This window comes from Varanus komodoensis, unplaced genomic scaffold (assembly GCF_004798865.1).
Source record: "Varanus komodoensis strain SLA01 unplaced genomic scaffold, ASM479886v1 scaffold1, whole genome shotgun sequence".
Classification (NCBI taxonomy): domain Eukaryota; kingdom Metazoa; phylum Chordata; class Lepidosauria; order Squamata; family Varanidae; genus Varanus; species Varanus komodoensis.
Window position 1 is genome coordinate 120,758,792 of NW_025335268.1, and position 60,948 is coordinate 120,819,739.

Here is a 60,948-nt window from a genome sequence, read left to right on the forward strand (position 1 = left end):
AAAAGTAGATAGAACCATCTCATTGGATGGATAATTTACTGGTTCACACTAACTTCATAACAAATATGGCCAATAGGCTGGGCCAGTGGTGGCGAACCTATGGCATGTGTGCCACAGTGGGCATGCAGAGCCCTCTTTGTTGGTGTGTGGGCCAAGGCACCCCAGCATTGCCCCAGCAGCCAAGCGTTGGATAGCAGTACACATAGGGGCCATGTGCATGCTTGGAAAGGAGCAGCGACACAAGGCCATGATGTCACAAGCCATGACTCAGCCATGACTCGTCCAAGCTTTTGCATGGCCAATCAGTGCACTGCCAAGGATGGATGGATGGATGGATGGATAAATAGATAGATAGATTTGTTTGGTCTGGCTGTGAGTTGTTTTTTCTAAACTAAAACCTCAGTTTTCAGGTTTTATTGCAGTGTTATAAATAAGTGGGTTTTGGGTTGCAGTTTGGGCATTCAGTCTCTAAAAGGTTCACCATCACTGGGCTAGGCTAACCAGCCATAACGTGCCCTAGGTTACATATAGCTCAGCAGAGATTTATAACTGGTTGTCCCTCATCTAAGTCCAACTCTCTAACTTCAGCAACATTTAATAGCAGAATATGTCAGATAGCCTAGTTCAAGAATTAACTTGTAACTATACTGTTGCCCTCTATATTTAAAGTGATGTCTGTAACTGTGATTGATAGGCCAGTGAAGTCTGAGCACTGGAAATGAAATATAGCAACATCTTGGTTCAACACTTGCTATGCTGGACAAAAACACCTTTCCAGTAACTGGGAAGATTTGCCCAAACAGAATTTGGATATAAAAGGATAGGGACAAAATCTTTCATTATTTTTGGATAGTGGATTGGGCTACAAACTCTATATTGAAATCTTACCCTGACTGAATAATTCAGTATATTAGACTTAAATTAGTGCCAAACAATTTCACATTTCAATATAGCTCTCTTTCATGCAGATAAAGTTCTAACAGGCTGTGTGGGAGACAAGCAGAAAAGCATAGTTAGACTGGGTGTCATAGAAACGAATTAATGGTTAGCATGAATCTATTTTCAAATCACACTGACAGAACCTCCATTAATTTCTTTTTTGAGTTACTTTACTGGGTTTGAAAGGATGACATAGCAGAAGAACATACACAACTTGCTTTGATCTTAATTGAATTTAGACACAATTCATCTGCTGCAAACTACGTTTTTATCGCTTTTGAATGGTGTGCCATAGTCTTATTGAATGATGTGCAAGATCTAAGAACATAAGAAAAGCTATATTAGATCATGCTCAGGGTCTACCAGTCTAGCATTCTTTTCACACGGAGGCAAACCAGCTGCCCACAGGATCTCTTAAGCAATATTTGAGTAAAACAGTCCCCTCCTGACCAAGATTCCCAGAAACTGGTGCACATAAGGATACTACCTCTGATACTGAAAGTGGCACTCAGTCATCAAGACTGGTCGCCATTGAAAGCCTTCTCCTCCATAAATTTGTCCAATCCTTTTTGATGCTGACCAAATCAGAGGCCAAGAAGTCTTTCATCTGTCATGAATCCCTCACCAATCCCAATTCCCAGGATGAGCCTGGGCTCCAGTACTATGGGAGAGAGAAAAATCACTCCACACCATGCATAATTTTGAACACTTCTATCATGTCTCCTCTTACTCACCTTTTCTCTAAGCTGAACAGTCCCATGCCTCATAGGGGAGCCGCTCTAGGCCTCTGAACGTTTTTGTTGCCCTTCTCTGCAATTTGTCCAACTTTACAATGTCTCTTTCCAGGTAAGGCAACCAGAACCGAACACAGTATTCCAATTGCAGTCACACCAAAGATTTGTACAAGGGAAGTAAAATGTTGGCAGTTCTGTTTTTTGTTACGTTCCTAATTATGCCTAGCATGGAGTTTGCCTTCTTCACAGCAGCTGTGCATGAGGCATCGAGTTGTCCACTAATACCCCAAGAATAATGCATATGTGGGAAATGGGACATTTTCCTCACTCTTTCATAACACTTGAGCTCATTGCATGAAGTTGATTGTTGGGAGGTTAAGGACAGAAAAAGGAAGTATTTCTTTATTTATTTATTATATTTATATCCCATCTTTCTCCCACTGTGGAACTCAGGGTGGCTACATGCAGTTTTCAGGTGGTCTCCCCTCAGCCCCAGACCAGCTTAGCTTCAATACGGTGGATGCATTATGTGCCTTCAGACCATACAACATATAAACTATGGCATTCACACAACATATAGTTAAACTATGGAATATGCTGATACAGGATGGGGTAATGGCCACAGGAAGGGGATTGGACAGATTCAGGAGGCAGGCAGCTCTCGATGGCTACTAGCCTTGCTGGCTGTGTGGTACCTCCTTGACTGGAAGTGGCATGCCTGCATACACCAATTGCAGAGGAGGCTGGGCAGGAGAAGGTCTTGCACGCATCCTGCTTGAAGGATCCTCTGGGCAGCTGGTTTGCCACCATGTGAATGGAATGCTGGACTGGGTGGACTTTCAGTCTCATCCAGCATGGCTTTTCTTAGGTTATTATATAACGGCCTTTCCACCAATGCAGTATCTCACTGCACCCACCCCATATTGAACTGCTCAGTGAAACAATATGAGGCAAACAGCCATATCTTCTTTATCACTGACCAGCAGAGGGCAGAAATGGTGTAGAATTTTTCAAGCATGCTTTTGTGCGCCGCTCCAATGTGCTGTCACAACCACAGTAGCAGTTAACTTCTACAGTGTAACATGTAAATTTTTTGTAATGTCTCATTGCACTAGAATAATTCACTCTAACTGTGCCAGTTCCAGCTGCCTTTTTCAGTGAAATGGCAGTACTGAGATTTAATTAAAAATGTGGAACTTTGAGCCCTATTAGTCACTTTCTTCTAACATTATGGTATTCATTAGGCACTTCCAGACAGAGGACTCCTTGCATTGCTAGTCACTACTGTTCAGCTGTAAATTACACATGGAATTGCAATTGACCATCTACACTCTGGTGGGTTCACACATAATGAGAAGCCATGCTAAAAACCATGCGGCATTGCTTAGCATTATGTGTGAACACTGCCTTCTTTTTGTTTGTACATCTTGGCATGTTCCATCCATACACTGAGCATGAAATAATTTAACAGTGCTGTCTTTCTCCACCCCTCACTGATTGCCACATGACACTATCTTATCTCCATGTACTTACAGATTTTGAGGCAAAACCACAATCAAACCCCAAGTATTTAAAAAGAATGCCTGCAACAGAAGACCAAGGGTCGCAGCTAACTTTGTTTCCAATTAAATGTGGTTACAAATCGGGCTACAAGTCTCACTGATTTCAACTGAGTATATCTGCCTAGTCAATTTCACAACTGGATACAATCAGAAATATTGATCTGTTCTACATTGCAGCCGGAATACCTGGATTTTCTCTGCCTAGCTGGCACTGAAACTAGAAATATATCACAAGCACTCCAGAAAAGATAGGAATTCCCTACATGTCATTCATATTCTTCCCAGTGTGTGTCAACTGCACATTATTCTGTCCCCATCTGCAAATAAATGGTGCTGCTATTGTGTACATTCCTTCTCTGATGCATTTTCTACAGTAAGAAAAAGTTGAAGAAAGCACTAGGAAAACATAAGAAAAGGAGGACAAGGATGATAGTGGGCATCTCCAAAATATTGTATAAAAGAGGCATGGCACTCACATATTGAGCGCTTAGGCTAGAATCACCCATATAGAAAAGTCGAGAAAAGCAGCAAACCAGGAGGATCATGTGATCAGGTATCAAGCTGGAGAAAATGTGTAAGTTTATTTGCTGGAAGATGCTTGGGAGTCCAATGGTGGCTCTGGCATTCATCCTGAATGACATGCTGAAATTGCCTTTCCAATATATTTTAACCTGAACAAATAAAAACCAAAGATGAGTCTTCTTTAGCTGAAAAAAAAAATAGAATAAATGGGTTCTAGAGATGCGGGGAGATTTACACTTCCACTGCCAGGGTGTACATTTTACACTTCGTCCTGAGTTTCTAGGAAAGTACAAATACAGATGTCCTGCAACCTTCTTTTAAGGAAAAAGGAGTCCCTTTAAAAAGCATTTTGAGTGAGAACAGGAGGATTCATGTACAGAAGTGGGCTTGACAGCTGGCTTTCTTAATCAAAAAAGCCTGAAATGGCTTGCAGAGATGGAGTGGGAGGCAATGACTTGATTCTCCTATAGGGTGCCCTGGGATACTGATGGAAGGACCCAGTGATGAGAAGGAGGGGGCCAAAAACCAACGGGGAGCTCACCATGCTTTGTTCACACGACAATCAATCCATTGGGGTTTATTGCCAGGATAGGTTGGCATGAGGTGTCCTCTATCTACAGAACTGCCTATCAATCCTCATTGATTATCTTTTCACTATGATGGTAAAGCTTCAGAACTTCTTAGAGACATTAGAAATGTAGATAATGCAAACTAGATTTGTTTTAACTATGTCCATTAGACCTTGACCACAGCCATTTGTTTTTCACAATAGGATAGTTATTTTTAAATTTCCAAAAGATTTCAGAGAAAATACACTGTTGTTTTTTTGGCAAGACATTGGTGCAACTGATGTCTCCCATCTAGTCTTCTTCTTGCCTTAAATGGGCATTTTTCTGGAGCAGATGATCAGTTTATTACATGTTTTTCCCACAGGGCTGTCACTATCAGCTTTACATTGGTCACTGCCAAATATTTTCTACGACAAAGAAGATTTCTATGAAATCTGTGACTGAATATTTCTATTAAAACTCATTCAAAATATAATACTGTGTTATTCATTACTTCTTAATTTTATTTTTATTATATTCAAACTATTTTACCCAGGTTTTCTCATTTAAATAGATAAATTGATTTATTTATGTGTTATATTTATATCCTGCCTTTTCCCTGCAAGAAACCCAGTGGCTTCCATAATACTCCTCTCCATTTTATCTTCACAACAATCCTGTGAGGTGGGTTAGGTTGAGAATCAATGACCAGGCCAAAGTCACCCAGTGTGTTTCATGGGCAAATTGGGATTACAGTCTGGGTCTTCTGAATCCCAGTCCAACACCCTAATCTCTATGCCACACTGAATCACAAAATAATTTGATGTATCATGGGCAATACATAGTTCTGCTCACATCCTAAAGGGCTTTCTCTTTTTTCTTGGCAAGTCATAAGTACTTATTCCAAACACGTACACTGTAGCATTTAATCAAGACTAAAATGAATTACATGTGGTGCAGCATAATTTATATAACATCTAAAATCTTCAGTGAAATAACTTAAAACCATTATTTACAGGAGTTGGGCCCACCATATATGCGTCTTTTCTCTTGATGATCAGTGGCCTCACATTGTTCCCCATTTCATCATTATGCTTTGTGTCATTGTGTTTTGTGTCATATGCCATCACACCAATGGAACTTCTTAAAACTCCAGCACCAGCAGTACACAGCTTTCTTCCCCGAATTAAAAATCATAGTTCTGAAAGACCATGGAAGTCATGTAGACTTATACCTTATGATGAGTTAGCAGACCTATATGGAAAGAAGGATTCTGTGGGATGTATGGATTTTGTGAAATCCATTCTGTCTGTGTTTAGCGGACTTCAGCAGTCTTTCATGCTATCCTGCACTCACTGATGGAATCAGATTTTTTAAAAGCAGAATTCCTTCTACTTGCACATCAGCACTAGTGCACTGCCAGTAATACTCATCTGTGCTGCAGTGCAAATACCCCCCTCCCTGCCACATGAAAAGACAACCTGCAAGTCCCAGTGACTTAGAAAAAAGCCAGAATCTGTAGGTCAGATTACTAGAAATCTGAACTCATTTGATCCACTGCAAATCTCTCCAACATTTCTAATCAAGGTACAATCACCAGATGCACTCCCTTCTGCCTTCCTCCTACGGTCCACATACAGGGATTAGCAGAAAAAGGAATCTGACTAGGATGGCATGGTGTTCAAGTTGGCTTGTGCTCCACCCAAGTTATTTCACAAATACCTCCATATTTAAGATTGCGGCTAGGCAAGCTCAGCCAAAGGAAGGCTCCTGTATCTATTACAAGGAAAGCAAATCCAGATCCTGCTATAGCAGATCCAGTCAGGTGCGCATTCCTCTGCCTTTAATCACATCCTCCTTTTCAAAAAGCACTAGTTAACTTTCACATTAAACTTTCCCTGTAAAGTACTCAACTGCTATAGATTTTTCATCACCATTTCACCAAGGAATAAACTACAGCTGTTTCTTTTGCTTTGGCCCCAGAGCCCAGACTGAAAAGTGGCTGCTATTCCATGTTCTTGTGCACTTCAGTACAAAAGTGTGGATGATAACAGTGCCACTTTTGATAAGGTAAGGATGCTTGCAAGAGACATGCACCATTTATCCACCCGGATTAATCTATACCTCCTTTCATAGTCTTTTAGCTGCTGGCCATCTCTGGTTCCTTAGCACATTTGCTGGTGCTAAATACTACTTGCTTGAAGCCAAAGATTCATCAGGAATAAGAATATTATTGGGCATATTTTTCAAGTCAAACCATCATAAGGGTACAGACACGGTCTTTCATAATATAAAGGAATGGATAAATCCTTTTTACTCGGCATCTTCATAAATGATACTTGGATCATTCCACCCTAGAGCAGCTACAGTCTTGTGAGTCACGTACATGCTTAAGGGCATCCTCTGGATGCTTCTCTTCCAGTGCTACTGGAGGAAGAGCCAACCAAGCCTCAGAAAGAGGGCCCTTGAGGAAACACCAGAGAGCATGTGAGTACCAGGAGGAGCAATGCCTTTGTTTTTCCCCTTCAGATATCATAAAGTGGACAGGCAGTCCTTCTGGACTAGTTCTTCTTCCTCACGGTGCAGTTAGTTCTTGCCTGTGCAAACCACTAAACTTCTGAAGTGCTGTTGTAGTTTTTGTGTTCTTGCTGCTACAGTTTAGCATGACTGCCTTGGAGCAGGGCACGAATTTGTGCTACGTGCACAGATGGTCTTTGTGGGGGAAAAGACACCATCTCCAACTTCGATATTTTGGCCTCTTAACAAGAAACGCAGGCAGGATCTCGTAAGGCAGACTTACAAAAACAAGTGGAGCTGGAACACTGCTACCACCATTCTCAGTTTGGATGTTAAAATGTAAAGGAGAAAAAATCCCAAGTATCCAGGATTTGACAGCAAATGACAGCATTCGAGCTGAAATACATGGGGAAGGTTTGCATGACACAACTAGCAATTTTGCACAAGTTGGTATGTTGTGTCATTTGAGCTCTGTCAAGGTATTCCACTGTGGTGCACTTGGCTTTTAGAAACCATGATAAGAAATAATGTTATGTTCTATGGTTTCTTGGTATCAGGATGGCTTATTGCATCATCCAGACCTGGAAAACACAAGTCATTGTTGGTGCCAAGGACAGCGCCATAGGGCTGCTTGCGAAGAGTGGCTTGCCAGAGAGCATCAAGCCGGGTGCCATTTTGTACAACTGTCAGAGGTGTCCTTGCTCTACCCACTCCTGACCTAAAGATCTTCTTTGGGGCAGGAGTGGGTGATCAGCTGGCTGGTGCTGGAAAAGGAGCAGTGCCACTCAGTTGATTCTTCACCCCACCTCTCACACCCAAGTGGGATGGGCAAGAATCAGTTGGCGGCTGGGGGTTGCACACCTCAGCAAGCAGATTCTCCTCCGCTGTCCCTCTTGCGCCTGAGCAGGAGAGGTGAGAAAGTCATCTGGGTGCTAGATCCCGGTTGTGGGGCTACTTGCCTCAGAGGATTCCCCCTTTTCTGCTCCCCATTCTTGCTCCCATTTGCCAGAGAGGTCTCCAGGAAAGGCTTTGCAGGTGCTGGGCTAGAGACATCTCTGGCAAGCAATAGCAAGAAAGCAGGGCAGGTGGGGAACTGGCTAAGCTGTGCTGCCACCAACTGAACACAGCCACCCAGCTGATTCCCACCTCCCACTCATGTTCAAGAGGGACTTTCTATTAACATGTGAGAGGGGTGGCAGAGGGAGAATCAACTGAGGCGAAGCCCCCAGTGGGGCACTACCATGTACACAGGGGAGGAAGGCGCAGCACCTTTCTGCAGTGCTGCCCAGCTGATTTCCTCCCCCTTTTGCCTGGCTCTGGGTCATGCACCCCCTTCTGTTCTCCTTCTGGAGCAGGAGGGGTGTGCATCTGATCAGCCCGCTTGTCCTGTCTGCTGTCCTGCAGGGAAGGAGCTGCCCGATGGCCTCAGAGAGCCAAACTCAGTTTGCAATTACAGCTGTCAAAGAAAGGAGCTTCATTTCTCCCTGCAGTGCTTCTTGAGATACTCCCTGGAGGATGGAGGGGAAAGGAGATGGTGGGAGGGAGCAGAGTTACCACCACAAAGCATAGAAACCAAGCAGGGTTGCTTGCCATGATGTGTGAACCTAGCTGTGGTGTCTACAAAAGCAATGGCCTCCTTGGAACACTGGAAAAACATACAGAAACGTACACTCCAGGCTCAGATTTAAGAAAGCAAAGCTCAGTAAATGACCTCTTTTGAGCCTTCACTATGCAAGGGGTACGGATGAGAAGGAGGGTAATACTCTAAGTAGGAGGCAGTAAAGGCATTAGATGAGGAGTAGGAGAGCAGCAGGAAAGTAAAGGAAGCTAATTACAGGAACAGAACAAGGAAGCAAATGGGAAACTCTGGTGTTGTTATTGATTATATTTCTGTAGTGCCTTATCCAAGCTGTTTTACAAAATTTAGAAGATGAAACAAATAATAACATAGTAAGGGCACAGTCCGGTCAGGACTCCCGCATGTGAGGTGAGGGCCGTGAGCAGCAGCAAGGAGGGGCAGAACACAGAGTCCAGGGTACAAGCTCAAGCTGAGTCCGGATCTCACTATGGGCCAGAGGCTTGGGGCAGGTCAACGGGTCTGGGTCAAAGGCACAGATGAAAGAAGTCCGAGTTTGGCGTACACAGAGAGAGGAAGAGAATGCCAGAGCGCAGTTCCAAAGTCAGTTTACTGGAGAGGCATTGATGCAAGGGCTTCAGCAGGTGGAGCGCAGCAGGGTCTACTCAGATGAAAGACCGGAAGGGTGCTGGAGCGAGGCAGGGATGAACTGGAACAAGGCACAGCAAAGCAGGGACCAGAGCACAAGAAGTCACCTGGACGCCTGCGTTGCTGTGGCAAGGAGCAGCACTGCAGCAAAGCCTTTTCTGTGGGTCTTCGGGCCTCCAACTGCACTGCATAATTGTTCCACAGGTGCTCCTTGCGAGGGCCTGCAAAGGCGCTCCTGGTTCTGTGGGCACTTGCAGAGTTATTCAGGCCCTGATCCTGACATGGCAGAACGCTTTCTCTGAGGTCACAGTGGTGACCCTGCAGAAACAGCCAGGGTGGTAGTGTCCAGGCCAGCTGTGCAGGTGTGTGTGTGGGGTGGTGGTGAATAGGCCTCCATGTCTCCAGTCTTGTTTAGCCAGGTTTTAGGCCTTTTGGCAGGGAGGATGGGCACATACTATCATGTGAAAAATAAGGAGCAGGTGCTTGCTAACAAGTTTGCATTCCATACTGATGCTGTGTTAAATAATTTATGGGGCAAGCTGCTTTTATGCCCATCAACCACAGCCTAACCTTGCTCATTAACCATAGTATGACCTTGCCGATCAGTTGATCAACTTTTAGTGATATAACACAAGCTTCTAGTGAGAATCTATGAAGGAGCATTTTGCCAATTAGTAGAGCTGGGCATTATGTAATCCTAAAGTTGATGTGGTTGTAATTGTGAATTACTCAATTGATCAATACATCTCTTTGTAAGCAAGACTGGCTCTTATAGCTTTATTGGGATTCTAGAAAACTTGGAGCCCACTGGTCGGGGGGGGTACATATTCCAAGCTCAGAGTGAGTTTCCAAGGTCAGAACTGGGACTCCAAAAAAGATTATGGCTGACCAGGTGCTGCCTAGCAGCTATACACTTGCACTGCCCAATACTTAAAAGCAATCTTGTAGGTGCTAATAGCAATTGAGAAAAGTGATTTAAAAAGGTTTGTCTTGACACATCTTCCTGAATGCAGGAACAGTGTTCCGACAGAATGTACTCCAGGATCTGGGAGCAACACAGGAGAAAGCCTTTCCCATGTGGCCAACAAACAGTTCCCTGCAAGCTGAGTGTCCCCTGATAATCTTAATAACCATAGCCATTTCTGCTTCTCTCTGAATACCTTGCAACCTAGGTTAGCAGTGGATACTGGCATCTGCTGTGGGACCAAGTCCACCTGCCATCCACTGCATAGCTTAATCTATAGGAAAATATAAAGTGCTAGCTTTAGCAGCAAATGGTTCTTGCACTTCCGTCTAATATGACGGTTTCACATCAAGCCATTGAAAAGGGTATATTTAATTAGATGAACACAACCTTTTAGAGAATGGCGTGTGGTTTTTTCCTCCTTTGTCTTCTATTTTATAAAGTCAGGCCCACACATTGTTTGATATTGAACTTCTTTCCTTGGGAGCACACATGAAACCAAGGAGTGCTGGCAGGTAAGGTTCCAAATGTGTCTACAGAAGTGTTTCCAATCCTGGGTTTGAAATATGTTCTTTGTACTGTGGAATGTTTCAAAGCCCGTTTGTCACTTAAATATTTTTAATGATGTGTGCTTTGACACCTCTGCTTCGATGTGAAGACCATTAATGTTGGAGCTATATTTTATTACGCTGTGTGTATTTAAGGTGAGTGCTTCCCACTCTTCCAAAGTAAAGGAGCTAAATTTAGCATACAGCAAAGGTAGTAACTATGAAACTAGAACATAATAGAGAAGAACTAAAGAGAAACTCAAAGGTTTCACTTTCTGTAACCACAGGTGAGTACAGCTTAGCTTCAAACACTAAAAAATAAATAAAAATGCTCCAAGTGGATTATTTATTTAAAGCTATATCATAAGTACCAATTTCTTTATTTCAAGTCCTAAGCACACCTATATTCAGTTTCTGCCTGAAAGAATGGGCCTTATTTTATCACTTTGGACAGACTATTCAATGTTTAGCCTTAGAGCAAAAATAAATACTGCATTAATAAACAAATAAACTAATAGATCTTAGGTTTAAAAATGTTCTGTTTTATTCAACTACTTGGGGTCTGAACAGATATGCAGTAAAAGAAAAATGTATGCTTTTACTTGCGATTTGTCCCTGACAGGAGTTACATCGTAAATATTGTGTGCTGGCAAACTAACAATGTTATAGTTGTTCATCTCTGGTTTTTGCTTGTATTTTTATATAGACTTTTTGGTTACTAGTTAGGTTGTTTTAATGTTTAACTATTTGTAAACCATTTTGAGAGCAATATGCTGAGGGGAATGGTATAGAAAAATATTTAATAAATGAATCAAATAACACCTACAGTCACCACTACAAGGTGTAAAGGTGCTCTATTCTATTTATATGGAAAGGTCGGCTTGAAGTTGGTAGCATCTGATTGGGGAATAATTGAACATTCTGAAGATGCCTACGGTTCAAACGTTTACACAGAAATTGGTGATGAAATGTGCCCATCCCAAAGCTGATTGGCTGGAATGTATATAAGGAGCTTTAAGGAATGTGACATGCCTGAAGATTTATCTGAGGAGGTGAGAAGACGACAACTATGGAGCCTGAAGAAGACAGCTAAGATGAGCAAAAAATGCTGAAGCTTGAGGGCTTCTGTACATGAGCCATTTATTGAGCACTTGTAATCCCTCACTCACGGAAATTTATGGGACCTTTTCATAACATTGTCATCCTCCAGGGTTTTCCATCCTTTTATGAAAGTTTTTTAGAGAAAAGAAAGTCGGCTCTTAAAATTCAAATCTCAACACTGTGAGACTTGAGTGGCAGTTAGTATTAAATTGGAGTAGGGCTGAAATGTTTACCAATTTACTACAATGCATTCATCAGACTCCTGGTAGAAGCTGATTTACTTTCTGCCTGTTCCTGCTGTAACTCACTACATGTGCCCATTCACAAAATGTAACCAAATAATTAATTTTTGTCAAGACAATTTTTGTCATTAAAGCCTTTGGATAGCTCTTTATTTAAAAAAAAGCTTTAATTATTTCTTCTGGGCACATTTCCACCAATAATTTATGTATTTCAAACCAGAGTATCACAAATATTTTTAGTTAAAATATTACTTGGCCACCTTTCAATGCAGGAGCCCTCCCACTGTGGTGCACAACAGTACAAGTCACATAATAAAAGGCAATCTCATAATAAAAACAATGAAAATGGCAACTGAAGCAAACATCCTAAAACACAACACACACCATCATAAAAACAAATCCTCCCACGAACAACAACAGTTGCAACCCAGTCTGCTGAAGCATAATCAGGAGAAGGCCAGAGTAATGTACAAGGCTTTCTGGACATCCCTAAAGGCCTGCAATGATGAGGTCTGATGGATTCTGGACGGCAGCTTATTTCAGGGGGCCACTGCAGAGAAGGCCCTCAAATATTTACAGATTGCATGCATCAACCTAGGTCACATCCTAAAGGGTTCTCTTCTGAAAGAAGCCTGCAAAGCTCCAAATATCTATTATTGTTAGAAATAACAATAAAGATCCTTCATACACAGAGGGAGGAGCAGCAAAAACTTATTTTGGATGGATTAGAAAAGTAGGTGCTTTTTCTCATCAATAATCCTCCCAAAGTCTTGTATTAATCAGATAGTTTTCAAGTAACCATATTTCAGGCACAAAACAGAGCAGAAGAGAAAGGAGAATGGCAGCAGAGCATCTGCCTCGCATGCAACAGGTCCCAGATTCAATCTGTAGCATCTCACAGTAGGAGTGGGAAAGGCCCTGGATTAAACCCTGGACAGATACTGCTAGTAGGCTAGAAGGACCCAAGATCTCAGCATGAGGTAGCTTCCTAAAGGACACCAAAGTAGCTCTTTCAGGAGATATTTTACTAAGCTGCTGCTCTCCCACAAAACCCAATATTAAATGGGGTATTTACTAGGGATGTTGAATATAGCTCTACATCATCCAGGATGCACACAAACATATCTTTTAAAAAAGGAATTGCTATGTTTTCTCCCCACTGTATTGAGTTTGGTTTTTTTTTTTCTTTTTCTTTTTCTTTTTCAGTGATGGACATATCTCTCAAATGCTAATAGTTCTGCCTCCCCCAGTCTGGTACCCTTCAGATCTTTTGGACTTCGGTTTTCAAGAGCCTCAACCAACATAGCCAGTGGTCAGGAATACTGGGAGCTGTAGCCCGAACCACCAGAAAGAAACCAGGTTGGGGAAATCTGTAATAGTGTGCTGCCTTATCCCTGTTCCTCCCACTACACATCAGCAAGCTCTTTGTCTTGCAAAATGAAATAAAGCCTAAGATACCCCAATTCTGTGCCTTGAAAAATAAAGTTAAAGGGCCAAATGCCCCAATTTGGAGCATTGAAAAATAAAATAAAGCACCAGATGCTCAAATTCTGTGCCTTTTAAAAAACAGCAACCCACAATCAATAAACACAACATGTGGGGAATGGAAAGGAGGGATCATTACGCTTCAGACATCAGTGCTATGCGCAGGTGGCTTTCTACAAAATCAGAAGAATAAATTTATCATAAGCCGAATCTGGATCATAAGCTGTCTGTAAAAGTGTCAGCAAAATGGTAGCTATGCTACCAGAGTGCAATACTACTTTAAAGAAAACATAGGTCTGTACACATTTTCAGATTAAATTAAGAATCTAAAAGACCAAGTGAACCAGCGAAGATGATGGGAAAAAAAGGAAGGACTTTAAAAAGTAGGTTATAAGAAGACCAGCTCTATGATGAGGGTGAGCTGTTAATAGAAAGAGAGGATAACTCAATGCTAACATTGTTTCTATTGCCACAAAAAAAAGGAAAACCTAAAACCACAAGCCAGCAACATTAGCATCAGGAAAGGAAAGGTGAGGCAGCTCATTGTAACAAAATAGCAAGAGAATATCTCTCTCATTTGAATGGATTTAAAATGCAGCTTAGAATCAAATACTGAAACAACTGAATTGAATGAACTTCAGAAATGCTGGCAGTTATTTTGAGAATTCATTGAAGATAGGTGCTGGGAGACTGAAAAGAAAAGAAAGCATAATTTCTACATTTTGAATTTGGAAAAAAATTATAATATAGGAAATTATAGGCCTTTAGAAGAGAAATACATCTGGCATACTTTGACTATGGTACTTTAACCACACGCTAGAATATATAACAGACACCATGTGTGCTCACAGTGGTATAGGAATTACTGATAAGTAAAAGTGTATTTACTCTGAAAATAGTCTTGATATCTAGAAAAAACAGGCTGAAATCAATAAAGTAAATGAATCATGCACGTGTGTGTGTGTGTGTGTGAGAGAGAGAGAGAGAGAGAGAGAGAGACATAGAGAATACTCGAACACACAACAGAGGATAAGCAGCTAGGTTTTCTTCTGCTGTGAAGGGCTTTGAGAGAAACTGAATACATTATATTATTAATGAATACATTATATTATTAATTATTATATTAGAGAGCCAGTGTGGTGTAGTGGTTAAGAGCATGGGACTGGGACCCAGACAATCTGGGTTCTAGTCCCCACTCAGCCATGGAGCCAACTGGGTGACTTTGGGCCAGTCACAGACTCTCAGCCCAAGCTACCTCACAGGGTTGTTGTTGTGGGGATAAGATGGAGGAGGAGAATGATGTAAGCTGCCTTGAGCCCTTTGAGAAAAAAGGCAGGCTATAAATCGAAAAATAAATAAATAAATAAAATATCACAAAGGTGATCAATGCTTTTTAAAATGCATCAGAAGAAATATTATACATACAACCAGGACAACTTCCAGATCAAACAAGTGGACTTTACAAAGCAAAGATGATTTTGACAGTGGTGGAGGCCATCAGTTTTGATATGGTCAGTTGCATCCAAAGTTAGTCTAACTTAAAACCCACTCCCTTCAATGGGTCTACTTCAAGTTGGACTAACATTAGATGCAACCTTGCATGTTCAACCTTAGGGTGAAAGGTTGAATTGCTTTACACTAGTGGTATCTTTCAAGGTACTGTTGCCCTTACTCTGAAATGACTGTCCTTATTCTAATCTTGTCACTTCTCTTTTCTAATTTCTTCAACACATTTCTACTAAAGGCAGCTTTTACATTCCGACTGAGAAGGTCTTTTGACATCTTCTACAGAAGTTCTTGGCTTTTTGGTACCCAAAGAAGAGATTGGCTATTGGGTGGGTGTGGGACTGAAAGGCAGAGAAATAAGGTTCCAGGAGCAGGTATACAACATCAATGGAAGCTTTGAAAATCCCAGTTTCCCCATGAGGCTCTTCAAACCAAGACTCCTAATTCTTGTTTAGCCTATTTCTCCCAGATGGGGTTTATTAATGATGTTTGCTTTGTGGAGATGAACCATTATGACATTCTCCAAGCTGCTTAGCTTTCTGTTGGGCCATCTTTCTACCTGTGTAGCTGCCTTCTGACAGGAAGTTCTGTTGCCCTGGAGCTGGGTCTCCATGGTAACACTTGCTTTTCAGACACTCCATGGAAAATGCTGGTATGGAGAGACTCATGCTGGAATACTGATTCAGCCCAAGTGTCTGTAACACAAACTGCATTTTAATACCACTCAGCTACTCTGTGAGCTAAAAATACCCACCAATTCGCTTCCAGAACTTCAGCAAGCATCTTAAAGTGACTTTGCTTCTCCTATAGATTCCCCCAAGGCCCCAAATTTCTATGAATCAGCTACAGCTAAGTTTGACTAAATCCTCTGAAGAAACCACCAGAATTAAGATTGTCCAATTGATCATGAAGAAATCAAAAAGTCTCCTATACCAGAAACTGCAATTCTGACAGAGGACACATGCATATATAGATAGGAGAGTTTAGAGCTACCAGACTGGACCAGGCAAATGGTATAGACCAGGTATGGACCCCAGACCCGGGTCAGAAAGAGTTCGAGATGAGACTTTGAGCAAAAACAGCTTTATTCTAGTGCACTTTAGAATAAACAGAGGCAGAGGGGGAAACGCTTCCCAAATCAGAGTCATGAAAGAGGTTCAGAAAACACACATTATATATCCTACGTCACAGGCATGATGTCCGGATACATGCTAGATACATTCACATACTGCTAATCATCCTCTTTTGTTATTACATTGAAGGAATCCTTTATTCTCCCCAGGACTTCCTTTCCCATATGTCTGCTAATAATCTTCCACCCATTCACAATAATCTTGTTTCTACACCTACTGCAATTCGTAATGCATTTTGTTACTTTTATTAAGATTCAACCCAGTTTCAGACCAGTAGCTCTCTCCTTTTGCTTTCTTTTGAGATTCTGCTGACTTGTTGCAGGAGTTCACACAGGGTTCACCTCTCTTTTTCTCCCTGCTCCTTCCTAGACAAGGACTGCAATATGGCTGCGATGTTCTTACTATGTGGCCTTCCTGAGACTAACTTCTATTTGGGTGTCTTCGGAAGCTGTGATCAGTGACATTAGGAACAACAATATACAATACAATATTATATATATTTTAGGATAAATGTTATTACACAGAAACATGCACATACTCGTACATACATGTGGGACTGCAATAAAATATGGCAGTGTGAAGTAAGGATGCACAGATCTATTAAATCTGTTCTGTGTTTCATAGATTGTCAGGCATCTTTCATCTCATTGACAGAACTGCAGTTTTTCAGGGATACATGAAGACTTCGTTCCACTTGCACTAGCGTGCATTAATGCGAAAACACATTTGCACAAGTGCACATTAAGGGTAAGGCACACTAGCAAAGTGCAAATTTGCACAAATCTTTCCAAAGCTTAAAAACCTGATCCAAATTATCTGCAGAATCTGTGGGATTCAGGAAACTCAGTTTACTGTTGGAATCTGCAGGTTGGATTTGCAGAAAACTGAACTCATTTGAAATCTTTGCAGGTTTTTCTGACATTGCTAATGTGGAGTACTTCTGTTGATAGTTCGGTCAACTGGCCATGTTATTCTCCATGGTACACCATTCTATGTCCCCTCGCACCCTGTTTTCCCCGGCCCACAGCTGTCTGTCTACATTCCAGTGCATGTTCAGTCTTCATAGAGTTATTAAGGTTTTCAACAACCCCCTCTTAAGGTATTTTTCCTATTTTGGGGGCTGGGAATGAGTCCCTCTTGTGCATGGATGGTGCTGATTTACTTGAGCACTGACTACAAAAGTTCTATATACTATAAAAAAAAAAAGCTTTTTTCCAAGTATTTCTGGGGGTTTACTTTTTAGAAAGTATAAGCTTTTCATTGAGGGATATGGGTATTTCACAGGACTGCTCTCTCAGTAAATGAACAGAATGGACTCATATGTCATTTTTTCCACCTTTTTCCACCTCATTTTTTCTGTCATGACAAGGTTCCACTGAAAGCAATGGGACTTCCTTAGACTGTACGAATCTTAGCTGGATGGCACCCAAGCACAACTCACAAAGTTTCAAGTTTCAGTCAGTTTAGTCTTGTTTCTGGTTTCCATCTGCATGTGTCAAGGCCTAGTGAAGAGGTATGAAATCAAATATTTTTTGCTTCTTCTTTTAAGGCTGCCTAAAAGGAGGAAGAACTAATGACCTTTGGAAAGGTAGCGCTGTTAAATATGACAGCCTGAATATGTATTCGTGGCCAGTTTCCATGGTTTCCTGAAAGTAACATGTTTTTCACCATTACCATTATTGTCATCACTGTCGTGCATTTCTTTAATTGATTTAATATCCCTAAATGTTTATGGGAATAATTGACATTAGCTTCTATATGAAATTTTGCATCCATATAATAACTTTCAAGGGCTTTCCACCAGTTGCATTCAAAATCTGTGTCAGAACATTAATCCACGGGACTTTCTAAAAGGTTATTATCCTGAAGAAAGGTGTTAGATTTGTTGTTGGAATTTTTTTTCCTGCTAGATTAGCTGCAGGCTAGCAAATATCCCTAACCCATTTGGGCAAATTCTGCTAGATCTTTAATAGAATGCCAGTTTGTAATGCCAGTTTCCCAAATTATTGGTGGAAGAGGATCACCTAGCTATCGGGCAGTGGGTTCTTAAAAACTTACGAAGCACAAACTGTGTCTTCATATGTTCCACATTTCCTTCTGGAGATTCATGGAATGAGTTCTTCTGTATTTGTGGCCCGCTGAGAATTTCTCTTTATACTTTCTTGTATTCTTTCTGGGTATTGCTGATACTGGGGTGGGTCATGTCAGTGTCTGAGAAGGCTTACTAGACCCTTCAAGTGTTAACTTACCCTCTAGGAGCTGCAAGGTGAGCTGGCCGCTGTTATAAATATGCAGCCTCCAACTGGCAGTTGTCATTTTGTGAGGACCTGTCTGATGGGAGTTATGCAAGAATTAAGGGGCCCTCATAGAAGCAAGCCGAAGTCCATTGCAGGGTTTTGTGGGGGTGCTTTAACCCTTAAATAACCCCTACCAGTCAGGCTTACACCACACAACCACCTGTGGTCAGTGACTGCAGTTACCCAATGATGGCTGGCACATGCTGCAGTCTCTTGAGAGTATATTAAGCCTCGATAGCTGTTCTATTATGTAAGGTAGGCCACTCCCCCTCTTATTCACCTCACTGCCAGCTCACATACAACCTCCCCTTCCTGCCATCTTGCTGCTTAGCCAATTGAAAGACAGCTGTGGATCCCAAGAGAGCTGGCTCCCTTTACCCCTCATTTTCTCAAACAGAAGCTACATATCAGCGATATTTTTAAAAGGCACTTTATTACAAACATAGAAAACATTCAAGTTTTATTCTACATCATACCACAAAACCTCATTCATTCATTCATCACAACTACATTCATTCATAACAAAGAAAACAATACAAAAGGTTCAGTGGCACCTGATATACATCATCCCAAGATGCTACAAAGAAATTGCACTTTCTTATGAATTTCTCAATATCCCCTCCACCCTTCATGGGTTTCTCAAATAATACATAATCTTATATATGACTGCAATGTGACATGTCTTTTAAGATAATTCTGAAAAGAGAGGAGTGCTATTTCCCAGTTACTAGCTGTTAATAAATTACCAGTGCTGTTAATAAATTAATTATTCACTTTAAATCAAAATCAAGTACAATGTTAAGTGGCATAGTCTATCTACTTTGGAATCTCCTGATAAAGGCTGGGCTGTATTTTCTTCAGTCATCTTAATAACTTATCTCCAAAATTAATTAACCACTGGACATGTCCAAAATAGATGGCAGAAGATGCAGAACATTTCTAGAACACATTAAATCCCATGTTATAAAGTAAGGATCACCCACAGGCTGTGGGTGATATGGAAAGGTGTAAACTTTCCTTTGAGTTAACTGAAATGAGTCTAGATGCAACATTCTTCCAAGTCCACATGTATTCAGTCTCCCCCATTTCTCCTTACATTATCTGTTTCCATCTTGCATATTTGACAATATTTGGTCAATTTTTCTAATAGGTTATTTTTAAATTTCCAATTCAAGTAGAATATCTAGTTTCAGAATTTCCTGTTTCCTAATCAGGGTCCTTTAAAATGCAAATATTTTCATCAAACTGATCACCAAATACTACCAAAGCATTAAAAAATACACTATTACAAAAATTCCTACCTGAAATCATCCAAAAATCTCTCCAAACGAATCCTACCCCATTTTTCTTGTTCTCAATAACTTGTTCATTATTATGTTTATTGTTTATTGCCAACAATTGATATGACTATGTTTGTGGTGCAAAAATCTCCCAGCGAGAAAAGTAGAAAGGGGGAAGGAAAGTCTTACTGCCGTTCCAGGTACCTTGAGATTGTTTGACTCAATGTGGGGCCAACAGGCAGGGGTGGCTGGTGACTCGGTGGGCTTCACACCCCACTGGAGCTTGTATTCTGGACGTGCTAGGAGCTATCCAAGGTGCTCTACTCTACCTGCAAAAGTGTTTCACCATAGATAGCTCCTTAAAGCTCAGAACAGAAGATGCAGTGAAGTCTTCATCACTGTTCAGTTCCAACCCCCTCCTTACAAAAGAAATTCAGAGACAGGGCCTCTCCAATGGATGCTGACCAACTTCTGCTTGAAGACCTCCAGCAAAAGTATGGGAAACCAGTTGCAGCCCTGAGAGCCAAATTAATATTTGGAGAAGCTCTTGGGTGCTGTGTCTCAGTGCTGAAGACAAAGGCCTTGCATGGGGCCAAAGGTAAAAGGGGTGTAGTCAAACATTACAAATACCAATGTATCATAGCATTTAGCTCTTACTCCTGGTAGCTAAGTTCAGGGAAAGCAGTTCAACCTTAGAATGGGGTTGCGTGCAAAAGTTGGGAAACAACCAAATGATGGGTGGTTGAGAAAAAAAGGGTGGGGCCAGCAGAAAAATACATGGCCATTTGGGGAACCACAAGTGCTGGATTGGGAGCCCAGGGGAGCCAATTAGTTCTATTGTAAACCTGCTGTTACCTTTTAGAGATTTTCTTCCTGTTGAACCAAAATTTCTCTTCTTGTAATTCAAACCCATAAGATCTGTTTGACTGCCTTTTGGGTATTTCAGGAGTTCTATCGTGCCCCTCTTCTTCAGACTAAACTAAACTGAAAATGCTGAAACTGCAGGAAGGTTATAATAAATAGCAATAGAATGCAAGATGCAACTTAGCAGCAAGGTTCTGGCTTCTCTGTCTCTCTCTCTGCCAGTTTTGCCACATAAATCTTGCATTCAGTTCTTCTTGGGAAAAACTATTTCTAAACAGTGGACTAGTTCAGAGAAGAAATAAAACAACAAGCCTGTTTGGTTTCTCTCCTGTCAGATGACAATTTGGGTTGTTTTCCTAAATCAAAAGGGCTTGTCTTACCAGCTCCATTGAGTCCCCACTGCTTTCCACAGTGTTTTTATTTACTAAAATGCTGTCATTATATTCAATGACTACTCAGAAGTTCAAAAACACTCAGCCATGCTGTGATATGATATTCTATTTTGGGGCTTGCTTGTGAATTCATTCCATTTCTACCTGCTTTATTCTTGCTGCCTCTTCCTATGCCTGCTTGTCTCGCTGTCTTTTATCTTGTCTCCTCTGCTGTCTTCCTTTCCCTTTTTGGTATTCAGGTCTTTGCACCCCACCCTCACCTTCATCCTTACACAATCCTACTTCTTCACCCAGAAAAAGTATTAATCCTGCTTGCTTGGTTTTCTCCTCCACTCCTTGCCTGGGAATTCAATCAGAGATTTTTATCTGCTTAGCAACTCTTTAGTCACAGCCCATCCCCAGTTATCTTTTACAGCAGATGTATTCCAAGAGACAATTTGTTATTGTTATTATAATACATGTATATCCTGCCTCTCTTTCTTTTGCAAGGAACCTGTGCTGCCTTACATAGTTGCCCACTCCATTTGTATCCTCACAACAACCCTGTGAAGTAGGTTACACTGAGTGAGTAACTACCCCAAAGTCACCCAGTGAACTTCATAACTGAGTAGAGGCTAGAACCCGGATCTCCCAGGTCTCCAGCCCAACAGTGTGACCACCACACCCTACTGGCTCTTATGTCTTTCCTCCTGGGGCTTTCTGCCCCATGCTACAGGAAAAGCTATCCCCAGATTTAAAAAAGAAAATACAATTATTCACCACCACCATCATTCACAAATGATCTCATGACCATATGCAGGAAGTCTGGGTACCTTTGTATCCCTGAATCCTTACTGCAGGGGTGTGGAATCTGTGGCCCTCCAGGTGTTGTTGGACTGTGTGCTATCTTGAGAGTTAAGCCTTTGCTCTGCAGAAGATGGAGCAATCTGGTGCAGGTGGAGTTGTTCCCATTAAATGAAAGCTCCTAGCTGTATCTGGTCTGTGCTCAGCTTCTTTTGTGTAAGTTAGGCCCAGCTTGCTTTATTTGGCAATAAAGGGTTTCCGATTCTCCTTACAGCACAGTTCAACAGAACCAGTGCACTGTGTATATACAGTAGACTCTGAGTCCCATCAGCCCTAGCTAGTATGGCCAATGGTCAGGAATTCTGGGAGCTGTAGTGCAGTTGGGGGGCCCACAGTTTGCTTGACACACCTTAATAGTATGCTCAGTATTTTAGACACCATTAAGTTGTTCCCAACCAGAACACCTGTGGCTCCTGATCTAACCTTACTCACACTAGAAGATATTTCATCTGGACTTGCTTCCAGGTAAATACATTTAGAATTGGACCGTGTAACTGGTGAAGAACATCAAAGTGTACAAATGATACTCCAGATCTGATCTACACAATATGCAGAATATGGTAGATGTAATATGGTAGAATCTAAACTGTGACATGTGGTGGCCCACAAGTTTGGATCATAGTTTTGGCTGCTTCTCCTCATTCAAACGAGCAAAGAAACCAGGTGCAAGTCTAGAGGTGATGAGGTCAAAGGTTTCTTTGTCAGAGCCAGATTGCTTTTGGGCCTTTTGGCCAAGTGTAGAGCCAGATGCTCAGCAAAGCAAAACTCTGGCTACCTCAAGAGATAACCACAGAGTTATCATGTTGGATGAACCATCCAAGGTCAGAAGAAATTCTGTGTTTTCATGTCCTGTCACTTCTAGCTTCAAGGGGTTTAATAGGGTTGCCTTGCCCAGAATCATGGGGCCAGCAATGCAAAAGAAACCCCCACAATGTAATAAAGTAGCACACCAAAGGGAAAATTAAGCATACCCCTCTCCATAATGTTCAAAAGCTTTTCAGCAGGGAAGTGGCAAAAACATGTTATCTCACCTGCTGCCTGAAATGGTACAGAATAATTTTACCAGCACAGCCCATCACCTGCAAAATCTGTAGGACACTTACCAATCAGCAACATCCCACGGTCCGTGTCCCCAAGCCACATTGTGGTCATGTTTCCTTCATGTCACAAACCATCTCAGCACCACAAAGATGGCAGCCTTGTCTTTCATTAATTGCTTGTATGGGCCAAGTATAAAAGGATGTATAAAAGTACTTTCTGGCATATGTGCCATATTCCTCTGGGTACTGTGCACCATTTAACACCACACAAGTGTGGGAAACCTGGTGTGATGAGTTGTGGAACCATATAATTAGCCTGCCAAAGGTACATAAGAAGCTGCCTTGTATTGCCAGACAGACAATATAAGGCAGTAACCCTGAGACGGGTATTGCCTTGACACATACAGGCAGGGGTTTCCTCAGAGGGATCTTTCCAAGCCCCGACTGAAGATGCTGGGCACTGAAACTGGGTCAGTCTGTAACCCTCCATGCACATGTCTTGGTAGCATGGATGGCATCATGGGGAAGTGCCCTTACACCACTGGTTTGCATTCAATGTTAGTTTAGCTTAACTCCCATTCCTTTCAGTGGGTCTCCTCTCAGTTGGTCTAACATTGAAGGGGGACTCAGATTTCATAGGCAGGCCACAAGGGCTGGAAACAACCTTTTCTTCTCCCTGCTCCATGGAATGACAACTTCTGTGTCAGAATAACTGTAGGAATATGCACCACCTGATTCTGTAGCAGGGGCGCAGCACCTGTGGCCCTCGAGATGTTTTATTTATTTATTTATTAAAACATTTTTATGCCGCCCCATTCGCCGAAGCCTCGGGGCGGCTTACAACAATAATGTTGGGAATGTTGTTTTATTCCCAATCCCATCAGCCTCAGCCAGCATGGTCAAAAGGTTGGGGTGGTGGGAGTTATAGTCCAGCAACATCTGGAAGGCCACAGGTTCCTTCAATTCTCTTTTATGCAAGAGAGTAGACAAGAAATAGAGCTTTCTCTGGAATCTTCAGCATAATACCCACAGGTGGAAACCTTTGAGTATCACCAGCTTTGCCTATTGGCCTATTATGTGGTATAGAAATCAGATGGATGATGTTTCATCTTCACATGAATATTCAACACATGCCATCCTCCCAATATACACAAATATGTATCTTCCACATACTCAAATGCATAGGTAACTTCAAAGGCTAACCCAACACACACGTGTTGCATCTTCATTAACCCCATGTGGGGGAGCAGTCCCTCAAATATTGCACCCTAGTCTCTGCTACCATCTCCCCCCCCCCCCCCCGCTCCACTTAAAGAGAAATTTGATGCAAAACATTGAAACTCAAGCTAGATCACCAAATCACTGTGTTTGGTTAAAGCATTTTTATGCACTGGTGGCAGGCAGAAGGTTGAGGTGCATAAAGGAAGCATGAGAAAGCAAATTTCCAGCCATGGTCAATCCAAACTGGCAGGAAAGGGAGGTGTGAGGGAGACTGTAATTGCAGCCCCTAGGTAGTCTATATGGAAATGCTGTTTGTGCATAGATGACTCTGCAGGGATCGGTAATCTTTACAGGGAGAGCAGAATGTGCTTCCTTGATAACTTACATACCCTCTGGAAATGATTTTGCAAAAATGCATTTCCTCTGCAGAGGTATCTCAACAGGCGTAGCAATGGCAAGGAGCAGGAGGAGGTGATGGATCCGCAGCGGCTGTGGAAGGGCTGCTTGCAGTCAGAACCAAACTGGGTCACTCCTGAAGTCTCTGGTGAGATCCAGAGACATCTAGCCCTTGCCTGAGCAATAACCTAAAGTTGGGTTTCAACACAAACAAGAAAGGTACATAAATAGTGGCAAGGGAAAGGCATGGGGAACTGGAGAGACAGGACATCTGGAACAGGAAGAGAATAGACTGGTAGCAGCCTGAGGAATTTTCTTGCAAAAGCACTGCTTATAAAAAGAAGGGAGCTTTGCCAGCTCTCATCCCACTGCATGGCTCTATGACAGTGTGCATAGAATTGCATCTTGAGCAGTATTCTTGCAGCTGCTCTCCCGAGGTTAGTGGCTTCAAACCTTCTGACATTCTAATGTCTCTTTTCTTTCAGAAACATGCCACTTCCACGCAGTCTGACAAGGGGGGCCTGCATCATAAAAGATACAAAAGGGATACAGGTGTGCATATGTTGATTTTTTAATATAGCTGCAAATTTAGAAACAATTACCAGAATATCGATAGAAATACAGCGCAAAATAGGGACCAGGTGACCTGTTTGCCTGCACAGTCTTCTGTCCTGGTGCTAACAGTGGACCATCAACTTCAAGCCCACTGCTGCTTGCCTTCTTCCCATTCTTGCTCTTTAAGCTGGACTCAGACATGCCTTCAGATAGAAGAGGTCCTCAAACGGAGGCCTGTCATCCAGAAAGTAGGACACACTGGTGCCCTTTTCATTGACATCACATCTTGTGTTTCTGATGGTGGAGCTGGATGCTGGAATATGAGCTTCCTATATTCATTAGGTGGGGTTTCTGCTTAGGCTAGCTGGAGAAGTGCATGTGACCCTGACCCTGACCCTAATCTCTGCCAGGTATCAGCCCCCCATCACTGAGTCATCACATCTTGACCCCACGTACCTGGAGACAGAGGGAGCCATTCCTCCAGGGAAGACCGGGGGGCTTCCTGCCATTGTAGTCCTAAAGTCTCTTCTTCAGCAGTCCTAAAGTCTACTTCTGATGCCTCTACCAGTATGATTCACCCATCTGAACTCTCAGGTGACAAATTCAGGAGTAGCACAAAATTCTCTAAGCATGAGTTCTGTACTGAAGGTTCTTAGACTCACCTGCAATTAAATCTGTGTGTCGGCCATCAAGAAACCTGGTACCACACGCAGGATGGCTCCAGTCCTTTCTCTTGTGCAGACAGCTGCAGCTGTTCATATTGATCGGTCGCATTTTTGGAAAGCAGCCCTGCAGTGTAATATTATTAGTGCCCCAGCAATGTAGTCAATGTCATTATGGACCCAGTGGTGCAGCTTTCAGGCCATCCTGACTTACAAATGGCTTTTCCCCATCTCCGTGGGAACTATACAGTTTCTCTGTGTTCCTAAGAGAAAGGGTTTATTTGTAATTGATGCTTGGCCATTGGCCACCAAGCCTGTATTGCTCAGGATTTGATGCTGCTTATCTTTCCAGTTTAACTGAGGACTTTGGCTTCACATCAGCAGGGCTGGTGCCAGCAGCCAGACAGCTTGGGCAGCCTTCCAAGGTTCTTGGGCACTTTGGGACAGGCAAGGGATCTCAAAAGGGATGATCACAGCCCACTACTATTGGTGCCAAAGAGGGAGATCAGAGGCTAGGGAAAGCTCCATTTTGGCCCATCTGAAGCACGTTTTCCCTGTGCTGGACTACAACCCCCAACATGCCCCAGCCCACATGGTCCAACACATCCAGAGGACACTAGGTTAGGGAAAGCGGCTTCACAGCATCTCACCTTCCTGATGGTAGGTCTGGCAGGTGATGTGAAAAATGGTACCCCACAGCGGAAGCTCAGGCCTGTGGCAGCCTCTCTGCATCCAAGCAGTTTAACTACAGCAGTCAGTTTTCCTTTGCTACTTTCCTCCCACTAACTCCTCCCCACTGGGTCCTTTGGGTCTGAATTACAAAAAAGGTGCACCTTATGGGGAGCAGGGGAGCAGCAGTGCCAGCTTTGGACCTGTTGCAGCTGGGGCAATGCTGAACAATAAAGGCTTCAGGGAAGGCCATAAAGCCCCCTGTGCAATCTGCCATTCTGAAGCTGCGATTGCATCGCAGTTTAGAGGAAGCAGTGGAGAGCGGCAAATAAAAAATAAATCAAAAGTCATGTTCCCTAGTGTCATTCCTGTTTCCTTGAATGGCTTTGGCTGGCTAGATTCAAGCCATCTGCTGGAGAACACTTGTCTGGACCCAGGGCCTGCCCTCCTCATAGAAGGCCCGTTGATCCCATTTTGGGGGACCCACGCCTGCACACTGCACCCCATTCAGCAGGGCCTCCTGATTCTCCATGAAGAATTTCAGGGGATAAGAAGAGCTGCCCATCTACCAGACCAGCTGATCCAGTTTAAATATGGATCAAATCTACTGCATTTATCTATCACACACACAGGGTCATGCCCAATTCCATCCTGCATGCAGATTGCTATGCAAAAGTACCTCCTCCTTGGCAAACAGACTGACACAGTCACTTCTGCAGATATAGACCTTGTATTGCTTATCTATTAAGGTGGGGACTTGTAAGTAGCAATGCACTTTGACTTTTGCTGTTAAGGCTGTGTGAGTGATAGTGGACAATTATGAACATTCGAGGAATCTAAGAATGCTGTTTTAAAAAATCAGTCACTATTTTTCATGTTTCCTCTCTGAGCATCTGCAAAGCTATATGATTGTTTTCTATGAAAATTACTTTTTAATTTATTCACTACACAGCAACTTTGCATTTTCTCAATAACCAATGTACTCTAAGTGGTGTACAATACGTTAAAAAGATACAGTACAATCATTAGAACAAGCAAACCAAAACAGACCCATAACCTACAACCCCTGTTGGCTGTAGCCTGTACATTGGGGTTCCACTCTGGCCTACTGGCTAAAGTACTGCATCTGGATGGGAAAAATCCAGCTTTAAACATCTGCACAGCAATGAAGCTAACTTAGTCTTTGGGCAAATCAGTATCTCATCAACCGGAAGTAGTTGTTGTGCAGCCAAAGACCACACTCAAATCCTCAGAAGAACATAATAGAAATGAAAGCAATAACTCTCTGTGGATGCCCAGAGTGTAGGTGTGGGGGAGAAAAGCAGTGAGGCCAGAACTACAGAGTCCCAGTTCAAATGACTGCCTAGGTATGAAGCTCACTGGGTGACCTTAAGCTGATCAGCACATCTCAGTTTAACCTTCTTCCCAAGCTGGTGTGAACCTGGAGCATGAGTGCAGCAGTACCACCATGAGTTCCTTGGAAGGAAGGTGAGAAATGTAATATTACAATCAAGAGGGCACAGGTCAACTGTGGTGATCATTTTAGCAGCAGTGGCATTGAGCCACAGGAGAGCTGATGTGGTGGTTCAGGTGTTGACCCGGGGACAAGGAAGATCTGGGTTCTGGTCCCCAGTTGGCCATGAAGCTCACTGGGTGACTTTAGGCCAGTCACTCCTTCTCAGCCTGGTCCACTGCACAGCTTTGTTGTTGTGAGGATAAAATGGAATGGAAGATTTCATAAGCCACTATGGGTTCCTCACTATGGTGGGATATAAATGCAATATGATAATTATAATGGTAAAGTTTGACATAAAGACACACCTTCTGACAGCCCTCCTAGCCGTTCCCCCAAGGAGAATTTAGAAACGATGCATTAGTTTTCATCCATAATGGAAAAAGGACTTTATAAAGTTAATAGGTGTTAACTGCCCGTTCAAGGCCAAGACACCCCAAACTACTTTGTATTACAAGAGAGAACAATGTATTGGTGCTGGAAAAATTCGATTTCCCTCAGCTACTCTGAGGGTTGCAGTTGAACTCAAAAGAAACAGGAAATTCTATGGGGAGTGGCAGATCACATACTAAAGTATCACATCCCTGTGAGCTCTGGCACACCACCATTTAGGAGGGCAAAATTGGAAATGACATAGGAAATGCATGAACTGGACCTGCAGTGGTTTCCAGAAATGTTAATGGAAGTCACTGTGTGGGGTAATTTAGATTGGAACCACAGCACTGGGAGACAGAAAGTTTGCCATTTCTATTATATACTGTTTTGCCAGCCATCCCCCAAAGCTATTTGATTCATACGGGGAAAAGTACAGGTTGGGACCAATACGTGTGAATTGTCTTATTTGCAGAAAATCAAAAAAAATTCTGTGATTTGTGGCAAGGAGAATGCCAATGCTTCATTGTCCTCTGACGTGGCCAGTCAACGCAACAAAATTAAGAAGGGAGACACACAGTAAAGTGTATTACTCTAGGTGGAACGGGAAAGGGGTATGCCTGTATTTTTCATCCTGCCTGAATCATGACAGCTACAGTTTTCCAAGAACCTCTCACAGCTCTGTAGGGAGGCCTGAATCACTCATACTTTGAGACAATTCCACCACTGCTAGTTATTTCAGGAACAGCCAGCAGCTGGTGAAGATCTTGTGCAAATATTTTCAATTTAGTGAGGCTGTCAGTCAGTAAACATGGGAACTATTTGAAAATGAGCAGGGGCACAGCACAGATGAGATTGTCTGACCCCTGAACACAAGGGACATGACTGCGGAATGTAGAAAACCATGCCATAAACTCAAGGGTCTTGGCTACACAATCCAGGTCCATAGAACTGTGGAACATCATTCTAGCTTGTTTGGTTGCTTGACTCTTCCTAGTAACCAAGAATAAAAGAAACAGCCAAAGCAGAAATACCAGAAAGTTGTATCTCAGATCTTTTTATTAAGATTCTAGTACAGTTTGACAGGAAGAGGCACATGTACAGCACAAAAGATTATATTACTCAATACTTTTTGGGATGTACTAACAGCACTAGGAAAAAACACACAATCACCTCCCATGTCTAGTGATTCTGTCTCTTTTCCACTGAATGCATCCACAAGCTACTTTGTCAGGAAGTAAAGAGTTCTACTTTCAACATCTTGTGGGTTCAAATTCCCAAACAGTTCCATGAATATCATTTTTAGAATGGGAATTTCCTATGGAAGAAGCTTACAGCACACAAAGTGGAATAAAAAAATAAGATCTGCAAACAATGCTTGGCACTTACATACTGAAGCATCTGCAGGAACCTGCAGGAAGGTATCTAAGATTAGCAAAGTCCATTGTAAGAAGGTCCAGAAACCATACAAGTTACCACAGTGGAACCGCAGCAATGCCAGCCAGTCCGTCCATCTACACAACAAAAAGGGGGAGGAGGTTGATGGAACAGTGCAGGTGTTTGGACAGAATGAGAGCCCCTGTTGATACAGGTAGTGGGGGATAATCTGGGAAGTCTTGGACATGTTTTTTACACATTGAATACATAGCAAGCAGGATTACAGCAAGCAGGCACGTCATTCCAGATTACATTCTTCCCATTTATATTTCTAACAGGAAAATTGCTTGAGTCAATCCCAACTTCTAGTGATAGTCACTGAGGATTCAACAGTCCTGCAAAAACAAGGATTTTCAGATTCTTTCCCAGTAAAAGGCAAAAAAAGGGGAAATGTTTTCCAACGAATGCTTCTTTTGTGTCTCTGTCCCATGAGCAAAGCTTGCCATGAAGCTAGTTAGACAGGACGCCATCATTTCAGCTCTTTGGATCTCAGATGAGACCTGCCACTGAAAATACTGTTAGATACTTTTTGCCTCCATTGATTCTTACACATGAATGGTTTAAAAGAATATAATATAATAAGGGACAAAATGAGGGCTGTACGCTGGAGAATCCAGAGGTGCTTCAAAGGGAAGAGCGGTGATGATTCATTCGACCTTCTAAAGGCTGGAGAAACTGCCCAGACAGCACAAAGGGTAGCTTGGCTGAGTCAGAGGAAGAAGACAAAGGCTCAGTAGAAACTGATAGCACCATACCTGACCAACTACAGAGAGGGTTAGAGCATTGTCGCCTTACCTGTATGCACCGAACACTTAAAATACATTCCTGTTGCACCACAGTGACAGAGAGCAGAGCCATCAGATCAACGGAAGGAACAACTGTGTACGCATGTTTAGACAGGAAATGCAATTTCTGTCTGCAAGGCCTGCAATTCCCAATATGCCCCAGCCAGCTGGGAGCTGTAGGTTTTCTTTCTGCCTGAAATTAAACAGGGTTGTATCCTTAACCCCCCTTTTTTCTATCACAGCACATGTTGTGTATCAAATTAGGGCATTGCCCTGCCCCACATTTCAGATCATAAACGAGCGTTTCTCAGGAGCGGGTCTAGCCAACTCATCAGCTCTGCTCTGACAGCTCAGTGGCTATTTATTTCAGCATTATTTTTAAAAGAAAACTTCAAAGGAGCAAGAATTAAATCATCCTATGTACTAGGCATGCACATCATAAACACAAAAACTTTGCTTAATAAAAATGAGGCTGGAACTGAAATTGCTGTCTGGCTTAAATTTGGTGACACAGCTGTAGCCGTTCAGAGATGTTTTTTTTTAAGGTAAAAATACCAAACACTCTTCCATACTCCCACTTACAATTCAGGGTATAACCCTATGCACGCTCAGGCAAAACACATTTGTAGCTTTTTTTCCTGTCTAAATTTACATAGACAGAAAATGTCCTGGCCAGACCTGCTCTATGGGTATCTCCAGGAAAAAGTAGTATCTGCACTGGGTGCCATGGTGGGCAAAGAAAATTCATCGTAGCAGAACATCGCTGAAAGCAGACGTAATTTCCCTGCCAATTTTCTCTGTGGTCAGAGAACTGCCTTTCTTAAGGGATCTACAGGTCTGACTGCATTGTGATTTCCCTTTGGGGTAGAGCCCCCTAAAAGGATCACAGATAAACAGCCTGGGACAATATCCTAAATGAGGGACCAGCAGCAGAATACTCCCACTTTCCGCATCTGAATATATCACTGAACAATCTTTCAAGTCTTTTCTCTCTATTAACCATAAAGAGATCATGTAACAGCAGAACCATACAAGTAGATTAAAATACATTAACTGAATGAAACAAAAATTCCGGGGGGGCGGGTGTGGTTTGAGCTTCAAGAGCTTCTCAAAACGGCAGCAACTCAGAGGCAGCAGAGAACGTTAAGCGGAAATTCCCTACTCATGTCAATCAATAATCACTGTCCATTTAGTCTGTACCCTGTTGTTTTAGTGCAGTAAGAACCCCCTACCATGAAAGATATGTAATTATTACAGTAATGGATGCAGCTGTGAACTTTTCAGATACCAGCCACAGAAAATGGGAACTATCATTCTCAAACTGGACAATTACCAGATTGGTTGTATTCTTTCATGCTAGCATTTTGGCAGGATTTCAAATGTTGTATCATTCCTATCATTTAGTTTTGGATTATGATTTTTAAAACAATTTTGATATTTAAATAAATCCAGATGACATGTGAATGAATTTTATCAACAGATCGTTTCCATTTTAATCCCATCTTTGTTTTCTTAAACAAGCTAAAAACCAATCCTAAAAACACTTGGACTGCACAATTCTCAACACTGCCTTTCTAGGTGATCATGGATCAGATAGTAATAGACATATTCTGAGAACTGATTACTTGGACAAAGGAAATGATCCTGTGGCTTGTTCTCCATTTACAAGTCAGGTGAGGAGAAATGCAGTGGCTTACCCAAGCTTTTGTAGCATTCAGCTGATAAATAACAACTAACAAAATCCGTGCATATTTTAGTCATAGCCTATAATTGCTGGGCCAGCCTGTGCTTGGAAGTCAAAAGGAATCTGTAACTGTTATTCTCTGTTATATATTATAACCCTCCTCCTGGTGCTACCACAGCATGATCAATAATGAGAAGATATTCTGAAAAGTGTGCTTATCCCCTTTTCTTATCCCTGTTAACCATGGAATGACATTACTGCAGCGCCCTGCTTGGAGGAGAAAACCCCTTAATTTGTTGAACTGCTGCCTCTCAAAGTCAGGAAAAAATGGCAATACCAACATGAGGGGAAGTGAATTATAATGAGCCTTGTTAATTATCCCTTGTGCTTCAAACTTCCATTGCATGCTATCCTCTACAATTCCTAATATGGCCAAGATCATCAGTTGTATTTCAGGATGGGTTTGCACCAGTTTGACATTGCTCTGACTTACTTATTTACTTACTTACTTACTTACTTACTTACTTACTTACTTATTTATTTATTTATTTATTTATTTATTTATGGATTTATATCCTGTCTTTTTCCTACAAAGGGCTCAAGGCAGCTTACAGACTTGCAGCTGGCTTTGTGAACTGCCTCAGTGAAAGCCCTGTGTGTGTGATAGGAAAGGCTTGTATGTGGTGCTTGACCTTCCATGGCTGTCTCACACCTACACCGCACCAGGTGATTGGCTGTAATCAAGCGATAGACAGGTCCATGTGAGCTTGCTGCAAGCCAACTAGAGCCTCTCCCAGGAAAGGGACTGGGAGATACAAGCTAAATACTGCTTCTAAAAGCTCACTCGGGTGATAAAGGAGAGATCTTCCCCAGACAGAAGGACAGCAAGGTTCTCTTGGTATACCAGCACACACACCAGCTACTGGAGTTTGCCAGCTATTGGGACATGCTTTGGGTATGGTAATACTTGATGGAAAGGATCGGGTTGGATGAACTTTCTGAGATTATGCCCCAAATTTACACTTCTGTGTTTGCAGAAATGTACCATTGCTAGATAGCCTTCGCTTTATGGTAAGGTTGGATTTGATCTGACTACTCTCACTTCATTTCAATGAGAAAATTCTTACTGATGTTTTTATTTTAACAGTAAGTATAAAGAAGTCTTGCTGGCAATGCAGGAAAACCATGAGTTCAGTTTTCTGGGCAGCTCAATTATTGCTATGACATTTAAACATCTTGGCCAGCCAGCACTTTGGGCTTTCCATTTTCTGCAATTTCCTTGGGCTCCTCAGAGAAAACAAAGGCTTTCTGAGAAGTGCAACAACAGTATTAATCTACAATTTCTTTTTCTTGTGCATTGCTTTTTTGACCAAGGTTTGCAACTGGGTTTTCTGGCCAAGGATTGCATCTATAAAGGCCTTATTCCATAGTTAATATATATAAAAAAATACTTTTCTTGTACAGTGCTTCTTGTCACCAAAGATTTCAATACAACCCTAAATATATAGGCCTGATGCCACATTTTCTGGCAGTTTCAGGTTGGAGAAGGTTGAATTAAACTATTTCACAAGATTTTCCTACAGCAAACCAGAATTATTCCCTGAAGTCTGGCAAAAACCAATCCATATCTACCCAGAAGGACTCTCCTCCTTCACAAATGATGCCATCAGGGAAAATACAAGCCTCGTATTTCAAACATGGATTGAATCTCCACTCTTTGCTCATAGAGAAATTGAGGCCAACATTCACTCTCTTCTTGTGAGAAGACTTTGTTCTTCTGCACTCCAATGGAAAGTTCTCCTTATTTTGCTGCCACAACAGAGACCAAAAAAGATAATTTACAGCCTGAAGTGCATAGTTTGCTTACATTTCCATGAAATGGGAATGCAGTAGGAAAATTAGAATTTTCTAATACAGTGAGCCAATGTTTCTGGATGTTGTCTCTTGTGCTGGACTTGGAAATACAAAACAAACTACAATCCTAACCCAAACACAGTGGCATTCCAACATTACCCTGCACATGCAGGTAAAGCTGCAGTCACTTGTCTAAAACAGGACAATAGGTATGGGAATGCTGGGGAAGATAAGAAAAGGCTATTAGCATTCTGCGTGATAAGGTGTTTTTACTTGAACACATATGCATGAATTATTCCCACTTCCGTAAACTTTCTTTGAATTGATTGGCAATAATCCAGAAACAAAGGACAGGCACTTTCCCCTTAATGTATCAACCACCTCAGCTATAACACCTTACGCCTTGCTTATTTTCTGGGCTTGTGCTATTTTCACAGGTCAGCTCCTCTGGGATTGCTCTGGATTCAGACCTCATGCTTCTGACACTTTTGCAGTTGATTGGTTGCAAGCAGCTGCATCCTGTTCCCAGCGATGGGTCAGGAAATTACAGGAGTACCAGTGGCTGCTCTCAAGAGACTGAATCTAATCCAGCCAAATTCATAGGGAGCAAAATGTCACACAGGTTCTGTCGCCTGCACTAAGTTTTGAATCAGCAATTCAGCACCCTACATTCAAAAGATACTCTTCTTGGTACCTTTTCTGTAGTCTCAATAAAGCTATGTAGGATAGGCAGATGCAAAAGAGGACAGGGATTCCGTTCCTTGTGCAGAAGATGAGCGTTTCCTTCTTCTGCACAACTACTGAAGCTGCAGGCACCCTGCCCACTTCTGCATCAGACCACCCTAAAACTAAACAAACACGAAGAGCTCTTAAGGACTGGTGAGATGACAGCAGAGAGAGCCATCATTGCATCTGCCATTTCTGCCATGGCTGTCCTGTATACTGGCTGGAGAATCTATGCAGCCTCAGTTTTATATGGATTCAAGCAATCCATTTTCTTATGCCATAAAAGAGTCTTACAAGTTAATATTATCAAGGAAACCAGGAAAGCAAAGCAAAGCCGAAGCAACTCATAGTGACAATCCCAGTAATGAGGAGTCGCATTCAAAGATCCAATGCATGGCGGCTCCTTGTGCATTGCCCGGTTCTCTGAAGGCCATGCTGTGCACGCTGTTAAAACAATGAGTTTTTAGCTTTAAACGAACTGACCAAGGAGGCCTTTTGTTCATGCAAGTCTCCACTGCCTCTGTTACAGGGCACCCATATAATCCTGCTTGCAGTTCTGCAAATAGGAAAGGGCAAAGTAAGGTAAGAAAATAATAATCTCCCACTTAATCAGCACTTTTCATGGTAAACTTTAATTCTCCGGTTCACTGCCTGGCTGTGGCAGCATCACAAACCAAATCCCAATCATCTGAATCTTTCCCTACAGTCAGGTCCTAAATGCTCTTACCTGGAAGAAAAGTGCACTGGTTTCCATGGAAATTAGTTTCAGACTGCCATTTTGCCCTGAAGACCAGTATAAAAACAGAGGGCTTTCTCTCTAGCCTTCTTACTGCTGTTTCCTTCCCTAAAAATCCCTTCTTAATTTGACATTTTCCTCTCAATAGATGTCTCTGGAACTGCTGTCTGTATTTCCACTGCCCATGTGTGCATTACTGACATAGCCCACTTTTTATGTCCTTGGAAGGAAAGCGGAGTGGGGGACTACTGGCTTCCCAATGGTATATGGAAGCTCCTACCAAGCTTTCTGATAACTCCCTCCCTAATTCTGGTCTTCAGCCTCACAGCAGCAGGACTATTAGTCATGCTTTCTATACTAAGTTGCATAATGCCAGGTCTAAAAATTGCAGAGCAGAGCTGTGTGTCAGTTCTAATAAGCACTGCCTCAAACAATATTATCCTTGCTGATCAGGAATACATGGCCCACTGAGGATTTACCATGCCAAAGAGCAAGTGGAATAGCCTTAGTTTTAGAACAAGCAGGTCCAGACCTCAGCTGCCTAATGCCATACTGCAAGCAAATCACCAAATCCATCTGGATAGGTGTAGCCCAGTGTTTGCTCCCACCTCAGTGTTTCCATCTTTTTCCAGAGTTAAAGTCCTCCTTTCAGCCATTTTCAAAATATTCAGTACAACAGATGCATTCTTGATTACTCTTCCTAGTTTTCCTGCAAGCCAGCTAGCTATAGATATAAAGATATAGATGATATAGATATGGAGACGTTTTCTATGAAGCACACAAGTGGAGTGTTGAAGGAGAAGGCTCATTGGGGTAATTTGATTTGACTTTGTGCCTTGCAAAGGTCACGGCTGTCTGATCAGTAATGAAAAAGTTGGTTGTGGCTGAGCAAAATCCATGCCCTGAGGGCAGGCATGTACACACACACACACACACACACACACAATATGTTACCCTTGACTACTGCATTAACAGAGAATTGCTACTTACCTTTCGAAAGACTCCCTTCAAGCAGGAACAAGAAGCAATTCCCTACTATGAAAACCTATGAAGGAACGGGTGCAACCCAAGCCCCTACATCTGGCAACCAAACCATCACTGCCTGCCGGTCATACATAGTAACCCACTTGGCCCTTGATGAATGTCCCGGATTCCCTCCACCCCTACCTCTTCCTGCCTGAAAGTGCAAAAGCAAGGATTTGCTAAGCAATGGGTAGGCCACCGTGTATGAATGCAGAACCATGTTTGACTTGGGGGGCGGGGTCATCATAATGTGATTGCCCACTTTCTTTGTTTCCCCTTCCTGCACCTTGCAGCTTAGGATGCAAGTTCCTAGGGGCTGAAACCTGCTGGTTTATTCGTATTATGCTATAATGTGCTATGTGCACAGATGATGGCGCTATATAAAAATAAATGACGAGACTCAGTTACACCAGGGTGAATGGCACAAATGTGTTAAGTTGCCAAGCCCTGAATTTAGAAGCTTGTTTTCAAGCCATGGGCAAAGCAGGTGAATGAGCATACAGGTGAGAACAAGGCTGAAAGGTGAGAAGGTGTGCATTTCTTCACTGCTATCTTGCTCAGTTGCATTAAACTAGGACTTAATATTTTTGCTTGAATACTGTTAGAAACTTGCAGGCCATTAAGACTCAGAGACTACTCTATACTATGGTTTAAGGCAGCGTATTCCCATCAGATATTTTGAACTACAGTTCCCATAATCCCCCAGCCAACCATTGTAGTCCAACACATCTGGAGGTTGGGAAACACTGGTTTAAAGTACTAGCTTGATCTTCAGGCATTAACTTATTTCTGTGTTCTATTAACGTTTTGTAGACTTTTCTCACATTGGGCAAATACAAAGTGTTGAAGCTTCTAATGTATATAACATATAAAACAAATTTCCAGAAGGCTTTTTAAAAGAGTTGAATTGGCATTCCTTCTGACAACTATACTGGAAAAACCAGGCCATGGAATAAGGAGCCTCATGGTGCCCCAATGCTTGTTCTAGTTCATGTGACAAGCTTTCCATAAACCAAAGAACCCCTAGGCCTTCGCCCTGTTGTGTCACCTTCTTTCCAGGTATTTTGTGTAGTGGATAAACCTGTGGCAAGTGCCTGCTGTATAGCCACCAAATGTATCGGCTCACATGCTACCCACAGCGCTGCTGATTTGGACATCAGTTCAGTGCTGCTGCACCCAACCGAGAGCGCAAGCAATGTTCCTGAATGGCAACAAAACAACACACCCTTTGCCTTTCCTCAGCTGGATATCTTTGCACCAATAGCAGGAAGCCTGCACATCCTTAACTGGTCCCACAGGAGGCCAACACGAGATGAAGCCCTGTACACGCACGGGACACACTGTACAAGTTCATCTAAGGCCCAGGTGCGAAGCAGAACAATGCTACTGAAGCAGGCAATGGTGCTTTTGAAATTTTTCCATATTCAGTGGTTATGCTAGGATGATCTAATGATGGAAAATATAAATGTAAATAAAAAAGGAAGCACAATGAAAATTTCAGCAGGGGTGAAGGCATTTGTCGATTCACTGCAACGCTCTAAATTATTATTGAAAATCATCAAAATGATGATGGCACAGTATAACCAGAAGAATGAATTAAGTTGACAGTTGATCTAAATACCAGCAGGTGACCTGCAATGGCAAATCCCTAAAATACTTTTTAAAATTAAATCTAAGATGGTACTCGAGGCATCCCTGCCCTGGCCACTTTAACCTTCATACTGTTTAGTGGTGGCCCCTTTTTGCCCTTGGATGAAAGAGCTCCGCCTATCTCTCAATATGGTATGAAGTATAAGATGCTGAATTTCAGCAAACAAGGCTTGACCTACAAGGGTGACAGGAGAGGCACCTGCTAAAATTTCCTTTTCTGGATCATTATTAAGGATATAATAGCCCCATCCTCTTCTGCCTCTTGATACCTTAAGCCCATTCAAGGTACATCCTTATTCTTGCTTAGATGATAATAAGTCCCAGTTATCTAAATGGGACTTCCTTCTGTAAGGACATGCATAAGTATACAATGTCAATCCCTAAAATACCAGCTCTGTGGCTTCCAACTTGCACAACTGGCATTATTCCACACAGGGGTACTTGGCAGCTGAGCCCTGTACAGATCATGCTATTCTTTTTGAATACCACAGTGATGACGAAAGCCCTAAAGCAGTGCTTTATCCATACCCTGACGATCTGAAAGTTATTTTATTTCTCTGGGCTGAATCAGGTCCACTGTTTTAAGCATCTTTATTGCATGACTGATTAAAAGTTGAGGGTGGCAGGCTTAATAGGTAAATGAATACACTTAATTAGACAAATTGCACAGGTTCAAAGTGCATCCCTATGGAACAAATGCCTGTTAAATCTACTGGATGTAAACAGCAGATCATTCACTGAAACTGTGCAGATTTCATTCACTAAAGCATTAGGATAGCAAGCTAATAAAAGTCTGTACATTGTATCTTTCTCCTTCCCCAAATTTTAGAAATAGGAAACTGAACTATATCTGATAATTATTTTCAGTGGATCTTAAAGGGATGCATGCTGATAGAAAGCAGAAGCTGAGAGACTCTCCAGCTCAGGCCTTCCAGAAATACAAGATCATTATCTAGACTGAAGACTGTTAACCATTTATTGTAACAGCTTCCTAACAGCCTTCAACTTACAATCCAAAACATATTATTCCTTACTAGTAAGCAAGGCTTTTTCATCATTGCCAGCTCCTTGCCCAGAGAAGATGCCTGTAACTTTAAGGCTGGGGCATGCTGGGAGTTGTAGGGCTTTTTGCTGGTGGTAGCAGGCAGGAGAGGAGGGGGCCACCAGGTATGGAAAGAGGATGTCTAGAAAAATGGGGGTCCCATTTTTTTTTGGCATTTAATTTTAATCAACACAAAAGGAAAATAATAATCTCATTAGCTCCTTAATTTTGTGCTGTCAAACAATGGCCTTTGATGCTGTTGGTTTAATCGTTGTATGCTAAACTGTTTGTGTGGGAAGCAAATGTAGCAGGCAATTTGAAAGGACAGCTTACTGCACTACTGAGTCTATATTCTGTCCCCTTCCCCTTAAGAGATTTTCTGATGTGAGAAAAAGATGGAAGAAGTGGTGAGGGATCACAGGAGAGTCATGTGCAGAAGATGATCCTGTCTGGACTTCCATCACATTTCATAAATGAAACAAACCAGCAGCAAGTAATGCCTTATCTGGAAGCACAGCCATGTCTGCTGCTGTACCATTTCCATGCTACAGCCTGGTTTTGATATGGGTGCCATCCATGGACATCGAACATGCTTTCTCCTGAACGATCCAGCCCCATAGAGCGAGAGCTGCATGGCACTGGGAACTGGGTTGCACTTATAGTCTCCCTGCTCGCTGTATCAGGAAGGAGTGAATGAAATGCCGTGCAGTCACAGACAATGGGAAGTACACACACAGTACACAAGGCATCTAAGGAGGATTGTGCATAGGCAGGTAGCTGTAAGGAGGACTGTTTTGAGGCACAATCTTCCACATGTTTCGACCATATGAGCCCTACAACTCTGTCTAAATATGCAAAGGACTGCACCCTTCCTTCGTTTTTGCTACACTGCTTAGCTAGGTAGGCAGCTTTCCCAGCAAAATACACAGATGCTGGCTGGAGTCACCCTAAGTGGTTAAAATGTGCTTGTTTGTTGCCATGCAACTGTTTGGAGGCAATTTATAAAGAGATACCGGCCACCAGAAGGGCGGCTGATATCATTCTTTAATATCACGATACTCTGAACGCTCAGTGTTCTCCATGCACAGGTACTCGCATCACACAGAAGCACAAGTTTGCACAAAGATGTATGGGGATGTTTTAATACTGGACAACGTGCACTTGAAATGAGTAGCACAGACTTGCAATCAATGACTCACTTCTACGGCCGTGTATGCACATTTAGACATAAAATCTCAACCTTCAGTTTGGGACTGCTAGATGGTGTTAACCTGACGGTGTCAACGGTTCAGCTAGAGATGGAGAAGTTGTACCTAATAAAATCCTCAATTCCACACAACTATAAGAAGCACAAGAGGCCTTTCATGGGTTGAATCTGGGACCACCCATATACTCTTAAATGGTATTTCCTTGCGTTATTTAAGCGATCTTTACTTGCATTAGATAACCACAATATTCACAGGCAGGCATTTGTGCTTTTATGTTGTGTCCTGAATTATGCAAAGAAGCACATTCACCACACACTTGCTTGCATGTGATTCATATTCTGTTTTCTCATCAGCATTTTAAATATGGGCAATATATAATAAATCCACAAAATCCATACTCAGAGCCTTTCCAGATGACAGGGGAATGTGTGTCTGTTACAAGAGAGCAACAGAAGCAAGTCATAATTTAAGTATTTAAATGCTATTATGTCATTATAGCTATGTCTCTGTTCACCTCACCATCCTCTTGTGAGTTTTCTTGATGGCTGACTCAGTGGTAGCTTCCTGTGCCTACCGTTGATCGCTGGAGTGCTACGCCAGATGTGTCTAGGACAGCCTTCCCCAACTGGGTACCTAGTAGATGTCGTGGACTACAACTGCCATAAGCCCCAGTCAAGAATGCCAGGAAAATGTGTAGCCCAGGCCATCTAGAGGATACCAGGTTGAGGAAGTGTGGTCTAGAGACACATGCCTTGCTCAGGTATACCTATAAAAATTATAGCTACCTATAAAAACTGAGCATGCAGTTCATGTAACTTCATGATTCTGCAAGGAGACCTGTAGGGATCAGCAGTCTTTGAATGATCTACGGCTTTCACAAGTGCTCCCACATCCAGCCATTTTAGTTCTAGACATTTTTTCTGCCTTGCTTTACCAGACAACTAGAGATATTACTAGGAAGCTTTGGGTTCAAATGGAGCCCAAGATGGAGACCCACCCAAACCAAACATTGTAGCATTTTTGATGTCTCATTGTTTAAAACTAGGTCAACTGAGGACAAACTCCTTGATAGAATTGACTTACAATGAATTCTGTTCCAGACCCTTCCTTAGCTAACCTCAGGAGCAGTAACCCAACTGACCTTAACCTTGCGCCACCCAAACGTGCAGGACCAAAATTCCTACCATCCCTTGCTGCTATGCTGCTCTAACATCTACATGAAAGAAGTCTTCCTATTTCAATTGCTCCTATCTTACTTTCTCCCTGAGTATCTATGCCTGAAGAAAGGGGTTGTTTGTTTGTTTGTTTTCTCCCTGTTCTTGGGTAGATTTGAATGCTTGCAATACTTTTAAAATTGATCCCCCGTGCATGTACAGAAGTTCTCCACATTCATCCTTATGCAGCAAATGAGGTTGACAATATTTGAGATCTAAGCAGTTTTGCCTTGCCTTCAGCTCTCAACAGAAAGAGGCAGAGAGCCAGCAGATCTGTTCTGGATAATGACTCAGTCCTATTTGGTTATGTTTTCTCAACTCTTATCTTAAAAGTACTCCCTTACAGCAGCTGACTGCTAGTGTGATGCAAGCCAATAACTGTATCCAGCTTAGCTACAGCTACCCACTCCTCTTCTGCTATGCATACCAGCGTAAGTCAGAGCTTAATTGTACTGAATTCAAAGCATATTGATGGGAACAAGATGTGTAAGACAGAGAAAGATATGCCTCCACTGCTGAGAACCTTGCAGGGAAGGAGAGATGAGAAGGAAGAGGGACAAAAAATCAACTAGAAACAAAGCTGGCACAGCAAAGAGATGAAGATCACTGAACAGGTAGATGGTCACCACAGACTAAATGGATGGGCTCCATACCAGTGGACGATGTGGCCAAAACCTGTGATAGGTGGAACTATCTCCTCCCTGCTTTTTCTATACCTGGCCTTTCTTCATTTCTACTATCCCTGTTATCTCCCCCTTTCCCCACATGGCTGAACTGTAGAGGGGTTTGAAATCAGGCATGGAACCTATGGCCAAAGGTTGCCTACCTTAGTCTATATAAAGGTGTATTAAAAGAAAAGATGTAAGCCCCATTGTAAAGTTAGAAACAACTGAGAGGAGGGGGCAGAGGGAGAGAGAGAACCAACACAGATGAAATTTTGACTGAAAATGGAAGTGATACCCCTGCTGAGATAAAGGGCTGGTTTGCAGGATCAGCAGATGGCAGTTTGTGCCAGAGGCTGTTGTGGAATGCCAATCCTCCGTCTGGCTTATGATGACGTGTGACCTTGACACAGAGTGGGCTGTTGCCATCATTAACAAACTACCCACAAGCCAAAAGCAGCCCATGTATGCCTGAACCAGTTGTTTTTCACCTGGCTGTACACTGTTGATAACTTGCGAAGTCCATGCCTCATTCTGCCTGCTGTTCTGATCACCATCCTGCCTTCAGGGCTTTTTTAACATTAGAGTTAGCAGCTTATTGGGCAACACCTAACTTTCCACTGAAGTACCTTATATCTGTGTGTGCCAATTAGGCACATTACCGAGCGCTTACAAGTTTCAGGTCTCAGGTTCATCGGCCACAGATCTGCATATACTAATTTAAAGTAAGTTGGAAAACAACTACAGCAGAGGTATATGGGCTGTTTTGGGGTTGCAGGTTATTTGTGCTTACTCACAAAAACCCCTAACCAAAAGAATTGCCCCTAGTCTACCATGAAGAAATGTACAGAGGTAGGAAATGCACATCGCATGACATCAAGAAATATCAAGGGACAAACCGAAATGCAGGGAATATGAAGAGCAGCAGCAGAACAGCTCTGGCACAGTCATATCCAAAATGGGGGGCAGGGGGAGAAATTAAGAGTGAAATCTTATGCGTGAAAGACATGCATCTCCCAGCATGGACCAGCTAGTCATGATGGTTAGAAAATGCTGGCAGCTGTAGGATGTTTCTCTGTCTAAACCTGCACAGGATTCTGCCAGAAGTGACTTAAAATCAAGGGCAACATTTCCCACTGTATCCCATCTGCCTCCCAAGAAGGTGGATGATAAGTCATAAAATCCAACCTCAACCTATCTGGCAAGTCAGCTCCTAGAACACCAGTCACAAGGCCTAAATCAGCCTGGAGCTGAGGGTGATGAGAGTTGTAGTCCAACACATCTAGCAGGTATCTAGTCAGGGAAGCCTGGCCTATATAGTTTGAGATTAACAAAAAGCTCCTGTGGGATGGCTTTGGCCACAGACAGTCTTTCCTGGTGAGCTGCATGTAGGTAAGAGGAGAGTATTGCTCCGTGTTGTAAAACTGGGCAGTGGCCCAGTGTGGAGACAACACGAGTACCACTGAGAGGGGTCCCTACCAAGTGACCTCCCTGAGAATGTACATAATACAGGATGGGCCGAAAGTAGGTATACAGTCCTGATTGGGTCTTGGAGGACCTCACACAGTGGACAAGTTGAAGGACTTCATCTCACAAGCATTTATCGACACTGACAGTTTTATTAACATTTATTGACAGTGCTAACTGGAATTTGTGTCACAGTGTGGGAGACATGTTCCAGGAAAGTTGCAATGTTGAAGAAGGACATTTCGAGCACCTAAGAGACTAAACATGACCGATCAGTCCTGTATGCCTACTTTTGGCCCACTCTGTATTGTAAAAACCCACAATGCAGCAAAAGGGGCCCAAAACAGTTGTTGTTTCAAATGTGTGCTTAGCTGCTCAAATCTTTTCATTGCTACTCTACAGTAGGTGCAGAGAGTCAGAGGCAGATCTGTGAAATGCTCCTAGCCCACTCATAAGCTAGCTTCTCAAATCAGATCAGGGCTGCTGTACCCACTCTAAAAGTTGTGGCATTGCAGGAAAGACATAGAGCTAGATGCTCATTTAAAGCAATGCTCCATTTCACACAACACAAGGGTTTGTTTTCCACTCTTGCGCATGGATAGCCCCTCTGGTTGCCAGCTGATTTCTCACTGGTCCCGAGTTGTTGTGGCATCTGAACCTGGCAGTGGGAGTTGTCTGGGGCAGCTAACAGACTGCCCAGAACCCACCGCTGCTCCAGGGTTCCCCATGCCAGCCAACTGTGCTTGCCAGGCTTTGGGTATCAGAACATCACATGCTCAGGAAGGATAATCAGGGAAATCATCTGCTTGTGACTGGCACAAATGGGGGTGCTTAACAAGGCACTGTGGTTTGTTAACCATGCTCATGTTGTGCAAACTCGGTCAATGTCTGATCTGGCCCAAAAAAGGCAGACAGCTTCTCCCACACAGTCCCGCCCGAACTACGACATCCTTCCCTCCACCTGCTGTGCAGCTGCAGACTTGGAGTCCTCATTGCTAGAATTGGGGGGCGGGGGGAATTGACAGGAGCATGGGTGGGCGAAGCTGCAGCTGCTTTGTCTATCGCTGTACTGGAACAGTTACATTATAAATGTTCCCTCGGTCCCAGCCAAGCAACCCTATCACAGATACGCCTGGAAAGAGCAGACAGGGCAGCGGCTTGGCAAAGGCAGCATTTCCTTCCTTTTAAGAAACAAACATGGAAGTTGTCCAGCTCAGAAGCCTACCTCATAAATGGACAGTGTTTCCCTCATTTGTAACCCCCCCTTCATCCATCAGCACGTGCCTCAGGGTGTCCTTCATACCTTTCCGGATGCCACCATCAGCAGCAGCACAGGAGAAATCTCCAGCGCTCAGAAGAAAGCAGGCGGCTGCTTTCTTGTTTTTGTCCCTGGTGCTCAAGCGCCTTGCCGGCTGCTTCTCCTCAGGCGGCGATGAAAGAGGCTGTTCCTCATCCGACAGCACCACGTTGGCATCGCCGTTCTGCTTGGAGTCTTTGGAAGGAGAAAGAATGGGGAAAATGTCACCGCCTGAGACCAGAACTGCACCTGCTTTGCCAATAGGGAAGCAAGCAGGACACTGAGACCATTTGGGGAAACAAAGGCAGAGTCTTTTCCCCAGAGATGTCTGTGTGTGTGGCCATGATATAAGATGTGGGGTATTGCCTGCTTTGGAAGCTGAGGGGCTCTTTAGAGAAGGAAACAGCAGTGAATTGGAAGGAAATATTCACTTTACTAGAAGTTGTTAAACATACACTAATTAATATTGCCCTCATCAAAAGCATTCTGTATATGAAAGACTTTCCTCAGTTATTCACCTTGGGCTTGCTGTCCTGACCACCTCTGGGAACTCAAGAAGCAGAAGAGTTATGTAGTATGTTCTTTCAGGAAGCCTTTTAGCAGCGGACCCATGAGGATTAATTGGCTCTTTAAAGATGCATGAAACCACAGATAAAGGAATTTTCCTTTGTCTTCCTAAGTAGCAGGAGAGGGAGCCATTTCAATCCCAGAGACAGCACAAGGGCTCTCTGAGGGAAAAGGGTATAGCATGGTGAGCAAACAGGCCTGAGGAAACCCTGAGGAATAAGTTGTGGCAGGCGGCAGGAAGGAGCCGTCCTCCACTGATGCTAAAGCAACACCACAGGTGTGGCATGGCCATCACAGACTAGAATTATCGGACTCAGACTATTTGTATACTTTTATGTGAACTCTGATTTTGTTTATTGGATGGAAAGAGTTTCGACACCCTGATTTAAGGCCATGAACATAAGAACAGCCACACTGGATCAGCTCAAAGGTCCAGCTGGTCCAACATTCTGTTCACATGGGGGTCAACCAGCTGCCTGTGGGATACCCCAAGTAGGACATCCATAGCACCCTCCCACTCATGTTCCCCAGCAACTGGGGTCCACAGGCAGATACCAGTAGCCATTCATAGCCTTCTCCTCCTCCAGGGATTTCTCCAGTCCCCTTGTAAAGCCATTCAAATGGGTGGTCAACACTACATCTTGAGGTAACAAATTCCATCATTCAGCTATGTGCTCCAGTTACATCGTACTAGCACTATGCCCAACCTAGCTGGTCCAGCAGTGACGAAGTTGTGCTAGACCACCCATTCCTCTCTAGAAAGCATTCAGTATCTCATACAAGTGCCTCGATCCATGCCTGAAGAAAGCAGTGCTAGTGAGCTGCTTACCCACCATGTCTCGGAGTTCTTGGGTTCCTTCCCGGGGGTTTTATCAGGAAAGCCAATCGATGCATGTTATGCTAGTTACATCATACCTGGTATTTCTACCAATAATAGGGCTTATACAGCCGCTTTCAGCTTCCTTCATCTGGGTGGCAACATACACTAGCGATGGCTCCCATCATCCTATCACAGAGCTTGTCTGATCTGCCCACCTGCAAGCTTCGTCTGGTCACTAACAAGCCTGGGGATGTTGAACTAGTAATCTTAAGAACAAAAGTAATAAGATTTGCCTCCTGTTAGTGGAGCTGCACTAGGGGTCCAGCTAAGTGTTTTTTGAGCTTAAACCTTTTATGTTATTGTTTGGATGCCATTATGATCTACACCTAGAAAGAAGCCATTCCAGCCAGCTCTTCAGCTAATGGAAGCTGCTCCAATTCCATTGCTACCAATGCTCCTCTGAGTTGAAAATGTGCACATGCACAAGCTCGACCTTCACTCCAATTTCTTCAGGAGCCATTCTTGGGAAAGCTCTTTTCTTGCCTCTCTTTTCGCGAGGACAAAGAAAGCGCAGCCTCTCTTTAAGTACACTCAGGCTTCCCAGGGAGGTCTCAAAGCACTTCCCACTGCTAGCCAAGAGCTGCAACACGAAACCCTGGAGAGCCACAGCCCTGGGCAGCAACTACACCTAGCTTAACAACTGCCAGCTGCAGAAACAAAAAGGTGCAGCAGCAATCAGAAATAAATCACCTGCATGAATGAACTTAGGTGCCCACAAGCTCCACAATATCATTGTTCTGTTAGGGGCTGCCTGCCTGACACTCAGAAACTGCCTGCAGCAGAAAAGGTCAAGTGATTAATCTATGCTCACGAAGGCAGCCTATCATTCGGGCAAAACATGTCCCTTAAATCAGCCTTCCCCAACCTAATGGCCTTCAAAGGCATTTGGACTGCAACTCCCAAAATTCCCATCCAGTAGGGCCATTGACTGGGAATTCTGGGTGTTGCAGTCCAAATGTGTCTGGAAGGCATAAGGTTGAGGAAGGCTGACTTAAATGCAGCATTAGAAAGCAGGGAGGCTGACCACATGTTACAGGAAATGCATGCCCAAAGCTCTATACATCGTCTCTTGCACTGTTAGGATCAAACCACACATAATGCTTAAGTCACCTTTGAATCCCATTTTGGGATTCTCTTCCTCTGTTTGAAACTAGCAGCACTTGTACGGAGAGTCAGTAACTGGAGCATTGGGGAAGGGTTAACCCCTTCAACAATTCTCTTTTCCTCCACAGCTACTAATAGCAGAAATAGCAGCTTCATGGGAAGGGAGGTTACTTTCAGCAGTCAAAAGCTCATGCTGGGATAGCTTAATCCTGTGTCCCAATGCTGGGAGTTGGGAATCTCGCACAGCTACTAAAAGTTTAAACAAAGAGGAGAAGAATCCTAACATGGGGTTCGAAAAAAAGCATTTTGTTTTACTCTTTGGGTGCATTCTTATTCATGTTTAGACAAAATGGTCCTACAACTCCCACCTTTTCCAAACATATATAAGACTGCCTTTAGTGTAATGCCTCAGGCAAGGGGAAGCTGCACCAAAGCTTCAGCTGCAGGGACTGTGGCTGTTTGGTGTTCGGTCAATCAGTCACCTGATTTAAAACAGTGCCTTGTATTTAGGAAAACCCCAAGGTGGCAGGTGAAGGCATGACTCAAGGGCACATCATGCTAGAACTGTGCTAAAGCAAATTAGCTCTGGATCTGATCAGTACCTGGACAGGAAACTGAACAAAAAATTGCATAGATGGCCTTCTGAGTTCCATTACAGAAGAAAAGCATTGTGTGAATCAGTTCTCAGAGCCGGGTGGGATGCCATCCCACATTTTCTCAAGTAAACCTATAGCTATCCCACTTCTTTCCAACGGGACATAATTGTATCTAGCCTAGCCATCCCAGTTCCATTTCCCCCCTACTTCAAACAACAATATAAATACAATAAATAAAAGGAGTAGAAGAGGCATTCCACTTTCTCAGGTTTCATCTTCTCAGGTGATGCACCCTGAATCACATGTATGCATCTAAAAACAAAAGGCATAGTAGGAAGTTTCTCCTTCAGAACAACTTTGTTTATATACATATTTAAGATACAATCCTATGATGTCAGGTTAAAAAAGGACCTAAATATCCCAGCTGGGGAATGCTGAGAGTTGTAGGGCTTGTTTCCATGAAAACATGCTTGGATACTTCTCTTATGGCACAATTCTTTGATAATGGGCAGAAGCCCCCAAACTCAGAGGCTTACATTCATCCTCTGCAGGGCAGAATGAGTGGCAGAGGCAAACTACACCTGTCTGTTCATGTACCCTGAATTTTTATAGACTGGTTTTTTTGCCCACCTAGGTAGATGCATCAGAAGAGGAGGGAAGGAGGCTGCAGAGGCATTAAGACAGCTCAGCTCCTAGCTTCCAAGTCCCCTCCCCTCCCACCAAAATGTCCCCTTTCCTTCTTCAAAGTTGTGTTCCCAACCTTAGAGAGGCAGCCAACATGTGATTGCAAAGGGATAGAGGAGGGGATCAAAGCTTCGATTCTCAGTTCTGGGAGTTGAGAATTGGGAGTGAAATATCCTATGGCCCCTCAGACACTGTCCAGGGACCAAAGGATTGCTCCTTTGATTATGTAATTCATCAGTTAAGGCTGCAATCCTACCTGGCAGTATTCCCTTGGAGCACAGTGGCACTAATGCATAGGATTGCACCATAAGATTTCATTCATCAAGCGAGAGGCCTAGTGAAGACAGAACCATGTATCTCCTTATTAGGGAAATGAAAAATACACTCTTTGGAAGTTATATCAAAAAGGTAGAAAGTAGTTGGCAAGCCATTCTTTCTGAGGGGCGAGCTACCCCCCTGAGAGCAAAGACAGTGAGTAGTTGCGGCAAATCAGCCTAGAGGGTCTCTTCAGTGGGTCAGGGAATCTCTGTTGGCTATCAGTGACCAATAGCTTAGTGTAAGGAGGACACTGCTACAGAGGCCACTGAACAAACCATGGGGCGCTTTTGGACAGAGGGCCCCTAGCATTCCTTGTCGAAAGGCATTGTGCAGCTATTCTGCCTTTTCCTCCTTAAAGATAATTTCTGGTAAGAAAAAAATTGCAGAAGCACTGGGAAAATATGGGAGAGCTACAAATGGAAGATGGCACCTCTGAAATGATAAAAGCCTTGCTTGGAAGTGGCTTTTCTGTACCCCTCCTACACCACAAGCCAAACACTTGCTCTAATTCTGACCTTGCAGTGACACAGAAGCTCTCACTGAATAAAGCTATTTGTTATTTACATCAAACTAGCATCTTTGGCTCAGTTCCTAATCACTAGATTGAGACTGTGCTTCCAAATGGACCAAGTCAGAAGATTTATGATCAATAAACATAAAAGGGCATGTTTTGATAAGGATGTGTCGGTGCACTTGGGTTGAATCCAGCCATTTTTACTATTAATCCAGCATTAGGCCAACACTGGTGATCCAACACTGGGATAAACAACTCAGACTCTTTCTTTGTGCCTCTTCAAGGTGTGCAGCTGCAACACAGTTCCTACCACCCATGTTGCTTTTTCTGCCTTTGGCTGAACCTGGGATCATCATCTTACCTGATCTTTTTCTCTCCAACACCCCCACTGCTGTTGCCGCGGCCAGGGGGCTGTTATAACTCTGAATGCTGTTGCAGGGTGAATTGTTCTCTGATTTGCAGTATGTTGGAGATTCAAGTGGCACTGGACGGGGTATGTGCTTCTTCTTCTTCTTTGGGAGCTTCTGCTTAGCCATGGCCAATGAGTAATACATTCCAAAGTTGTTGACGATGACTGGGACAGGCATGGCAATGGTAAGGACCCCTGCTAGAGCACAAAGTGCTCCCACCAGCATGCCTGACCAGGTTTTGGGGTACATATCTCCATAGCCTAGTGTGGTCATGGTCACCACCGCCCACCAGAATCCAATGGGAATATTCTTAAAATGGGTGTGATCACTACCACTCGGATCAGATGACTTGGCTCCAATCCTTTCCGCATAGTAGATCATAGTAGCAAAGATCAAAACTCCAAGAGCCAGGAAGATTATAAGGAGGAGGAACTCATTGGTACTGGCCCGGAGTGTATGGCCCAGCACCCGAAGTCCAACAAAATGGCGGGTCAACTTGAAGATCCGGAGGATCCGGACAAAACGGACTACCCTCAAGAAACCCAGCACATCCCGTGCTGCTTTGGATGACAGACCACTGAGTCCCACCTCCAGATAGAACGGCAAGATGGCTACAAAGTCAATGATGTTAAGAAGGTTCTTAATGAAGACCAATTTATCTGGGCAACAAACAATGCGCACTAGAAATTCCAGTGTGAACCACAGCACACACACTCCCTCAATGTAGGTGAGGATGGGTTCTGTCTCCATCTTTTGCATCACAAGGATTTCCGTTGTGTTGCCCACCACCAGCGTCTCAGTCACATTAACATCTATGATGAAGGCTTCATGCGTCTCCAGACAAAATGTTGTGATTGACACCAGAATGAAAAATAGGGAAGCAAAAGCAATCACCTGGAGGAGAAGTGGAAAATAAGCTCATTGGTTAAAATGAACAGGCCACTGGACCACAAAAACATCTAACAGGAGATACAACAAGCTTTAAAATGAATGGCCCACAGTGCCCCATTAGTGCACAACAGAAAAGCCTCCCTGAACAGTTATTACACTCCATCAATGGGTCCTAATTTTCTATTCCAAGCTTCTGGCCAACTATTGCAATTAAGGCACACTGCTGGTTCATATACAACTTTAATTAAAAGTAAGAGTCACTGAACTCGCAGAGATTTACTTCCAAGAAAATGTTCATTAAACGGCAATCTGGGTGATTCTACCGAACCAAATAAAGGGATGGGAGGAGGTCGTAGCTGCAGTGAATGATCACAGCACAAAATTTGCAGGCTGCAGGCAGACTGTTCTACCTTTTGCACTGTGCCAGCCTGGAAGGGTAGCTCATTGTTCCCTGTTACCATTAACAATCACAATCTTAAATTCAGCTTGTATCCAGCACTGAATTAGTCAGCCAAAATTTGCTTCTCTTTTTATTACATATTTTTCAGATTCAGACTATGAAATCTGCAGTGACGAACTGGCAGTTCTGGTTTCTTTTATATTTGTTTATGTATTTTAGGTTGTAACATCCCGTTCATTAACCCAGGGCTCTCAGAACGACTCTCATATCCCAAAGATCAGTGTAACACCTTCCACTGACACTAACAATAAACAGGAAGAACTCAATTGCCCAACTGGGACTGCTTGTGTTTGCTTGTACTTAAGCCTCATTCATGTTATTATTTTCGCTGCACATTAGTTTGCCAACAAAGGCAAAGATTACACTCATATGACCGTAAAATGGCTATTTCTCTACTTTGGTTCATAAACAGTTGGATACAAGGTTCTGACTGTTTCAATCTGCAAGAAAATAATTTCTTTAAACAAGATGTGTGGAGAAGCTAGATATGAAGATATTTTGGACTGCATCTCCCAAAAGCCTCCTGCCAATATAGCCAATGGTCATAAGAATGCTGGGAGCTGAAGTCCAAAGCAACTGGAAATTTACTTTCTGTCTATCTCTGAATTATGCTTTCTACTTGGTAGTTCATACACCCTGGAAGAAACCCCATTAAAAGCACTGGGGATTGCTTTTGAGTGGACATGCAGAACAGTGAACAAAGCAATCTGATGTATGTCTACTCAAAAGTAAACTCAACCAAGTTCAATGGGACTTTACTCTCAAGTAACATTGAGACTGCACATGTACCTAAAAGTAACTCCCATTGAATATAAAGAGACTTACTAATGAGCAAAGATGCATAGGGTTGCATGGATAATGAAAACAAAATTAACAAATGAAGTCAGAATTAAAATTTTAAGATCCAATGTTTAAATAAATATTTGGTTTTTATTCACTGTTAGATGGCTTAGATGATTTTTCCATTGTATGTACAAAAGAAAAAAATCTTGATTTTGGCTGAAGCTGTAAAAATATATTACGTTTTAGAAACTGAATAACTGGGACAAACGTGGAATAAGCACAAGTGTACACACACACACACATACCAATTTTCTCGGAACCACTAAATGCTTTATTTGAAAAATCAGCCCACCTAAACAGGACCACTGAGCTGGTGAAACAACACTGTTGCAAACTGTGCAAGCTTCCATAGCATGTTTCAACACAAGTGCTTCCTCCAATCAAAATCTAGTAATGATGCTGGTTCATCACTGATGACAAGTCAAATCATAAATTGATTACAAGAGAAGATGCATGAGCCCCCGATCGTTATTATTTGAATTTATTGCTATATTTAGAGACTTCCTTTTTTTACTCTCAGAAGAAACCCAGAACAGTTGACATGTCCTTTTTGTCTCCATTCTATCCTCACGGCAATCCTGTGACATCTGTTAGGCTAAGAGTGAGAGTCTGGCCTAAAGTTGGCCAGTGAACTTCATGGCTGAGTGAGAACTAGAGCTCAGATCTCACAAGGTCCTCATGACACAAAGAAATGGAACAGTTGGTCGAGTCTTTGGCCACAATCCCTTTCATTTATTGTATTTATTTTAAATCTTCCAGTACCGCTTTTTATAGTGAAGCTCTCAAAAGGTGGCACACATTTAAAAATAGACATAAAACAGCACTTTGCTTTTCCAGGAGAATCCAATCACATACAAATATACTATTTAAAACAATGTGTAAGCTGGTAGAACAGTACAATAAAACTATTTTAAACCATTTAAAACTGCCAGCACTGAAGGTCATTCAATAGTTAAACATTCAGCCCAGGATCTCAGCTAAAATCAACCCAGCACATTTTCAAAGATTCATTTAAAAGCCTGTACTGAAGGGGCCAAAAATATGTTCCTTGGAAGGGAATTTCACTGGAGCTGTTGATCTCCCACAAATTCTAAATAGTGGGCACTGTTTGAATAACTACAACATCATACTTATTTTCACCTGTTCTGCAAGAGATGCTTATTCTCTTGGTACTGTCAGTCCACTTACTAGCTGATGGCAAACCTTGGTATGAATTTCTGCTTGCCTGTGTGCGTAATACAGCTTGCTTCACCCTTTGTACTGTCTGTGAGTGAACGGCTGTGCAGGGAGCAAAATCAATATTTATGTATTTATTTAATTTCTATACTGCCCAACAGCCAAAGCTCTCTGGGTGGTGCCTGTGGCTGGCAGAAAGTGGTCTTCTTTCATTCTGGGCTTTTAAACTCTGCTCCCCCCTGTTAAGCTGAGTGCTGTCATGTTTCATGTTCATGATTACAGCTGTTTGTGGGAGTCTCTGGCATGGCATTTCTTTGTTCATCTCTGCATGAGCACAGGGCTTCTTCCGGCATAAAGCACCAGTCCCTCCGGTTACTTTCAAGTCAGCCGCTTGCTGCAGCCAGTGCCATTCATGCAGCTTTTTCTGCATTTCATGTGGAGCCAGTGGGGCCTTTCAGGGACTTCTAACTTGATTTAGTGTGATTTCAGAAGAAACCTATGCTGTCATTGTATTTCTATTCCTAGTTAGAGTTCTGGAAATACGAGCTCCCACACAGGTATAAAAATGGAGCCTTCTGAAGTCTATCCACTCTCCTACACCCAATGCCACTACGGGGTTCCTGCCAAATCTAGCCAAAGCATTTGCACAGAAGCACTGGCTGTCACTGCACCAGGCTCTCCCCACTTTGTGGCACAGGAAGGGCTTCTGCAATGTGTGTGTGCACACACAAGAGATGAGAGGTAAGCAATGCATAGAGGAGACCTGCCTGGAGAGATGGCCAGAGCATAGAAGGGCTAGATTCATCATGCAACGAGAGAGCAGAAATACTTTGCTTTGCTTCCCAAGCTTAGCAAGCATACAACTTGTTAGCCTTTGCAGAGGCCACCATAGCCACTTTTTAGGAGAAGGTTACCAATAAATAGGACCTGATTTCAGTGGACTGAAACCCACCATTTATCCTAACTCCTTTGAATGTAAAACTCAGGCAATCTGTCTTGCAAGTGACATATATCATGGCTAATTAGAAAGCCATTAAGGGCTATTGTCTGCTCTCCACATTTTCATATAAATACAGAACAAGTTTTCACACAATTACAAGGCAAAATCACTGAGGTAGAGAAACTGACCAACATAGGATCCTTTCTCTATGCATCCTTATTCAGGACAAATATATAAATATTTAGAAAATACTATTGGCCTGATAAACTCAGCCAAAACTTCATATACCAACCTACAATAGGTAAGAATATTATTTAAATTCACTACAATTTATTTTCAAATAATGGTGCAGAAGTAGGAATCTATGATAGTCTTCAGTAAGTCCTATCCCAAGAAGTCTCAAAAATCCAACATCTTTTTTGGGAACATTGGAGCAGGTCAGGGGGTTTCACCTATAATACATCCAGACTTCTTCCCCTCTTATCAACAGGGCATCAAGGAAAAGAGTTACTTCTATACTAATCAAAGCACAAGGGCATTTTTCAAGACAAACCATTCATATTTGATGAACTCTTCAAACACCCTTCTCAGCTTTACTATGTGATGTCAGAAACAAGCACACTGGATACTTACCTGGTACAAAGTGAGATAAGCTCGCTGAACTTCTCTAGAGTTTGAAATCCATTGCCTTACACCCTTTTTATACCACATGAGGATCCTTATCACAGCAGTGAGAGATCTGGAGACGGAGAAGTACCAAACCTTCACATACAACTCCTGTCGGCTGTCAACTGTACTGGCAGAGGACCATGAAGTCAGGTTTAATCAGCTAAACGATGCTAGTCAGAGCCTTCTATGTATCATGTCTGCTTTAATTTAGATGGTAGGGTTCTGTGTTGAGGTCACTGAGATGGGGTAACTACATTTTCTGCTGGATTCTCTATCTGACAGTGACACAGAACCACTTAGCCTGGCATTCTACCAACTGGGGAAAAATAACAAGTACCACCCAGACAGCTTCAACTATTGGGCAGTATAAAAACAGAAAGAAAGAAATGAAATGTCACCAGAAGGCTGAAACCTTTAAGAACAAGCAGGGCCTGAACTTCAGAGGCTGGAACTGAGGCTATTTCCTTTTTAGAAGGTTTGCAAGATGAGGAAAGTTACTAGTCACTAGGTATTTACAATTATCATCAGGACAGGGTTTCTTTTAGTTTCCCAAATATGATAATTGTTATGTCACCAAGCATGATTGAGATCAATGGCCAAAGAAAGCATTGCTAAGAGAAGATGAGAGACAGGCAAGTGCAGTGTGGGAAAATCCCTGGAGGCTGTTTCAGCAAGTCTATTTTAGACCCTTTCATAAACTGAGAGCAGCTTTGGAAATCTAAGGCCTCTGAGACACAGAAAGGGTTTGCAATTCCATCTCTGGAATGTGTCATTTAAAAAATTGGCTGCCTAAAGTTTCTATTTGGCTGGAAGAAAACATGTAGCATATAGTGAATTCCACTGCTCCCTTCCCTCCCCTCCCTTCTCTGCAGGCAGCACATTCATTTTGATGTGCACTCTACCATAAGCCAAGCCAAACTTAATGTTTACACCTCCAAATGCCAACAGTGCTTTTGCATCCCTATTGCAAGCACGAGTGATTTAGTTCTCTATCTCACATATGCTAGCGAGTAGGGCAACATTTATGTATTTGATATGACTAAGGAACCAGGTGAATTGCTGTTTCTTAAGAATAAAAGCCAGAAAGCATGGCTTGTGAATTATCTACATATAAAAGAAAAAATGAGTGGGGTGACTCAAGTTGTATGGTTTGAATGGAAATGAAGCAGGTGACTCCATTAGCAGGCATGAAAAAGTTTTCTAAAAAGGGAGGGTTTTTAATTCCTACGGCAAGTAGCATGCAGAGTTCCATCAAGATGTGTTTCTTGTCCTAAAAAACCTGCAAAGAGGCAAGAGTGGAAGGTATCACTGATATGCCTGCCAAAATCTCCTTCTAAAGATTAAAAACACTTTGCTATTGCAATGAGAAAAACCATGGGCAAACTCCACAGCTGCCTTAACCAAAGTGAAAGCTGATGTTTGATTCATCTGAATCAGAGAGGCCAGTGGAAATAAATAAATAAAAAGTAGGGCAAGGCTAAATTCCCCAGGAGTGCAGCATTGGAAACGGTCTTCTGCTGTCCTGCAAAAGGGCAGGTTTGAGGCTGTGGATCTGCTTTGCTTTTTATTATAACCCCAAGATCTACTGACCCACTAGGACCAGCTGTGAAAGACATACCCTTGGAATTAAAGAACGGGGTTAACCAGACCACATTCTGAGCCTAGGAATTTCTTTTCAGTGCCAGAACTGAACATAGTTCACTGTCCTTTCACATAATGGCCCACTTTTGCTTAATCCAAACCTGTCATTTCAACAGCCTAATTTAGGAGGAAATAACCTTCACATGTTCCTCGTGTTGAAATGAACTAAGAGTCAGAATCCCTTGGCGATCTACCAGAAATCACACAAAAAACTATCTGTAGATCCTGCTACTACCCGTACCTGGTGTGTGCCATGATGCTGTATACCAGTGGCAAATCAAGAACACTAAATGCTTCTCCCATGCGTATAGATTAATAAACAAGGGGAAGGGGAACACTAACTAACTCTTGTTAGGCTCTCTAAAACTCTTATCAAGTCTTGAATATACAGTAATGGGTAAAAGATGGAAGAAAAACATGTAAAACATATGCAATGGTGCATTTGTAAGTTCAGAGTCCAGGAGAGCCCTTCTTGCAAGTCCCCTGGGCACTGGTCTTGCATTTGACTGGAAGGAGGGTGCTGATCATATCTAGGGATCCAAATGACTGTCTGTACAAAACAAAGAAACACCTGCACACACTGAAAAGGAGGACTGAGCTATCCCCATCACCTCCGTCCACTGTCAAAAGTAAGGAGAAAGGCTTAGATGGATGGCAGGAACAAGAGAAGAGGTAAGCAGTGAAGAATAGCAAGTTGAGGTGAACAACTCCATTCAGCAGCATCTAGGAGTGGGTGAAAGGCAAAGCAGCGACAGTCCTCTCCAACCAGGTGCCCTCCAGTTGTGTTGGGACTACAACTCCCAGCATCTTCCAGCCAGATGCTGAGAATTGTAGTCACACACATTTGGAGGACAAAAGGATGAGAAAGGCTAAATGACTGCTGTCTCAAGAGAAAGAGAAGCATAAAAAGGTGTAACATGTTGTAACAAAAAAGGGATAAACCAACTGGTCTGGCGAGGATGTAGGAAGCGTCTCAAGAAGCCTGGGCCCCCACAATACCCACACCCAACAAAAGCGCACCACTAACTCACCCGGGCTGCCCTGGATGAATAGGGATCCTCAAAGAGTGCCCACATCTTGGGCTGCCAGTTGCGGCAGCAACCTCCCCCTGCTCCTCCTCCTCCAGCAGCCCCCAGAGCTCCAGCAGGCCTGTCGTCCATGCCTAGACGCTGAAGGGTCAAGTCCCCGGCCCCTTCCACTTCAGTCTCCTCTCCAGCAGCCCCGCTCCCAGGCTCCGGGCTCTCAAAGATATCCAAGGCTTCCTCAGCATCCCGGTGCTGCCGATAAGCCATCCAGCAGCAGGGCTCTACATCAGTCTCATCAATGCCCCAGTAAGTAAGCTCCTCTTCAAAGAGGGGTCCACAGATATCTGCGGGGCAGTGCAGCTTGCCCGTGCGGTAGTAGTTCAGCACGTAGGAGAAGATGCCTGGGTGTCGGTCAAAGAAGAACTCATTGCTTTGCCTGTCGAAGTCAAAATCGCTCTGGGCATCGGGGTCAGCGAGCCAGGCCAGCCGTGTCCCAGGCAAGGTGCGCAAAGTGCTCTTGTAAGTCTCATGCCTGGTGCCCCCGACATTGATGGTAATCTTGTCCGACTCTTCCCCTTTGCCCATCTCTTCCTTCAGGCATGTTTTGGAGGGTGGCTTGTTCCCCGATTTGCGCCCACGGTAGGATGATACACACACTGAGCTGATCATAGATCAGGTTAGGTGGACCAGAGGTACTCTCAATAACCCCTTTCTTCTTGGCAAGCAGTTGCAGGCCAGGGGCGGGGGGCTGGGGCTGGTGGTCTCTTTCTTCCTAGCCTACAACAGCTCCGTTCTGCCCTTTGGCTGATGTGAAGGTCTCCGAGCTCAGCTGCTGGGACAGGCGGCCACCAAGCTGTTCCAGAGGACACGGAGGAAGCAGAGGAAGTCTTCTCAACCCACCTGAGCACCACTGCAGGGCAACAAGTGCATCTATGCGGGAAGGAAACAGGCCTGCCTGGCCAAGCACAGACTGGAAGCAGATGGCAACAGAACCGGGCGAGCAGGAGGGAAGGGGGGCGTGTGTCTTGATCAAGGGCACAGAATTCTGCTAGTAAAGAAAAACAAGTATGATGCAGAAACCAACCAACGAGGTATTTCAGCGGCAGCAAAGGATCTGCTCTGACGCTCTTTCTCGCCTACCTCCGGTTTCAGTCAGTTGCGAAATCGCGCCGGTCCTCCCAAAGTAGAGAAGCAGAGAGCGCGACTCGACTTTAAGGGAGACTTTAAACTTTGAAAGAGCCAACCGGACCGTCTTTAAAGATGAGCAACGCTCCTTCTCGCTTGCGCGCAGACCGGCAGCCGGCTCGCCTTGCGCTCTTCTCGCGTCGGGTGCCTCCTTCGCCTTCTCCTCCCAGGCAGGGTCGGACCCGCAGTCAAGGATCGGAGGATCGCAGACGTCCTCAGCGCTCCAGGAAAGGACCGTGTTTACTTCCCCGACGTGAAAAGCCGGCAAGGAAATCCGACCTAACGAGGCGCATCATTAGCCGCCGCTCCTCCTTGGCCAAGCTGGTTCCCCTCGAAGGATCCCACAGGGGGTGGTGGGCGGAGGAGGGCCACGCGGGCTTGGCTGTGCTGCTGCGTCCGGCCAGCTCTCCTCCGCCTGCTCAGGAAAAGCGTTCAGGCTCCCGATAGGAGCCGCTGCCCGTCGGAGGTCGTCGGGTGCAGCCGCGACTGAGCCGCTCTCTCCGAAGCTCCGGCGAAGGGCGGCGGCGGGTCTCGCCGGGCTTCAGGTGCGCCTGCCAGAGAACGGGAGGAACCCGAGGCAGCTCGGAGCTGTCTCATTTTCAGACTGTGGGAGGGCGAGAGGGAGGGAGCGCTAAACAAGCCCGCCGCTTGGACGACTTGGCCCTTCTCTCCCCCCTCCTTCCTGCCTCCTCTCCTCCCAGGACTGGGCGGGGCTGCAGCGGGAGCGCCTGATGGCCAGGGGCAAGTTGGGCAACCGAGAAGTCGCCCCGGAGGGGGACGGGCGAGAAGAGGAGGTCGCTGGCTTGCAGCTGCCGCGGCAGCACCCTGTTGCGCGATCGCCAGCGGGGCCGTCCGGGCGCCCCAAAGGAGCCGAGCGATCGCAGGGTCCGGCACGCGCATTTCTCCTTCGGCCCGGAGGGGGCGCTTTGTGCGGGGCGGCGCAAACAGGGCAGCTTTCCGGAGGCTTTTTAGCAAGCGGCTTCCCGGCAGCCTGTTGCCCGGATACTCTGCTCCTGATTCTCAGCCCGGCTGCTCAGCCTCCCCTCCAAGCCAAGCAGGAGCTGGCGAAGTTAACCCCGTCCCTGCTGCGCGCTTCCTAGCTTCCCACTGCAAGGGGCTTGGCGGACTTGGACGGCCGCGCAGGATTTCTCTGCGTTCCCGCGTTAAAATGGCTCGTGGTTTACCCTAAGCAAATTTACCTGGCGTCTCAGAGAAAGCATTGCCTGAGGCTGAATCCTCTAGGATGCAACTCTGCGCCTGTTTAGACACGGAAAAACTACAACTTCTAGCTAGCATGCCTGGCTGGGGAATGCTGGGAGTTGGAAGGCTCTCCCGTCTTAAAGGATTTCTTCTGTAGTGGTCAAGTGCAAATGAAGTTTTCCATTAGAAATATAGTCCGATAACGCCCAGCCGTCCTCAGCTACTCATGCTATTGGGGAATGCTGGGAACCGAAAGGCTTTTTTTTTTTCTGTTTAAACTCGCATGGGATTGCATCCTTAGTGATCAAAGTTGCTACGAGCTTGCTACGAAGATGGCAGAAGGGAGTGCAAGCTTATCCTAGATTCCCCAGACATGTTTTCAGTGTCAGCAGAGCAAGCTCAGAGACATCATCCAAAAAGGCATTTACAATTTCTGACATGCACTAGCAGCATCTTTACAGGTCTGATGGTTCCTGCTGCCAGGGTAAATGCGGGGAATGTCCCACGAAGCACATTGGGTAGTCGTTTTGAACAGCAGATTTTCCTGCCTTCATTCTCCAAGACTGACTCCTAAGAGGAGTGGCCCATTTGATGCCAATACCCCCCATCAGTTTTTCATATTTCTACCCAGTGGCATGGAGCAAGGCTATTGAACAGGCCTTTGGAAACTCGTAAACTAATTCTTTCTATACTTATTTGGGAGAAAATCCCGTTAACCTCAACAGTCCAACATACCAAGGCTGTGATCTAGCTGTAGCCAAAGTTCAAATTTCAGAGCAGGGGTAGATTTAGAAGTGGGCAAAAATTCTAAAAGTCTCTTCTTGGTTATCATGGTCAAGGATTCAATCCTATGCATGTTTAGACAGAAGCGTGTCCTGTAGCTTCCATGGTTCTCCAGTTTATGGGATTGCACTTTGGATTGCAACATTAA

The 60,948-nt window shown here is 43.5% G+C and overlaps 1 protein-coding gene across 1 annotated transcript; it reads right to left on the reverse strand.

Annotated features, from left to right (window-relative positions):
- Positions 1 to 29,641: 29,641 nt before the first annotated feature.
- Positions 29,642 to 58,301, reverse strand: KCNC4 (potassium voltage-gated channel subfamily C member 4). The gene is made up of 4 exons (XM_044450922.1): positions 57,639 to 58,301; positions 49,939 to 50,881; positions 44,921 to 45,109; positions 29,642 to 30,270 (listed from the first exon to the last, which is right to left on the reverse strand). Exons 1-4 carry the CDS (start codon positions 58,299 to 58,301, stop codon positions 30,191 to 30,193), a joined length of 1,875 nt encoding a protein of 624 aa, XP_044306857.1. The 3' UTR covers positions 29,642 to 30,190.
- Positions 58,302 to 60,948: the final 2,647 nt, after the last annotated feature.

Bases quoted from the DNA above. Each gene is read 5' to 3' on its own strand.
- KCNC4 (XM_044450922.1), bottom strand. From the start codon at position 58,301: ATGATCAGCTCAGTGTGTGTATCATCCTACCGTGGGCGCAAATCGGGG. The intron at 50,882-57,638 runs GTGAGTTAGTGG...CTTCTCCTCCAG, and splicing joins ATTCATCCAGGGCAGCCCGG to GTGATTGCTTTTGCTTCCCT. The intron at 45,110-49,938 runs GTAAGATGATGA...CTCCTTCCAAAG, and splicing joins GTTGGAGAGAAAAAGATCAG to ACTCCAAGCAGAACGGCGAT.